Source organism: Pteronotus mesoamericanus, unplaced genomic scaffold (genome assembly GCF_021234165.1).
Source record: "Pteronotus mesoamericanus isolate MK-2021 breed Mesoamerican mustached bat unplaced genomic scaffold, CSHL_Meso_final scaffold_137, whole genome shotgun sequence".
Taxonomy (NCBI): domain Eukaryota; kingdom Metazoa; phylum Chordata; class Mammalia; order Chiroptera; family Mormoopidae; genus Pteronotus; species Pteronotus mesoamericanus.
In genome coordinates, this window is record NW_026555306.1 from 1,348,579 (window position 1) to 1,420,054 (window position 71,476).

The window sequence follows — 71,476 nt, forward strand, 5'->3', positions numbered from 1 at the left end:
TCCCCCGGAGAAAATGACACGCTCGGCCCCGCACGAGCCTCTGCTGTGTCTCAGTGCAGTTTCAGGGAGACCCTCTCTCTCCGTGCCTGTTGGTCAGCCTGTCCTCGTGCTCCCTGAGCCTTGGGAGCCTCTGCCCTTTGCCTGGAGACTCTCCTGCGCTGAACCCTCCTCGCCCGCGGGCGCTGCCCGCGCAGGGAGCAGCACAGGGGCCGCAGAGAGCGGCGGCTCCCAGGCCTGTCACCGTGAGAAACGTCCAACCTGTGGGCATTTTTATGAGTTTAGTTGAGCCACATTGCCAGCCTTCCTTGGAGCAAGGTCTCAAATTCTGCAAAGAACGGCAGTTTGCTGTTCATTTTGTCCATGATAATCAAAGGAGAAGATGGAGAAAGCTGCGTGCAATGCATTACGAGGGCAGAGAAAGCACAGTGGGAAGACCTCGAGAATGAGATAAAAGGCAAAAGGGGGAAATGCCTCCTGTTTTTACAGTGGTGGATGCAGGATAATTAACGTTCACAGCACATGACGAGGGTCTGCAGGGGACCAGCTCACCCGAGGGGCTCTGTGGCCTTGTAGTCTGGGCCAGGAGGCTGTGCCTTCGAACGGTCCAGCAGAGAATATCTCTCTGATGTCTACAAGGTATGTTATTCAGGAATCATAAGAACAGGGGACAAGGCTCAGTTAAGGTACAGTCCAACCTTTGCTAAGACACAAAAACACCAAAGAAACAAACAAACAAACAAAGACATACTCGGGTCCTGGGACGTGACCACCTGCCACCGCCTGCCCAGTTAGGAACTTGTGCTCAGACCACGCTGTGCGGCACTCGGGTCGCGGAGCTGCCAGGTCTCTTGCACGGCCCCGCTTTTGTTGGCAGCTCCTGGAAGGAGCGGATGAAACAGCGCAGCACGAGGAAGGGGCCCAGAAGCCCGTCTGAGCAGGGGATGCAAATCAGGCTCCTTCCCCACCTCCAGAGCCAAAGCCAGGATCACGGGTGAACGTTCCGTGCGTTGTGTGTGTGACTGTCTGAACGTTGCCCTTGCAGGCAAAGAGAAGACCCGCAGCCAGTGTATTGTCAGCACCAGGGAAGCTGCCCAGGCTCCAGAGGGTGGGAACTGACGCTGAGCCCAGGACAGAGGGGGCTCTGACCTCCAGGCTGAGAGTCCGGCCGATCAGGACCCTGTCGCTGAGGGCCCCAGGCCTCCCGACTCCGTTCTAGGGCACAGCGAGCCCAGTGGTGTCAGGAGAACCGTCTTTCCCGGGATACGTGCCGTTTCAGAAGGAGCTCTCTGCCAAAGGGAGGGGCTGGTGAGGGTCTTCCTGAGGGTTCCGGGGGGCGGGGGGTGGTGCCGGCCTGGGGGGCTGACCTCCAGGATGCCCCGCGTGACCCCCATCACAGCATGGGGTGCTTTACTTCCAAGTCGTCTGTGTCCCTGCCTGTCCTCTGCTCTAGGCCTCCCCCAGGGCCCAGGAGCGGGAGCAGCTCCACGCGCAGACTCACCCAGCAGGCCCTGTGGGTTCCTCTGGGAGTGGAGGGGGGGACCCCGTGCGACACTCAGCTCACCTGAGAGGAAAGCAACCAGAGATTCTAGGCTCCCCTGTCCCATCCTGCACAGGATGCTGCCCTTGTTCCCTAGGACATCATTGGCTGCTGAGATGTTCTTAGGGACCTCAGGCAGGTGTCCCACAGATGAGAGACCTTGGGGGCTGGGGAGGCATCCCTGTTTCCTCTGACCTCAGGGGGGCTCCCTGCTGCTCTGGTAGAAACTCCTCCGGGTGCGGAGGGTCCGGAGTGTGTGCCAGGCCCGGTCCCAGTGAGAAGGAGAAGGACACAGGCTGCTGCGCAGGCCCCGGGGAGACGAGACGTCGCTCACAGGGTGGGGGTAGGAGGGCTGTGAATTCCTAGGAATAAAGGGGGTTCTGGGCAGTCACTGTTGGAAGGTGTCTGTCTTCTGTCTTGATTGTACAAGGGGTAAAGGCCCACCTCTGGGACATCTCCAGCACTTGGTGGCCTCCTCCCATGTTGACACCAGTTCCTCTGTGACGATAAAGAATGTGCTCTGCCCACAAGTGCCGCAGAGGGTGGCGGGTTTCCCTGTGTGCTCTCTCTTATGCGCTTGGTGAGTGTTTCCTGAGCGCCTGTGGTGTCTCAGGCTCTCGGCTGGGCCCTGGGACCTCCCCAGAGGACAGGACACACGGGGGCCTTGTGCTCCTTGAGTTTACCTTGTCGCAGAGACAGGCTCTCAGGTACATCCCAGCACTTAGGAGTTTACTACAATCCAGAGACGGGCTGAGGAGAATCAGTTCTGGTGCATCCAGAGCGTGTACTCGAGCCCCAGCTGGTCTGGGCATCACAGAGAGCACCTCTGCGGAAGCGGCCTTTTGTCTGAGATCTGCGGTGTGAGTGGCCCTTCATGCCTGGAAAGGCCACAGGGTGGTGGGAAAGAGCTGCCTGCAGAGGGCGGGCCTTCGGGTGGGCGGACGCCGGGCTGGATGGAGGAGCTGCCGCAGTCCAGTGTGGGCAGCCTCGGGGGCGAGGAGGACCGTGGACTAGACGGTGGTGAGGCTGGACCCTGCTGGGCGGGGGGTGCTGCAGAGGTGGGGGCACCGCAGGCCGCGGTGTGGCTCTGCCGTCCTCTGGTCGGACAAGCGAAAACTGTGCAGAAAAAGGCATGTGGCAGTTAGGAGTTTATTTCAGTTGCACGTTTTCATTCACCTTATGCTTTAAGCAATATTGCATTTGTGTATATATAATTTTCAACATATTGAGTTGTAGTTGACATCAAATAAGCTTAACATATTGAAGGTATACAATTTACTAAGTTTTGTCAGACGCATGCAGGAGACAAGTTGTTACAATGAAGGTAATGAGCACGTCCTTTAGTCTTAACGCCTCTGCAGGCCCTTTTGTAGCCTCTTCGTTGGGCCCCTCTCCCACCCCCTCGCCCAGCATTAGGAATACTCTCACCTACTTTCTGTCTCTATAGGTTAGTTGGCATTTCCTAGAATTTCCAAAATTTGAATCATTCAATATGTAATTCTGGGCAGAAGTTGGCTTCTTGCCTGCAAACAATTATTTGGAAATAGTTCTTCACCCAGAAATCCTTTAGCTCTGTTCCATGGCAGGGATGCGCCAAATTTATCCATTCACCCCTTCGAAGATATTTGTGTTGTTTCCAACTTCGGGCTGTGACAACTAAACCTGCCATGACCATTTGTGCAGAAATGTCTTTTACACAAAGAGTTAGGTGCTTGAGAAACCACTGAATAGCTGGAGAAATGGAAGGTGGGGAGTCACCTCTGAAAGCCTGGTCTCAAGGTGGCACGGCCACAGCCCCACCCAGAGGGAAAGAAACACCTGCTTCTTCACCTGAAGCTGCGTCTGCCCCAGCAGCCGCTCAGCAGCAGAAACAATGGCCCCATCTCCCTTCCAGCTTCCACACAGTTGTCTACACCAATATGCTGTACAGATGTGTAGCCCCTGAGCAGTAGGCTATACCATACAGCCCAGGTGTGTAGTAGGCAGTACCATCTAGGTTTGTGGAAGTGCACGCTGTTGTTCAACCAATGATGAAATTGCTAGATGACCCACTTCTCAGAATGCATCTCGGTTGCGAAGTGATGCATGACTGGAGTTTGAAATGAGAACGTGTAGTACCTCCAGCTTTGTGCTTTCTCGAGATTGATTTGGCTATTTGTGGTCTCCTGTGGTCCACAGAAACTTTAGCCTTTGTTTCTATTTCTGTGAGAAACACCAATAGGATTTTTTTAATGTAGTCTGCTTGTTTATTCTTGCTCTTGGTGTCAAATCAATAGATCATTGCTAAGACTAATATCAAGCAGCTTCCTACCTAGGTTGTTTTAGGATCTTTATGGCTGTAGGTCGTATGCTCCGGTCTTTAATCCTTTTGGAGTTGATTTTTGGGTATGGTGTAAGGTAGCAGTCCAGTTTCATTCTTCTGCATGGGGGTGTACCGTTTTTCCAAAGCCACTTATTAAAGAAACTGTTTTTACCCCATTGTATAATTTTGGTTCCTTTGTCCTCAATTAATCGACCTTACATTCTAGGCTCTCTAGTTTCTTTCATTGAGCAATGTGTCTTTTTTATGATAATGCTGTACTGTTTTGAGTACTATAGCTTTGTACTATATTTTGAAACCAGTGTGATGCATCCAGCTTTGACCTTCTTGCTTAATATTGCTTTGGCTATTCCAGATATTCATGGTTTCTGATCATTTTTTCTATTTCTGTAGAACGTAGCTTTGGCATTTTGATAGGGATTACATGGGTGTATAGATCACATTGAGTAGTACAAATATTTTAACAATATTAATCCTTCCAATCCGTGGACATGAGGTATCTTTTTATTTATTTGTGTGTTCATCAATTTCTTTCATTAATGTTTTATTGTTTTCAGTATACAACTCTAGCCCTTCCTTGGTTAAATTTACATAATATGCAACTCGAAGGGAGAAAGAAAGAATTTACAAAAACACATTTTCTAACAAAAATGCTCAGAGAGAAAGGGGACTCTCGTCTCTTTTTGCACCAGGGAAAGTGAGTATCTTTTCTTTTTCAGTTCGTATTTACCTTACAGCTGTTAGTCCAAAAAGAAGTGGTCCATCATGTTAAATGCTGCCACACTAACCTGAGGAGTACCTGGAAGATTTAGTAATAAAAGGAGGCCAAGGAAGTAGTTTGTTTTTTAATCTTCACCTGAGGATATAATTATTGACTTTAAAGAAAGAGGAAGGGAGAGATAGGGAGAGAGAAACATCTGCTGATTGCCTCCTGTACACACCTTGACTCGAGATTGAACCCATCCCCTCAGTATCCACCCCAGTTGAAATCTAACCTGCAACCTTCTGTTGTGTAGGGTGACGCTCCAACCAGCTGAGGCAGCCGGCCAGGGCCGGGAGTAATTCTTTCCAATAAGGCTGGAGAAGACGTAGAAAACATGGGTGGAGAGAGGCGATGCCAAGGGAGGCTGAAGGTTGGCACGACACAGGCCGTCTCACAGGAGAAACACCAGCTGTGGAGGTGAATGGCCACTTGGTGAAAGGCTGTTTTCTGTTCTCTCAAGTTCAGGTCCGCAGAGGAAATAGCAGAGTCGGGGTTTAGGGTCTTCTAGACCAGGGCTCACCCTGGTCAGAGGCATCAGAGTCAGGGACGAAGATGTTTCTGGTCAAAATGTGGGGTTGGTATGGGGTCCGAGTTAAGAATGTCTGCTCATGGGAACAGATCAGAGGTCAATGTCTGGAGGAAAGCGGCCGATCTTCAGAGACTATAAATCTGGACCTCGCTGTGTCTCTTTCCACTTCCTTGATCTCCTCCATCCTGAGGCTCATTTTCCTTTCTCCTGTTTTTCATTTCTCTCTCTCTCCTTCATCCTCTTTTCTCTTCTCTTTTTCACTCCATTCTTTCCCCCACCTTATTTTTGCAATCCACTCTAGCAGAATTTAAACAGCTTTAAAATGGGTTCCTTGTTGACTGCAATTGACTTTAGACCCACATAAATAAATTAGAAATCAAATTAGCAAAACTTGTTCAGTCTTCTCAAATATAAAAATAAAATCTAAATTCCAATGCTTTTTTGTCCTGGTGTCACCCACAGTCGACTGTTTTTTCTTTTCTTTCTTTTTTTTTTTTTTTTTTGGTGTAGTGGGTCAGTCACTTGCAATAGATTTTTAAAATATTGTAACGTTTCACAAATACCATTGGGCAAAAAGCTCACTTCCTGCAAGAGGAAGTGAGACTTGACTAAGCCCCACACTGGCTCTGAAAAAGTAAAATCATGTGTTGATAAAAGTAGATACATTTTAATATGAAGTAGTAGGGATAGTAAATGATAGGCCATATAGAAATAACTTACAAAAGCAGACACACTGAAACCACAAAAAATTCTACTTGAAATTACCCTGAGTCCCCTCCCACCAATATCTATCTTCCAGGTGGAAATTTAAAATATTCTTCTAAATAACTCCTGCATGATTGTATTTATAAATTAAGGACAGGTAAGTGTACCGATGTTTCAATTCAGCACGCTTTCTGTGGAACATGTTACAAACTCCAACAGGAGACTCCCAGGGCAGAACTCCAGGTGTGGGGGTTTGTGGGGGCGGAAATCCATGCCTCCTTCTGCACGTCGACATTCAGCATTTGAAAAGGGACTTTTGGCTTGTTCCTCGGCCCCAGCGGAGTCTGGGTTCTGGACTACATGTTTGTCCCCCCAGATTTTACCTGTTGAAACTGTAATTCCAGTGCGAAGGGGTTTGGAGCTCGGGCCTTTGGGGAGTCATTAGGTCATGAGGCAGAGTGCTCATGAATGGGATCAGTGTGTGTATTCGTCAGGTTCTGTGGAGAAACTGAACCAACAGGGGGGAGAGAGAGAAAGAAAGAGAGTTACTGGAAGAGATTAATTATGAGCAACTGGTTCATGTGACTGTGGAGGGTCAGAAGTGCCACGATTTGTTTCCTGCCGGCTGGAGCCCGGCAAAGCGGGTGGGGTGGTTCCAGTCCGAGCCTCAGGCCCTAAGCCAGGGGCGCAGTAATGTAAGGTGCAGCCCAAGCTTGAAGCCTGGAGAACAGGAGGGCGAGGGCTGCTGTCGAGGAGCAAGGGAAGATGGCTGTCCCAGCTTAAGCAGAGGGCAAGTGCCTTCTCCCCCCACCTTTTAGTCTAGTCAGGCCGAACAATTGGAAGAAGCCCACTTGCATGGTGAGGGCCATCATTCCACCCATTCAAATGCTATTCTGCTCTGGAAACACCCCCACAGAAACAGCCAGAAATGGTGTTCTGCCAGCTACCTGGGCACCCCTTAGGCCAGTCACATTGAACAGAAGAGTAACCATCACGGTGCCCTCAAATACAGACGCCAGAGCCAGCTAGCTCTCTTTGAGCCACCTGAGGACGCAATGAGAAGTAAGTCTGCAGCCCAGAGTCAGGCCCTCGTCAGAACCCGATCGTGCAAGCACCCAGATCTTGAACTTCCAACCTCAAAAAGTGTGAGAAATAAATTGGTGTTGTCGCTAAGCCATAGTCTTTTGTGAGAGAGGCCCACACTGGCGGACACCGGGCAATGAACACAAAGGGCATTGTGACCTGAAGCGCACATCACATACTGGCTGCTGTCTGAGCCACCAGTACGTGACCGTGGGCATGTAAAGCAGCATCCGTCATCCATGCAAAGGTAGGCATGGGATCCGGCTCAGGAGGGATTGGCGGGCACAGGCGAACACCCCAGCAAGGGGCTCAGACACCCATGGCGCCTGCTCCTCCTGCCCCTCCCTGTGCCCGCACCCAGGCGGTCATGGGGATTTTTGTGATGTGTTCGCAGAGGAGGGAGAGCACAGACCAGGGGTATGAATGGACCGCACAGCGGGCTGGCGCCGGCAGAAGTCGGGAGGCGCTGTGTTGGCACTCACTCCACTCATGCGGTTCTGAAACTCTGAGGTAGAGAAAGTTGTCGAAAGACAAGACTTCAGGGTTTGCCTCATAAGGGGGAGGGACGTGCTTAGTCTCCGTCTTTGTGGATCTATATGAGCACCCTGGTCATGATGCGGAAAGAATAAACGCATGAAAAGAAAACTGGCAGGACTGGGGTCATTCACCCGGGTGGCCACGGAGCACGGAGATGTTCGCGTCCCACCTTAAAGCCCGCCGCAACGCCCCGCCAAGGACAGGCCGCTCTCAGTATTCAGTGGACACTGCCAGGCAGCCTCTCTCCCTCCGCCCACGTGTGCTCACGGGCTCCTGTGCAAAACAGCCACGTGGGCAGTGGAGGCCACCCATGGTGACAACAAAGCGGCAGACTCTCCTCAAGGCTGGCCTGGCTTCCCACTGTGGGCAAAATTCGGCCTTGACTACCCTCCAAGGTTACAGGGTTACCCCATCCCCAGGGGTCCCTTGCAGAGCAAGACAGATGCTGACACTAAGACTTCTTAGGGACGAGTTTTCGTGCACTGTAGGAAAATACCATCCAGCCAAAAGCTGGTCATCGGCACACTTACGTGTGGATGAAAACGGGCCACACGCTAACCCTGCCAGGCTCGGGGAGTCTCGCGTGGTGGGACGTACACACTCAGAGACAGGAAGTAACCCCACAGGATGGTCTGAAAGTAGACCTTTCGGACCCAAAGTGAGTCATGGAAATAGTAATGTCTTAGGCCTGTCTCTTCTCCAAGAAAAGTCAGTCTTTACCGTAAGGCCTATTGTCTTTCTGCATCGAAGATAACATGCCTTTGGAACACCAGGGCGACTTCCTTTTTTTGGATCCTCGCTGCACCAGGGCAGAGACCACGAAACCCCTCATTGTTTTTGCCATTGTGCTCAGTGTTAACTGCTGACCGTCCTGTACCAACCAATGTAAAACACGTCTGTGTCTGTGTTTTTCTTTTTATGCAATCCCAGAAGGTTTTCCGCCCTGCTTTCTCCTGCCTCCTTAAACCATCACCAATGAAATTCATAAATCCCTGATGTCTTCTTCTTTGACTGTGATGTCGATAAGGGTATGTAGTAGGGCTACTGCCATTCCCTGAAGCATTTCCTTACTCCATGGAAATTTTGTTCTTGGCAACTGGAACCCAATTGTGACAATGTCCAGGGAAACCCAGGATCCTCTAAACTGCTTTCTTGACTTTGGAAGAGAAAAACCTAAGGTATCTCAGAATCTTTCAGGATTAGTCCGTCGCTCATCTTTAGACAGGAGACGCTGAAGGTACTTTACTTGAGGTAAGCACAACTGAAGCTTATCCTTGAGACCTTTGTGTTCTTTCATAGCTCGCTGTTGTGATAGGTAACCTGGCGGTGGTGTTGTGGTGGTGGGGAGTCTAATGTGTCCTAAAGGTAAAACATCTACACGTCGGACGAGAGTGAAATCTTCAGGAAATTTAACATTATTTAAATCGGCCTTTACTGCCTTGGAGAAAAAGGATGGAATTCCTCCTGGTGCATTTTAGTCCAACTAAAGCGGCAATCTTCCCAGGTGAGGGCAAAAAGATAGGACTTTTTCCACGGGAATGCTGAAAAAGGCACTCTATAACTCTATTCCTGAAAATATTAGCAGCCCACAGCAGTAGCTCATAGCATTCGTAAAGTATGTGGATTTGGAACTGTTACCAAAGAAAAGGACGCGTGGGGCAGGTGGCCAGATGCTATTACCGAAACACCGACACCCTCCTTCCCCGGGACCCCTCGGTTGTGGGTCCTTTGCCTGCCGCCCTTGGAATTATGGCTCCGAATGGCAGAGTTTGGTGAAAAGGAAAAGGAACTATTTATTCAAAAGTTTTACAGGTTTGATTAATGGTTAAATGTCACCCTTAAACCTCAAAATCCCTTCAAAACAACCACCAGCACACACACCGTCCTGCCTTCCCCTCTTTGCCCAGGTAGGCCAGTCAGGCCAGTCAGGGTACCGTCCTTAAGAAAGAAAGAACAGAAGTCCGGGGCTCGGCTAGGCAGGCCTCTCGCGGGTCTCAGCACCGTCCGCTGCGCCGCCGCCCTCTCCGGCTCTTCATCCATAACCATGTGGCACCTTCTCCCGGCCCCCTAGCGAGAGTCCTCTCTCCCCTCTTTCTTCCCGCGCGGTGGTCACACTGTTCCCCAGAGTTGGGTCCCTGTGTCTCTCCGGCAGGCCCGTCTCTCCTCTTTCTTTCTCTCTCACATTCTCTATTAAGTCTTTTAAACCTTTCTATTAGCTTTGGTGATATGCCAAATAATCCTCTTTGCAAAGGAGGAACGAAGCTATCCTGTTACTGACATGCAAAATGACTCTCAGTGGCCCTGCTCAAGGCTCTCATCCCCCATGGCAGCCCGCCCTGGGGTGGGGAATATATTTTTCTTGAACACTCCAATCTCTGGACCCTGTTATAATACCCTTTGGGGGGCCCTGGCTGTGCCCCGTTACAGAACCACAGGATGTCTGAGAACGGCTGTTTTATTTAAACGCTGAGATCCTGCACAAATCTCCACTTGGTTTCATTTGGTTTCTTTACTGGAAGGATAGGAGAATCACAGGGGCTGTACATTAAATCCAAGTCCCCCTTTTAAGGAATATTGTGTATATAATGGGCTTGATTTTTGCTCCTGCCTCAGGTCTTAAAGGATTTCGGTGAATATTAGGTAGAGACAAACTATTATCAGTAGTTCTTTTCACAAGAGTGGCTGACTTGAGTTTGCCAATATCCATATTGGAAAGGAGCCAAGGTTGCACAGGAATGTCCTGCAACAAACCTTCAGTCTCAAGGTTCTTTTCCTCTTGTGGAAGTTCCTTGAAAATCATTATTTTACCCATTGGGTTAGTATCTGATTCATTTAGTTCCAGTACATCTCCCTCTTCTGGGAAAAGTGTATGTAGGCTTCTTAGGTTTCAAGAAAATCTCTCCCTATCAGGGGAATTGGGGTCAACTTGACCAGTAAAAATATACATTTTCTGTAACCCTCCCTAGTTGCAAGAAGACAGGTTCTGATTTTAAAACAACCATTAGTTTATTAGATGTCCCTAGTATTTGCAAAGAAGCTTTACTTCCAGGGATAAGGCAACTTGGTTGGGTGTGGTTAAAATCAGACAAAGTAGCCCCAGTACCTAGAAAGGCTTCAGTGATTTCCCTCTTTATGTTAATTTCAAGTTCTCCTAAACTATTAGTAAAAAGAAGGGGATATGTCTTCTCACAGACCTTGGAGCACCCATATGCTTTCTCCTGTTTCTTTTCTTTTTCTAAATCCCATTTCAGTTTTCTATAACTGAACAGACTACAGGAGTTTCCCAGTGAACATTATTTTATAATTCTATTGCTTTGCTCCCAGAAACCAGTAGGCATATTCATTGGACTAGGTCAGAATAGTCAGAATTCAATGTTCTATTGGTGAAAGTAAATTCCTTTGTGAACCAATCAGGGTTCCAGAGACATTGAGGAAATCTTTAGGTAGATCACCTAATTCTGTCCTAATCTAGGAAAGAATAAATAAATAAAGATTATATATATCTTTTATATATAAATAAAGATATATATAAATTTATATATAAATATAAATATAAATTTATATATGAATAAAGATTATATATATATATAAAGATATATATATATAATCACTGGTTTCCCTCAGTCTGAAACTGGCTTTTCCCTGGAAGGAGCTGCTGGAATTTTTAGATCGTTCTTGTCTGAATTTCTGTGCTCATTTTCTTTAGGCCAGGAGAGAGTGGTAGTTAAGGAGATATGGAGGAGGTGGAAGAAATATATATTTTTACCAGTGAAATTTTCCCTGGTTGACCTGTTAGGGTGAGACTTTCTTGAAACCAATAATGCCCAGAAAAGCTGTTTTCAGAAGGTTAAAGTGAATTTAGAAAAGTGTACCCAGATGGCAAAAACATCTCAAAAATGGGTGCATGAATTTGTCAGTCCTTTGCCTGCATTTGAGTGGCTACCCAACTGTTGAGATTTTGAAAACAATTGTCCCTGTTCTACAGATGAAGCCTCTACAGGGCCAGAGGTGTGGCTCCGGAACATGAAGTCCACCAAATCCTCTTACCTTCCTAGGACAGCCTGCCCTCATTTTGAAAGGCTCATGGATAATTTACTTTAGGAAACCGAGTTTTTCTAGGAAAAGCTTATTTTTCTTTTCCTATACCTTTGAAATGCAAATACCTGGTCATCTTCTAAAACTCTTGTCTGGGGCACCTTTGAAAATACAATTGTGGGGGAAGTAAATTTACCAAAGAGGAAAAACCTTGGCTGTACCTGAGCAAATCAACTTAATTTAGTTCAGCTATTTCTTTCTAAAAGAATAAATTTTGATAAAAGTTATTGAATGTCTAAGTATTTTGAAATAATATGAAATACTAAAACATTGATTGCTAGACAAGTCATAAGTGTGTCTGCTTTGTGGCTATTAATTGAAGAAAGGCTGTTTAGTGGATCTGAAATTGTTGATAAATGTCTTGTGTTTTGTTGGAGGTATGTTTCTTTTTTTAATATATTTCATTTTGTTTTTTGAAGATTTTATTTACTCATTTTCAGTGAGGGGAAGGGAGGGAGAAAGAGAGGGAGAGACATCAATGTGTGGTTGCCTCTCGCACGCCCTCGTCTGGGGACCGGGCCCACAGCCTAGGCATGTGCCTGACTAGGAATTGAACCACAGAGCTTTCGGTTCTGTAGGGTAAGTGGAGGCAGCCTGGCTCCCTCGCCCAGATGGGTGGGTAACTGAGGGAGCAACTTCTCAGAACCTCGAAGGAGGCTGATAAAGCGGTGTCCTCAGCCTTGAGCCCGGGTGCAATCACTGCCCCGTAGCCTTGAGTAGGCTCGCATGCTCAGCGCATGGTACGTCACTTGTCTTTCTGGCCTGCAGCCTGCTTTTTTGGGGGCTAGTATATAAGGGGTAGGAGCTTTGGACAAGGAGGGGAGTCGGGCACCGACTTGGACAGGGGCTTGTGGCCTGTTTATTTTCTTCGACACGGGCGTGTGGCCTGTGTGATTTCCCCAGATAAAGGCATGGGAAGCACCCCCAGGGCGGCACGCATCTTCTTCCATCTACCTGAGCCCTGAGGGGACCTGCCCAGCCTAGGGAGGCTGCAACACAGGTTCACAGGCCGCCCCTCGGTCCACTGAGCCACACCAGCCTGGGCCGTTGGAGGTGCGTTTCTTGAAAGTGAAAGTGTGTTTGCCAATAGAGAAACCTATGTTCTCCTATTGTCATGAAAAGTGTTCATAAGAGTGTTAATCTATGAAATCTGGTTGTTTCCTTTTTTCTGGTTATCGTTGGTAATTGAAGTTTCTAAAAGTTAAAAATCCAAATTACGTTGGAAAGGAATTGTATGATTTTGATAATAGGAGGTATGAAGAATGGAAGTACATCTTAAAGGAAAAGGATTGCACGTGAATTGTTCTAAGGATGGTTAATTCTGAGAGAGTAGAAGAGTTCGTGAAAGTTATAAAAAGGTCTATGCAAATTGTAAAAAGGCTACAGAAGTTTATGAAAGTTTCATGTATGTAAAGAAAAACACCCCAGTCAGGCTTCAGATTTCCTTTCCCTCTCCAGTGATGATCTTTGATGACTCTGCTGGGACCTGGAATTGTTTTCATTACTCTCCTGTTTCTCCTCATCAGTGCAGAGACTACCTGTCAGCTGCACAATAAATCCTTCATCAAAATGCATCTCATCGCCCTGGCTGGTGGGCTCAGTGGACTGAGCGCTGCCTACAGACCGAAGGGTCGCTGGTTCGATTCCCAGTCTAGGGAACATGCCTGGGTTGCAGGCCAGGTCCCCAGTATGGGGCACATGAGAAGCAACCACACATTGATGTTTCTCTTCCTCTCTTTCTCCCTCCCTTCCCCTCTCTCTAAAAATAAATAAACAAAGTCTTTTTAAAAATGCACCTCATCAACACGAAGATGAAAGGCAAACCTGCCCTCAGGACATGGAATCACCCACTTACACGACCGCCCCCCAGGTACCACGCGGGTGACAGGATCCGGTGAGTCAAGGCCTTATCACCGCTAACATCTGAAGGGACCCCTTTCCTGCCCCTTGTTTGTCTGGCATGGAGCTGAGTCCCCTGTGTGAGTGGGGCAAATCCATCCCCAGGACCTCTACTGCCCTGGTCGTTGGCGATGCCACCATCAGAACGCGAGATAAACATCTTTACAGGCTACTTACACTGTAACTCCCGGTCTCTCACTGGACACCTATTACACCAGGTTTGATGTTCTATGACTGAGTTATTGACTTTTCTGAGAGCCAAAGCAACCCAGTCGAGGCTCCTGCTTGTTCTGTAGGGTTTCTCGGGAGCCAGAACAGCTCTGCCTAGGCTCACAGCTGTCCTGTGAGGTTTCCAGGGAGCTAGAGCAGCCCCTCCCAGGCAGCTGAGATTCCCTTTGTTTCCACAAATCATCCACAGCCTTAAAGGGCTATCCCTGAAAGCCCCAACAGGCCTTTCTACTGGGTATTAGGAATGGAAACGAGAGAGAGATAACTAATGAAAAAATGCCACTCTAAAACTTTAAGCGGCTAAAGTTGCCCTTGCCTGATATCACCTTCTTTTTCGTTTCCTTAAAAGTTGTCAAAAGCAACGGAATAAAATCTTGTGCCTTCTCTACAAAAGTTCGCCATTAGGACCCTGTGTATGGTCTTTACGTGACATGTATCTGTCTGTGTAATGTGTGGTGCACGTCGGCCTCTGGAGGACATAACTGTAATATAGTTTATTTATTTACATTGCCACCAGCAGAAATATCATGATTTTTTTATCATGATTTTTTATATCACGGTCATTTTATTGTTGTTGTTGTTCAAGAATAGTTGTCTCCATTTTCCTTTCACACTCTTTACAATAGCCAAGTGCTGGAAGCAACCTAAGTGCCCATCAGTAAATGAGTGGGTCCAAAACAATGGTACATGTACGCAATGGAATACTACACAGCAGAAAGAAAGGAGGAGCTCCTATCCTTCACAACAGCATGGATGGAACTGGAGAGCATTATGCCAAGTGAAATAAGCCAGGGGGTGAGAGACCATGTGGTCTCACCCAAAAGTGGAACCTAATGAACAAAATAAACAAACAGGCAAAATGTAATCAGAATATAACATTTATTGGCCTCAAGATGTTAAATACTTATATACATTAAGCAGGCTCCTGTGGTGTGGGAACATTATGAAATATTAAAATGGTTTTAGGTTTGTTTGAGTCTTTTAGAGTAGTTACTATAAAATATGTTTGTTTTGCCTGGGTTTACAAAAAGTTGACGTCATGATCTCTTGGTTGTTTGTTTAAAAACCTCCCCAAAGCTTAAATTTTAAGAAACATTTTTGATATATCTCATTGATGATGTTACGAGAGTTGTCCCATTTTTTTCCTCCCCTTTCTCCCCCTCCACCCGGCACCCCCTCCCACCAGCATTCCCCTCCCCACTTAGTTCATGTCCATGGGTCGTACATGTGAGCTCTTCGCCTTCCCCATTTCCTATACTGTTCTTAACATCCCCCTGTCTATTTTGTACTGGCTATTTATGCTTCTTATTCCCTGTACCGTTTTCCCGTTCTCCCCCGCTCCTCCCCGCTGATAACCCTCCATGTAATCTCCATTTCTGTGATTCTGTTCCTGTTTTAGTTGTTTGCTTACTTTCCTTTTGTTTTTCTTTTCTTTTTAGGTTCAGTTGTTGATAGTTGTGAGTTTGTTGTCATTTTGCTGTTCATAATTTTGATCCTCTTCTCTTTCGTACATAAGTCCCTTCAACATTTTATATACTATGGGCTTGGTGATGATGAACTCCTTTAACTTCACCTTATCTGAGAAGCACTTTATCTGCCTTCCATTCTAAATGAAAGCTTTGCTGGTTAGAGTCATCTTGGATGTAGGTCTTTGCCTTTCATGACTTTGAATACTTCTTTCCAGCCCCGGCTTGCCTGCAAAGTTTCTTTACAGAAATCAGCTAGTGGTCTTATGGGAACTCCGTTGTAGGTAACTGTCTCTTTTTCTCTTGCTGCTTCAGGGTTCTCTTCTTATATTTAATCTTGGGTGATGTAATTAGGATGCGTCTTGGTGTGTGCTTCCTTGGGTCCAACTTCTTTGGGGCTCTGAGCTTCCTGGCTCTCCCGGAAGTCTATTTCCTTGGCCAGATTGGAGAAGTTCCCCTTCATCATTTTTTCAAACTAGTTTTCAATTTCTTGCTCTCCTTCTTCTCCTTCTGGCACCCCTATGATTCAGATGTTGGAACATCTGGTTCCCTGGGGTTCCCAAGCCTCTCCTCATTTTTGTGAACTGTAGTTCCTTCATTCTATTCTGCTTGAATGTTTGTGTCTTTCTTCTGCTCCCAAGTGTTGGTGTGAGTCCTGGTTCCCTTCCCTTTTTGTTGGTTTCCTATATATTTTTCTTTATTTCACGTTGCATAGCCTTCACTTTTTCCTCCATTTTTGGCCATACTCAACATTTCTGTGAGCATCCTGATTACCAGTGTTTTGAACTCTGCGTCTGATACGTTGGCTATCTGTTCATTGCTTAGTTCTATTTTTGGAGCTTTGATCTGTCCTTTCATTTGGTCCACATTTCTTTGTCTCGGTGGGCCTGTTATGTTGGGAGGGGCAGAGTCCTAGGCATTTGCCAGGGCGGGGCAAGGCAGACCACTTTGTTGTGTCACAGTATGTGTGAGAGGGGTCCAAGAGGAAACAATGTCCCTTGCTGGGCTCTCGGCAGGCTTTCAGTCACTTCCCCCACTACCCACAAGCAAATTGGGCCCTTCTGGTGCCGATCCCGGGGCGGGGGGTGGGTTTGTGTATGTTGCAGGACCCTGTGGGTCTCTCCAGAGAACTCTCCTGTGAGGCTGGGAGTTTCTCCTGCCCAAGCAACCCCCATGACTTTTTACACCCAAAGGTTTTGAATCTTTCTTTTCCCACACTGGAACCCTGCGTTGGGAGTCTGTCTCGCTACCCTGTTGTTCCTCCTGCTTTATCCACACGCAAATGTGAGACGCCAGGTCTGCCAGCCACTGCGTGGCCACACCTCCTCTCCTACCCTGCTGCTTGCCGCCCTCTCTCCTACCAGCCTGGATGAATGTTTCTTCTTTAACTCCTTGGTTGTCGGGCTTCCATACGGTTCCATTTTCTGGCAGTCTGGGTTTTTTTTGTTTTTCAATTTGTTGTTGTCTTTCTTTTGGTTGTGTGAGGAGGCATAGTGTCTCTACCTGTGCTTCCATCATGGCCGGCAGTTAAGAAACATTTTTTCACTGAAAAATGACTTTGAGTTATTCCAATGGGCTCCTGAAATACCTCAAGGATTAGTTCTCTCTCCAGAAGCTTTTGAACAAATTAGTCCTTTTTAATACACTTGAAGTTACATGGAAAACTCTGCCAAGTAAAACAATACTAATAACTACACTCTATTTGTATACATATATTTTTATTAAAATGGATGGTGTAGAAGTTTCAGCATGCCCTAGGGGTAAACAAGCAAAAATTTAGAACCAGGTTGAAGCAAGAAACATTCAGGGGTAGCAGGGGTCCTGTCAATGACACCGAACAAGCCAAGAGCGATGATCCCCTGTGGGTGCACCTGGTAGCGGTACTCTGCGTGTTTGTGGTCCACACATGGGGAGTTTATTAATTGTTTCTAATCCTCAGTATGCACTTCTGATAAGCCTGCATTTTAAAATCTTGCAGGTTATTTGTTCTTTAAATATTGAAAATGTATCTTAAATCTAAAATGTGGGCTTTATATTGTTCTTTTACATCCTTTCATAGTAACTATTATTTACCAACAAATTATTATCTTCAAATGTTATGTATTACAGATAAGCAAAGTTCTTTAATAAATCCATTATAATTAGATCTGCAACCATGACATTTTCAGTTCTGGGCACTTATAAAGTCATTGTTTTATTCCGATGCATTTGCAAATATGTTACGCCTTTAGAACACTCCATGAATAGATTCTATTTTACTCTAAATTAGAGGCTTGTAAACAGGTCAAATCTTTAACCTAAATAACAACTTCTAAAACTTTAAGATATAACTGGGTTCATGAAAATACTAACAAATAATTAGGACAAACAAAAATTGGTTATATGGGACTGAATGACCTAAAAATAATAATTATGACTTTCTACAAAATATTGCTGATTTTTAAATCTTTTTGTTTTCCAAGTATAAGGAAACTTGGCTTATCCCTAGAGCAACTTGATAAATTCTACCCTCATGAGCAACTGTGAAGGATTTATATATTTATTCTACCTAATCTCTCCAGCATTTATCAACTCTTATTGAGTGAATATTAGTATTCTCATGACCATATGTTTACATAAATCCAGTAAGAACCTGTTTTTTTTTAATAATAAGCACATAAAACAAGTTTCTTATTTTGGTTTTATTAACCAAGACTTTGACTGAAATGTCATATTCAAGACATGCCTGGACTCTCGATGGCACCAGAAAGCTTTAAGGAATGAAGATTGATTTTAAAGCTAATAATAGCCCCTCAGAGAAATAGCCTGAGTCCTCCTTTCTTCACATGGTTCATGAGTCTTTCCAGATAAGGGAAAAAGTATGCTTTCCTGGGAGATGACAAGAAAAAACTCAAGACGTATTGAGAACCTCAGAACCTTGAGGGATTTACCCAAACCTATAGATATTGCAGATGAATCCTGATAGCAACTGTGCAGTTTGGTTTTTTGCCCCGAGGGACAACTTAAAGCTCAGTCTGGACATCTGATAATGTTCCAGTAAAACAAATCTAAGAAAGCCTATATAATTAATGACTATTCTTGTTGTGTTTATCCAAACAATTAGGTGAAATTGAAACTGAACTGAATGCAGTAAGTAGTCTTCATTTGACTATCTTTAATAAAAATAAGTTTGATTTTAGAAAAAAATTCTATTGCAATAAAACCTATAATACACAGTTTTGGATATTAGACTCTTGTTTAAGTTTTATTTTTTACCTACCAACTGAATTGAATGCTGAATTTTTCTAATTTTCTCCCAAACTAATATTTCTTTTTTCTCTCTTCCTTTGACTTGGAATTATGGAAAACTGCTGATGCAGTATAAGCCATACACAATTCACCTAAACCTCTGATGTCATCACCAGAAATATTTAAACTACAGTAAAGAAAATCTAGCAGACTGTCACTGCTTGCTTTCATTACTAAGGGGGAAAAAGAGAGAGAGAGAGAGAGAAAGAAAAAGAAAAGAGAAGAAAAAAACACTTTAAGCCTTAGACCTAAACATCTTCTCAGCTGACATCCTTACAAACTCAGAAACCAGTTTATAATTTGCTTTTGTCATTAATCTTTGGTGTGTGTGTGTGTGTGTGTGTGTGTGTGTGTGTGTGTGTGTGTTTTCTTACACATGTCCCTTATTTACCTAGTTGCTTGTCTACACCACATAAGTCTCCCTTTGGAAGCCGGTCTACATCACTACCTTCTAAAGTAAGACTGCACAACTTAACTGAACTGGCTGATTTTCAGGACTACATAACTGAGTCAATGAAATACTGAGCAATCTACCAACTTCATTTCTGAAATACAAACTGTTATTATTTAAAAGGACAGGAGATCAAAGTTCTGCCACCTTGAAACTGCTTCCTCTTTCATGCCAGAAAAATTCAGGACAAAAAAAAAATCTTCTCTAAAAAATCTTAGAATATACCCCTTATCCAAATTTAAATTCAATATAATTAACGATAGGACTTCACGCAGGTGAAACACCTCCGTCCCGGGAAGCCCCTCCACCTACTTATCTGGGACACTGTAACATCACCCCCTCTTTCCATTGCCCGTTTCTTAAATTCCCTCCGACCTTTAGTTACTACAATTCTCCTTCTCATTTCATTCCATGCCTTTATAACCTTCTTGTAAATGTGTCATCTCTAGACGGCAACAATTGCATATCAAGACAATGATTCTTCAGAGATTTCGACATGTTCCTACTTTGGAAACAGCCTCTCTGTTCCAGTCTCAGGTCTCTTTTCCTTTTCTCCCTTAAATGAGAGAGACTTCCATACCCTACACAGGCAGGGACCATGACCATAGCCAGCAGGAAGCAGTTACTGAAGACAAACCCTCCTCCCTCATCACTCCTTAAAGATTTCAGGGATGGACGTCCCTGAGGGGGGATGAGACAGGCCAGTGAGCTGGGACCAGTGGAATGAAAACGGAGACAGAGAGCAGAACAAAGGGGTCAAACAACTTACAGCCAGATGTAAAAGTTCACTTCCCTAGAGATAACATCTAAGCCTCAGGTGTATTTCTCCCCCAGGCCCAGAAAAACCCCAAAACCAGATGGGTGAGGCCAGGACCACCTGCAATAACTAATGACCTTCTGCCCTAGCAAAGACCGATCAGTGAAGACCACGACCCTGAAAGAGCACACCTGGAAAACTGACGCGTAGTCTGCTGAAACCCTCCCTTGAGACCTCCTCTAAGATTCCTGCCTGCAAAAGAGAGACCAAACCCTCACGACAAAGGGCCCACTGCATGCTCTCACTCTGGGGACACGCTCACGCCATTCCCTTCCCCAGCTTATTCCCCCTCGTCTTCCCCCACAGGCAACCACCTGCTAACTCTGCGGGGCCTCGTGAGACTTGCAGCCGGGAGAGCAATGAGCAGCGGCTCATGCCAGGCTCATCGCTTGAACGTCTCTTTCAAGCCCCCTTTTCTCTGACTTCCCAGAGAGCTGAGGCAGCCCATCCTCGGATGCCTGGTTGCTCCTTCTAGGCTAAGCCCTTCATTGTCTTACTGTCCCAAGCTTTAACGAACGTGCCCTCAAATTCCCCTGGACTCATGTTGTCAACCCTTTCCTACACAAAGTCAAGGACCCACACACGATCAGCTGGCCCTAGTCAGGCCTGCTTAGAGGCAGGTCCCCTGTCCAAAACTCCTGGGACTAATGAAGGGATAGATCTGTAGATCTACACATGTGGTTGTCCACCCTGAATTGGGGTCCGTTCACCCGATGCCTAGACAGCCAAAAGATTGGCAGCAGGCGGCAGTGACAGGAAAGAAGCCATATATTTCAAAGACACCAGTGAAGAAGAATGGACAGCTAGTGCTTAAAGACCTGAACTCCCCAGTGCTTACATTTAGGGTCTTTTCAGAAGACAAAGAGAAGAAAATCCTAATTAGGCATTTTGATGTTGTGGACCTTGAGAATTTATCAGCTATGACATAAGCTTTAATGATCATCTTAATCTGATTTATTTATTTCCCAGAAGCATCTTATCCATGGCCTTTGGGTGTGGGGGCGCAGAGGCCTTCCTCCTTACAGACAACCCACAATTCTGCAGCCCTTTTTGGGACCGTGTCGGTGATCTAACCTTAAGAGCAGGAAACAAGCCTACCCATCTTGTGCTTAGCGGGCCATGCACAGCAATATATCCTGTGCAACATGTTTTGCTGACAAGTTTTCAGACTCTGGGCCACGTGTGCATTCTTCTCTACCATACCTGTGAGGTCTTTTTCCCATTAGCTCTTTACCTAGAAGTCACGACAGCCAGCTATAAAAGCAAATGGCATTTCTTTTTCTTCTCATTTTCTAAATTCCTCTACTGGGCCTAATAATCTATTTAACAGGGACAGCGCAACAGGACACAACATACAAAGCCTTTTATACAAAGAAATATTCTGGGATGATAAGAATAAAGACCCAAAGAAGCGTTGGGTAGCCGAGGCTTTAATGCTCAAGCACATCCCACTGTGTTCCTTAGCAACCCAGTACCAAAGGGAGGGAGGAGCATTAATCCCCTTGGGGAGCAATGCTGAATCCTCGGGGGTGCAAAGCTGTAGCTTCTTGGATAAGCAAGCAGCCAATGCCCCCCAGTTTGTTAAGCTCAATGTCTAGGTTCACCTTCTTGTCAATAATTAGCTAAATGCTGACGGTAACAATTAGGCTTCCTGCCCTAAACCCAGCAACCACACGGATCCTGACTAATGTGAAAGCTAAAAAAATATGAATTTTGTTTTTCCTACATACTGAACTCTTCTTGCTGGGCTACTTATCAAATTAACAGAGACAGCTTGGCAGGAGAAAATCAAGTTTTTAATACATGAGCATGGGGAATTCACATAAGCATGAAAATTCCAGAGAGCGAGGAAACATTGGACACATAAGACACTTTGAGCAAAGAAAAAGAAAAGGAGAGTGGGGTCTTAGATTTTAGGAGTGAGAATGGGCGACTCATAGGGAGTAGAGCAGAGAGCAGAGCATGCGGGACAGGAGAATTCTTTCTAGGCAACTCAGAGACAGTGGGACTCAGGGTGTCTAGCCTGGCCCACAGGCACCATACTTAATTAAATGAGGCCCAGATGAACATCCTGATTCTCTCTTTAAAGCATGGTTTTCTCTGAATCTCTTGGCAGGACAGTGGGGAGGGTCAATAGTTCTTGCTGAGTTTTTTCTTAATAAACACCTTAAAATCAATATCCTGTGAAAGCAACTGCTGGTTGGTGAGACTTCGGTTCCCTTCACTAAACACAGACAAATCGCACCCACTCCTGTTCAGAACCCGGCGGTGGCTCCCGGTCCACTCAGAGGAAAGCCCGCGTTCCAGCTGATGGCCCCCCCTTTTCAGCTTTATGTCCTCCCATCTTTCACACTGTCTTCTCCACCCAGTTCACCTCCTCCTTCACGTTCCAACACGTTTATGCTGAGAAAAAATCACCCCGCACGTGCCTTATTTCATTCTAACATGCCATCACACATTACTGTTGTTGCCTGGTTCATTTTGCAACTCCTCACCAGGATGTGGAATGGGATTCTGTCTGTTCTGTTTCACAGTCACTATTCCTAGTGCTCAGAACAGCGTCAGGAAGATGGTGAGGACTCGGTTCACGTTTCTGCTAAATGAGTATTAAAATCACACAGGTGATAATGGTTAAAAAGGTGAAATACGGAGTGTTATGACCCCCCGTGACTGGCATTCTGATCTGGACGAAGGACCAGGAAAAACTTTCCTGAAGAAGGACGTCTAACAGCGAATGAGTCCGGGCTAACCTAGAGCTCGCCAGGGGGCAGGCATAACGGATCCCAGGAGAGGACACAGCCTGTGCATAGTCCAGGAGGCGGGAAAGTTGTGTGACGTGAGGAAGTTCCGCTGCCCCATTTGGGCGATGAAATGACCCAAAACCCCCGAAGTGCCCAGGACACGGTGAATGCTAAAAATATCAGGCGAGCTGTTGCCTTTATCACACTCCTGTGGGCACACACGCAGGCTCTGCCCACTTGGAAAGGGCAGTAACAAAAGAACAGTACGGTCCCCTCCTTGCCACACAAGCAACTCCTGACACCAGGCCTTGGTTGCAGCTCGACTGGGGCGTAGGTGACAGACAATGAGCCACACAGATGTACGCTGTCCAGCCTGACGAGTGCTGAGATGGAAACACACGCCACGTGTGTCCTTTCCGCCCCACAGTTCCCACGTGCCGTTGTGACCCCTCCCCCTGCACTGCAGCCTCCTCACAGTCCTCAGGCCCTCATTCAACGTTTGTCCTCGTCAACAGGTTAGTTTGCATTTTTTAAATTTTATATAAGTGGAATTACACAGTATGCTTTCCTCTCTTATCTGGCTTCTTTCGTTCATCCTAATTATTTTATGAGGTGGAATTCACATAACAAAAAATTCATCATTTTACATCGTGAACAATTCAGTGGCATTTAGCGTCGTCACAGTGCTGTGCGGCCACCACATCTACCTAGTACTAAACCATTCTCAACGCCCCAGGTAAAACCCCGTGCTCCCCAGTCCCCCATCCCCTAACTCCTGGCAATACCAGTGTGAATTCTGTCTCCTTATGCCCCTTGTCCAGCGCCCATGTCCCCTGCCAGCTTGTACATCTGGTGCTCCCTCCCGTCCCAATGCCAGGGCACCCATCTGGGTCTTCAAGAACCGCGTCCGTTGTCCCCGTGCTGTGTCTCACCCTCAAGCCCAACCGAGTCTGGGAGGATGGCACCCCCACTTCACCACACCTCCCAGGGGCTCCTCCCTAAACAGATAGGTCAGCCCCTCACTCACATTCCTCACCTCAATCCTGAGATTCAAAAAAGCCCTCCTGCATGGCACCTCTAGGTCCCCTGGAACCCCTATAATGCCTAAACCCCCCAAACTTTCCAGGCTTCACAGTTTCTTATCCTGACTCTGAGCAGACCCCATCTCTCCATGGACCCACTCCACACCTTGAAAGGAGTAAAGATGTTTGGTGGGTATGTATCTCTGCCATGCTGTATGAACTTGAGTCAGTTACTTAACTTTTCTGGAATGTAGTTTTCTGGAATGTAGGAAAGTGGTGGGGCCGCTTTGAGTAGTCACATGGAGTCTAGTCCCGTGCAAGCTGGGGCCTGGGGCAGGACTCGTAAGACTTGGCTGGAACACTGCTAATGCGGTTGATAGTCAGGACTCAATAATAACCCCAAGGGACCCCTGGGGAAATCAGGCCCAGAAGCAAATTACACTCAGTGAAGCAGGCTTTGTTTCTCCCTCGAGCTCTGTTAATCTTATACCAGATAACCAGCTCGAGGCTGCGAAAGAAATTTACAAAATTCCTGGACCCTAACCCAAATCCCAGCTGGCGCCAAAATGCTTGCTCATCTTGGACCAAAGCAGTTCGGTGTGTTCCTGCCATTGTCTTTCTTAAACAACACCTATTCACTGTAAGCTTAAGTTACTGATAGAATTAGATTACCTATACATTCCTGCTACCTATCCCCCTCCTGTAACCCTCTCAATAAACACCACTGAGCACAGGGGCTCGGGGCATTCTCCTTTAGAGAGAATTGCCTTCCCCTTTCTTGGACAGCCCAGTGGTGTTTGGAACGATTCATTCCTTCATCTGCGGCAAACTGTGGGTCTTCGCCGGCCAGAGGCAGCTGTAACTGGGCAATTAGTAAGATCCCCCTTGTAGTTGTGGGCATGAATCAGTGAGTTGAAATATACAAAGTGCTTGGACTACAGCTTGGACAGAGTAAGGGTTTATAATACTAGCTATTTTTATTTTGTGTTGAGAATCCACTTTGGGTTTTCTGTAGATAATCCTCCAGTCATGACATGCAGATAATCCTACACCCAACATACAGAGGAGAAGGATGAAGTTAGAGAGCAGAGGTGAAAGTCCTGAGACTCCACAGCTAGGGGGCAGCAGAATCAGGCCAGGAAGCCAACAGAACTTTACACCAGGGACTGTCAGGCCGTTTGCAAAACAGCGCCACACCCAGCCTTTGCATCTGCCCTGGGAACGACGCAGGGCTCCCAGGAGGGCTGCCTTAATCTCCTGACTCAGCCCGCCTGGCCGGGCCCCTGCCAGCCTTTCCACTCCTGTCTTCTGCACTCCCCCTTCCGCCGCGGCAGCCCAGGCCTGCTTTCTTTCTAACCCTCACAAAAGCCAAGCTTGATCCCACCTCAGGGCCTTTGCAAACGCTCTCCCCTCTGCCTGGAACACTCTTCCCACCTGTCTTTCCATGGCAGGCTCTTTCTTTTAACTGTGCCCTCAACTCAGTGGTCACCTCCTCAGGTTGGCCCTCTCTGCTCCCAGTTCATTCACTTACTTTCACATCAGTGTCCCGCACCCAGCGCCACCTAACATTTTGTGTGTGTGTGTTCATGTGTTTGTTTAGTGTCTGTCTGTCTCACTAGGCTGTGAGCTCAACCAAAGCAGGGCCCTTACTCTTGTTGATATTCTTGTATCCCCAGCGGTGAGACCATGCCTGGCACAAAGTTCAGCTGCAGTAAATATTTGTTTACTAAAACAAGACATTTAATGGATGACCTATGACCCTATGTGCACCTTTGCTCACCTTCCTTCCCCTCTTCCTACAGGGACCCTGCTTCAGGCCACGCACAACTTCAGAGGGCGCCACTCATACAACAACAATGTGAATCCTTGGGAAGGCAGAGTGCCTCAAAGTGTACAGCTTTCACAAGTGAGGGCTATCTTTCCCTCTTCCTCTTTCACTCATTCATTCAGTCAGTAAATTTCCATTGAGCACCCACGATATGCCAAGGTAGTGGTTCAGACTCTGTGGGAGAAAAGAGAAACACCTGTGTCTGTGTGGCACATCTGAAAGTTGCAAACAAAATGAAGAGTGTATAAAAATGTCAAAAATACACACAGCATTGTGAGTCACACATTCACTTGTCTTTCTCCTCTACTCTTGTTCTTATCCATTCTTCTCTTCCTTTGCAGCCTCTGCATTCCCTGACCTAAGCTCCATACCCTTTCCCGTCTCCCTCCTACCCAGGGGGTTAGAAGTGATTTGTGCACACCTGCAAAGCCTGTTGTTAGGTATTCAGGATTTGGCAAATTGGTCGTTAAACTGTTGGTGACATCAGAGTCAGATGTGGCAGGAGTATTGGCACCTCAGTATTAAGCCATCATTATGAGACAAGATTTGTTGAGCTGTTTTTCTGAGAAGCTGCTTTTTTCGCACAGCGCTGTTCCCATCACTCCAGCAGAGAAACTGCTTTGTCAAGGAATATCCTAGTTCTTTCCTAGCTGTTTACTGTCCCTCTGCCGTACCTCAGCCCCATCCTTGGCAGCAGGAACTGGGGACTCTACACCAGTGTTGTGCTGGGAGGGGAGAGAACAGAAGGAGGATCAGAATCTGAATCCGAAGGAGAAGGAGAAGAAGCATGAGGAAGGTCATGAAAAAAAGAAATAAAAGGGAAAGCCCTACTGGAAGGAAAGAGAAAGAAAAGAGAGGTATAAATCTGTGGCAGGCAGGTTTAGGGAAGAAAAGCCATAGGGACCAGCCAAGACCCATGGCTCCATGTCCTCACGGGCAGTTGGGCCATTTCCCCACCTGGGCCAGAAGGCGGCCAGGTTGCCAGGAAAAATGAGGAAACTGCCTTCAGAAACTACCCTGGAACAAGGAGGGGGTGGGGGACTGCACAGCTGGGCTCAGGAGGAAAGAGGGCTGGGGGTCTGGATCAACAGAAGCTGGGGGTCAGGGTGCTTCCGTTTTTAACTGTTGTGAGGTCTGGAGTCTGGACTCCTGGGTCTGCGGGAGGATGGGGCTAGCAGGGTGAACTTCTGAGTCATAAAAAGAGGAAGAGCTTGGGTTTCTTGGCTTTTATGCTGGTGAGATTACAAAAAGGGTCTGAGGGAGGAGAAAGGACTCAGGTTTCTCAACCTTTAAGCTGGTGAGAATCAGAGGCTAGGCCCAGGCCTCCTTCAGCAAGGCCCTCCGCTCCCCACCCTTCCCCGGCTGCCTGGGTGAGGAGAGGTATAAAGGGGCTCAGTCTCCTGGGAGAAAGAGCAGGAGCGAGCAGTTGCTGCTGCCTTGACCATGAGCCCGGCCCTGCTGCCAGCCCTCCTGGGCCTCGCCCTGGTGCTGCCCGGTGAGTGCAGACCCCGCCTTGGAGGGGATTTCCTGGGAGGGTGGGCTAAGGTGGATTTCCTGTTCTTGTCTCAGGAGCACAGGCCCTGACCTGTCACTCAGGATCAGCGATGGCTGTGAGGAATGCAACGGAACTGCCCTTGACGTGGACCGTTGGCGAGGAGGACTGCAGGGAGGGCTGGGGCTGCCAGGACACGGTGATGCTCCTAGAGAATGGTGAGGGGGGCCCCACAGACCCCAAGCGTGACCGCCACCCTCACCTGTGCAGGCATCGCCCTCCTCCTGACGCGTCCTGCCTGCCTTCTGTGTGGAGACTCAGGAGACCCCCTCCCTCCTACCAGGAGCTGTCCCCGCCTCCACAGGAGGATCCCCGGGAGCCCAGGCACCTCCTCCCCAGCTCCCACCCCATCCACAGACCCTCCCTCTAGGCCCCGGAGTCCTGATCCTCACCCGGCCCCTCCTCTGTCATCCAGGACCCCTGGTGCTCCTAGTGATCACCAAGGGCTGTACCCAGGAGGAGGACCAAGAGGCCCGTGTCACCCAGCACCGGGAAGGCCCTGGCCTGTCCATTGTCTCCTACACCCGTGTGTGTCGCCGTGAGGACCTCTGCAATGACCTCTCCAGCACCCGCCCTCTCTGGAACCCACCTCCTCCTACATGTGAGACAAATGGGGAGAGAAGGAGGGGGAGAGAAGAGGGGCTGCGGGGAGGAGGGGAGCAGAGAGGGACTGTTCCCTTAGACCCCGCCCTGCCACCCGGCCTGTGCCCACTCCCCAGGACTCCCCCCCCCGCCCCCCGCAGCGCAGCTTCCTCTCACAGGCCTGGGCAGCCCCCAGGACTGCACCTCCGACCCTGGCGATGGCCCGGACCTGGGCCACGCTCCCTTGTCTGTGTTGTTGGGTTTGGTTCACTCGTGTTCATTTAAGGTTTTGGGATTTCCTCTTCCAAAGTGAACTTGGCCTGGAACTTTTCACTATCCTTGTCTGTATCTTAAAGTGGATTTGGGGTGATGCTCTGCCGTCTCTTCCCTTTGGGGCATCCTCTTTGTCTGGACTATATAGTGGAAGTTGTGAGTGAACTCTGTCCTGTGTCTTGTCAAGGCACCCGTTCTGTGCCTCTCCCCAGTGCCCCTCCCCAGTCTCATGTCCTCCCTTGCTCTTTCTCCATCCACATGACCTCAGTTTCCTGCACCCCAGGCCTACATGAGAGAAACCTGAGCAGGGCAAGTCCAGAGAGACTGAGGAGGTTTATTGCAGAGGTCAGAAAGGGAGGGTGGGTAGAAGGCACCAGATCCAAATGCAGTGGCAGCTCAGTCTTCCCTTCCTCCCTTCACCTCCCAGTCCCAGGGACCGTGCGGTGCCCAGTCTGCTTGTCTACGGAAGGTTGTGAAACTGCGCCAGAGGTGACCTGCCCCGTCGGGCACACACATTGTTACAACGGGATCCTGCAGCTCAGGGGAGGTGAGCTGGGACATCGGGTCCCTGCCGGCGCTGAAGGCAGGGAGGGTAGCTGAGACCGGGGGCTTGGAGGACGGTGGGTCTGGCTCCTCAGGGTTGGATGCTCCCAGCAGTGGCATCTCACCCTGTCTCTCTGCTGGGCCCCTCCCCACAGGGGGCATCGATGCCAAACTGAGAGTCCAAGGATGCATGTCCCAAGCAGCCTGCAACCTGCTCAATGAGACTCGGGGTATCGGGCCTTTGTCTGTGAGTGAAAAATGTACTACTAACGGTGAGTCTATATCCTTAAGACAAGGCTGTGCCCGGCCCTGCAGCCTTGGGATACAATGACCCTTGTGAAAGTCTAGCATCCAACACATCCCACAAACACTAGCTCTACGAGCAATTTAGAAGTTTATTACTCATTGAGGCATGTATAATGTGAGAGATTGTCCTGGTAGGTGCTTTGGGGTGAGGATGCCAGTACACAGGGTCCAGCTGAAGCGGGGAGAGAGGACGCGTCATCCAGGGGACAAATACAGGACAGGAACTCACTGATGGATATTTTAAATGACGTTGGGATTGGCCGACTAAGTGAGGGTAGACTGTATATGTGGGAGGGAGTGGGGAGCAGGGGGAGATGTCAAGTGTCATACGCAGCTGGCTGCTTCGCATTCCGCTTTATTCATTGCTTGGGGAAGTAGGTGCAGAGTGCCTGGCTCTCCTGCTGGGAGAGACTCATTGCCTTCAGCTCTATTCTCCCACCCTTGTGACCTGGGGTAGCCATGAGTCTCTTATCTTTTCTCAACCACTCTACTTACCCACCCTCACCCATCCCCCACCCATGGTACTAGAGCACCCCAGCAGCCTAGGAAGAAAAGTCAGAGAGAAAACCGAGGGTGCTACAGGTGTGACTGGGACAGCAGGAGCCAAGCAGGGACATTGTGGGGGTGTCCCCACTCACCCACACAAATGCAGCCTGACCGTGCACTGGGCAGACTCACTATGGGCTGGAGTGTCTCAGTGAGAAGCACAGGAGGCTGGGAGGGGACTGGGGACTTAGCAGAGCGGGAAGAGGGCCTTCCTGTCCGAACCTCAGTTTCCTCATCCGCCCACAGCACCCAGCCCTTAAGCCTTCCAGGGGAATGTTGAGTGGATTCAGCAGAGTCCTCCGTGCTGGGACCCCTCCGGCGAGGCTGGGAGCCTTAGGCACAGGGCCTGGGTGTCACCGACACCGAGGATTCCTGCCTGAGGCAACAGGAGGGCCAGCTCAGGACGAGAAGTGCAGGATTCCGAGGTCTCCCTCGGAGGCTGCAGAGGACTCCGGCCCTGGCCCTGCCCTCAAGGGCCTCCAGGACGGGGAGCCGAGACATCGCAGAGGCAGATGGTCACAGGGCTGTGGGGAGGGGGGTCGGGGCGCTCCGAGGGGGAGAAGAGTAATGTCCCAAGGGTGGGGCACCGAGGAGGGCTTCACAGGGGAGGTGACCTATGCGCCGAGTCTTAAAGATTAGCTGCAGTTTATTAGCAGAAGAGGAAGAGGACGTGAACAAGCAGAGGAGACAGCATGTGCAAAGGCCCGGCCCTGGGAATAAGCGTCCTGTTTTCAGACAGGGCTCCCCGGCTCCGCCTGAGAAGGTCTCGTCAAGAGGACGGGTGCTGCTGGGCCTGGGGAGTGACTGCCAGTTTTCAGGTGGACAAGGTGGGCGTGGGTGACCTCAGCAGAGCTATTCCAGCAGCAGGATCAGGGGTGCAAGGCCAGGGAGGCCGGGCATGGCCTGGCGTGTGTTGGGATGGGTGTTGGTGCGGGAGTGGGCAGGGAGGCTGGGGGCCGGGAGCTGGGGGCATGGAGCAGCCACAAAGCCAGACGGAAGGTTTGGCCTTTCTCCTGGGGCAACGGAGGCTTGGGAAGGTACTGACCATGGAGGGACAGTGTGAGTCCCTCCTTTTGGTTGATTCTGTTTTATTGCCTGGCCCTCATCCCTGGGACTACGTCACATTCATAATCCAGAAGGCGTTCCTGAAACAAATCCAGTGTAATCCACGCAACATTCCATACCACACAGACACACAGCACACAATACACATAACAGACAGAACCAGACTCACCACACTGCATGCATTCCACACAACCACATATATGCCTCCTTATACCTAACACACTACAAACCTCATACACCACACTTCATACAACACAAAAACCACACAATACATCACATGCCACTACACCACACATAAACCAAATACAGACACACAAAACTGATACCATGCTACACTTCTGTAATACACACACCCCTTATATCATACACACATACCAAACACCACGCAAACAAAGCATATACATGTCACATACTTCATACACCCCACACATACACTTCCCCACATACCATACACAGACACTACACAAATCACACATGTGCCACATAAAACAGCTACTGTGCCACAAATGAAAACTCCCAATACATAAACTTATGCTGTTAGCTTTCAACATTGGAGTCAGATCTTCGGAGATACATTTTCCTTCCCTGGTTCAGTAGAGGTCAGTTCAGCAGTTAAACATTTATGGAGCAACGGTAAGAACAGATAACAGAAACTGAGGTTCAACAAGATGTCACGGAGACAGAAGGCCATTCCTGGGTGACAGACAGGCAGCTCCTGTGAAGGCCTGGGGCTGGGAGTGAGCTGGGTGCCAGAGCACAGGTGCCCAAAACAGGCCACAGCAGGAGCCCCTTGAAGGAGAACCAAAGGGCTGGAACGAGAGCGGCCTTGCCTGGCCCCCTGAGGAACTGGGCTGTGGTGCCAGTGAGGGCGGTGGGTCGGCACAGGCAGGGGAGCGCCGCGGCTAAGAGCCAAGGTCTCAGTCAGGGAGATGTGGTCCCTCTCTGGGCTGTGCCCCTGAACCATTTTGGAGGATCCCCTCATGTAGGAGCCTCTTTCAGCAAACCCAAGGAGGGGTGGATGATTCCAGACAGTCGGGAGCAGAGGAGCACATGGGACGGCCGTGGGGCGGGCGGGGGCCTGCTGGGTGTTCCAGGCAGAGCCTAGAGGCCAGTGCAGCTCCAGAAGTGTGCTCAATAGAGAGCAGAGAAGGACATGTGGATGGAGAGGCAGGGAATTGGAGCTGCCAAAAGCTTAAGGACATAAGCTTTTATTCTGAGTGGGGCAGGGACTCATCGGAGTCTTGTGCGCAGAGGAGTCACACAGGAATGAACTTATATTTCATGGGGATTCTTCTGGCTGCTGAGTAAGTAATAGAGTAAGTGGGAAGTGGGTGTAAGGAGGGGACCCCCAGGGGACTCAGGACAAAGCAGGGCAGAGCCAGCAGGTCTTGGACACTGGTGGAGTCAGCAGAAGTGGTAGGAATGGCCAGGTTCTGGAGGTGTTCTGCATCTTAAGCCAACGGGATATCTCAATGGCTGTAACCTGGGGTGTAAGAGATGGAGATTGTTAAGAATGGCAGCAATGTTCTCCACGTGAGCGACTGCAAGACAGGAGCTGCTGTTGACCAACACGTGGGAGGTGGGGGCAGGGAGAGCGGCACCCAGGCTGGGAGGAGGGCAGCAGGAGGCACGAGCTGTGGTGTGTGAAGGGGGGAATGAGCCGTCCTCCTTCATGAGGCCGCTGTGCAGGTTACACATGTTGGTGGATACTGTGTCATCAGCCAGAAGACCTGCGTCAGGGGACATAATCTCGCTGGGTGACGGAATGGCCATTAGTGAAGGCCTAGGCTCCCGGGTTTCAGACTGGACTCCCGAGGACCTCAGAGGCCAAGGTAGATGAGCATGGTCGCCAATCACTGCCGTCCCCATGTCTCCAAGGAGCCCAGCTGAGCTAGTTATTAGTGGTGGGACACTGGGAAATCACTTCACCACTCCTCTGCCCCTGTCTTCCATCTCAAAAATGGGGAGGAGGAGGAAAATCAGACCACCTACTTTGGTGCTCACTGTGAGGCAATGAGGGAACCCAGAGGAGAGAGCTCCTCGGGAAGATTAAATGGGCAAATCCAAGGAAAGCAACCACCCCAGCTGGGCACAGAGTGAATGCTCAGCACACACACTAGGTGCTGGAGGAACTTTGTCTGGCACATAGGGTTTCTCAGTTAAAGGAATGTAGGGTGTCCGTCTATACCCCTCATTATGCAGATGAGGACCTTGAGCCTCAGGAGGGAAGGAGAGAGGGCTCAGGTTAAGAACGTTCCATCCTTCCTTCCCACACTCTGGGGGGCTTGGGAGGAGCAGCCTTCAAGGGTGTTGAGCAAGGTCCCTGCAGATGCTGGAGCAGAAGTGGTGGCAAGGAAAGGGGGCAGGGCTCAACTTTCAAAAGTCCCTTGGCAACCTGAGATCAAGTGACTGTCCTGGTTAGCTGAGTGTGACTCAAGAACGTGATCATCTTCTTAAACATGGGATCTGGAGGGAGAGACATGGCTTGTTCCTGGGCTGACACAAACCCTGTGGTTTCTTCTTTCCAGCTTTCAGGACCTGCCAAAAGGGAATCATGCTTCGGTTCAAAGAAAACCTGGCTAAGGAACCCGTGGAATGGGATGCATTTACAACTGTGAAATGTGATTTGGACGAGGTGTGTCAGGAGACACTTCTGCTCATAGATGTAGGTGCGTGGGCTGTGCACCAGGGCGGGACCACTGCACAGCGTCCTGGATCCCCCGTCCTGGATTCTGTCCCCTGTACTTCCTGCCTGATTCCAATGCCTGGAATGCTCCACCTCACTCTTCCTCTTCCTGCACCTTGCTCTCTGTTACGATCCCCACAAGTATGAGCTCAGAAATTAGAGTTTGATCACACACTCTTTATTATTTGGCCAAGTTTTACCTGCGCAGGGGCCACCTTTCCCTCGAAAGGAAAAAGGCGCGCCGCTGTAAGGGTACACGGGTTTTTATAAGCAGAGCAAGCAAGCAAGATACAAGGGCGAGAAGTGGCAGTTAGCGATAGGCAGCTTCTTTCTTCTTTTTTTTTGCTGATTGGGTTCAAGGCTGTTACTGGGCCCCCTACTCTGTCTTTCTCTGGTCAGGATGTTTATCTGAGTCAAGGCTCAGCCGTTGTCCTATCTTATTACTAAGGGGGGCTCTAATTCTTCCCTTCATCTTGGGGTATTGTTTGTTCTAGTTTCTTGTTTCGGCCCAGGCTTGACCTAGTGTTAAAGTTTGGCCCCTTCATTCCCCCCTTTTTCTTGTTCATCCTTTGTCAAACCCTTGACTCAGTGTCTTCTGTGGTTAGTAGGGTATAGGGCTGGGACAGTACCATCAGTTTCACAACCTCTATACGGTCCCGCACAAATGCTATGAGCTTATTCAATATTATTGGGCCAAACAGCAGGATTAGCAGGAAGATTAGGACCGGCCCAGCTAAGGCCGACACTAGGGTAGTCAGCCAGGGTGAAGCTTTAAACATGGAGGCATACCAGGAGGAATCACCTTCCTCACTATCCCTTATCACTCCCGAGTGGTTGGCATAAAAGCAGCATTCTTCTCCTAAAGCAGCACAAAGCCCTCCCTGCTTCAAAAACAGAAGATCTAATCCTCGCCTATTTTGGAGGGCTGCTTCTGCTAGCGAGTCTACTTGCTTCTCTAGATATATTACCTGCTCTTGTAGTAGGGACACATCCTTAGAGAAAGTTTGTGACAGCTGTCGTAGACTCATTTCTCCCTGCACAAGGGCACCTGCCCCTAGGGCAGCAGAGCCTACTATTCCGATTGTAGCTACGATGGGGACAAGCAGGGGGACCCTCTTAACTCGAGGGGAGGGTTGTGGCAGGAAGTTGGAATCTCCCCCATATAGATAAACTTGGGGAATGATATAGGCACTAACACAAATATCAGGGTTTATGGGGGCTATGCATTTCATGACTCCTCTTGTACAAGCAAACCATAGCCCTTCCTGAGCCTTTAGAATCTCAGGTTCCTCATCTCCATGTCCTTCCACTCTTCCTTCCACCATACTCTTATTCCTAACTCTACCTGGTACTAGTCCAGTGTTTCATTCACCCTCTCACTTTCAAAAATTTACACCTATTGCCTACCTCGAACCTATACCTTTCTCAGAACCTCACAGTTCCCACCCCACCGCCGGTCCTAGTTCTTCAGCTCATCTCGCTCTGCACTAGTTCACACCCTTGTCACGTCTAGCTCTTAATCACTCTCTCCCCTCTGCTCCTAACTATTACCCCAGCTCTGCCCCTCCTAGCCGCCTACTTCAACTCTTACCTCAGTACCCCTCACCCTACCACCATCCCCTGCAAAGCTTCCCCCTTCAAACCCTTGCTCTTATACCTAACCCCAGGATCCCTCTTTCAAGCCTTGGTCTTCCTAACCTCATTCCTTGCCCAGCTTCCTTAACACCTACCCTGGTTTTTGCCTCCTTCCTACCTCCTCGGCTGGTTTCTTCTCCTGCCTTCTAACCCTTTCTCCCCTTAATCCTCATCTCGTTCTTCGCCCGTTCCCCGCAACAGCCCCCCAAGCCCTCCTTCTCCTCTTCTCCTCAAAGAATTCTGATAAATTTGTTCTGAGTGAAACTATCCTCTCGCCCCATGTTTGGTTCTTGGCAAGTACAGTTCCATCCTTCGTCCTTATTAACACCCATTCCCGGAGCTCATACCCACTCGTTTCCCAATTTAGTCCAATCAATATTAAGAGCAGGTAAAAGAGAGCCGGAGAGGCTTTCCTGGGTCCTGTCGAACTCTCCATGGTTTTTCTTCACTGGGGTCCTGAGCTGGCTTAACGTGGGAGAGGTGTATCCAGTAGGGTTTCTCAGCCACTCGAACGGCAGTCGGGGTGCTTAGCAGTACCTGGAATGGCCCGATCCACCTGGGTTCAAGGCTTCCTCGCCGGTGGTTCAGGATCCATACCCATTGACCGGGGTTCAGTGTCCTTAGTTCGCCAGCGCCGCCTCTTTCATTTGCCTCCTTTTCCTCCCTTCGTAGGCTCCGGACTTCTTCTCTGAGGGCCTGCAGTGCCTGTAAGGACTTTAGAAAGTTATGATTAGAGGCCTCCATCTCCTCTCTAGTCAGCTTGGGCACTAGTGGCACAGGCTGCCCGTACACGATTTCATAAGGCGTCCACCCTCCTGTGTACGGGGTACATCGAGCCCTAAATAAGGCGAAGGGGAGCAATTCTACCCAGTTCTTTCCGAGCTCCTCCTTTAATTTAATTAATGTTTCCTTCAAGGTCCGATTCATTCTCTCTACCTGCCCTGAGCTTTGGGGTCTATACACACAGTGCAATTTCCAGGTTATGCCCAATCTCCCGGCTAGGTTTTGGGATATTTGGGATACAAAGGCAGGCCCGTTATCTGATCCAATAGCCACGGGAATGCCATATCTGGGAATTATTTCTCGGACTAAGATTTTCCCTACCGTGGCTGCCGTTTCACCCTTTGTGGGGAAGGCCTCCACCCAGCCCGAGAAGGTGTCTACTAGAACTAAGAGGTATTTGTATCCCGATTTCCCTTTTGACATTTCAGTGAAGTCAACCTCCCAGATCTCTCCAGGGGCATTTCCCTTATGCCTGATAAATTGAGGGCATTTTTGATTCTGTGCGTTTACCCTGGCGCATGTCTGGCATCCGGACACTACAGACTCTATAACCTCCCTTAGATTAGGAGCCCTGTAATATTTTAATATTAACTTTTCTAGTTTTCCCCGCCCTAGGTGTGAGCTCGCATGCATTTCTCGGACTACATGGGTTAGCACTCCCTGGGGCAGGTAAAGCCTGTCATCCGGGAGCACCATCCAACCTCCTTTGTCTACCTTTCCCCCTAGCCTCCTCCCTTCTACTTCCTCTCCCTTACTATAGGTAGGCGGGGAAGGTAGCACTGGGGTAGGCACCATGGGGAGTACTCCTGCAGCCTCCTCTCCCGCCGCCTCTTTGGCCGCCAGGTCAGCCAGGGCGTTACCCCTCGCCACGGGGTCACTTCCTCTCTGGTGCCCTCGGCAGTGAATGATGGCTACCTTCTTGGGCATCCACAGCGCATCCAGCAGTTCTAGGATTTCCTGGCGATTCTTGATTCCCTTACCTCCAGCCGTCAGTAGCCCGCGCTCCCGATAGATGGCCCCATGCACATGGGCTGTTGCAAAAGCATACCTGCTGTCCGTGTAAATGTTGACCGTCCTTCCCTCGGCCATCCGGAGGGCTTGAGCGCGACCAACTCTGCTCTCTGGGCCGATGTCCCCTTGGGCAGAGCTTGTTTCCACACTACTTCATCCGCCGTCGTCACTGCCGCTCCAGCATACCTGTGTCCATTACTTACAAAACTGCTCCCATCCGTGAACCAAGTCAGATCAGCACCTTCATAGGCCTGGTCCTGCAGGTCAGGCCGTGTTCCGGCTACCGTTTCCAGGACATGGGAGCAGCAATGAGTCACTCCCGATTCGGGGACTGGTAGCAAGGTGGCCGGGTTCAGGGCAGTCGTCTTAAGGAATCTGACAGCCGGGGGGTTCAGGAGCTGTGCCTGATATTGGGTCAGTCGTGCGTTGGTCAACCAACGACCAGGCGGTACATGGAGTACTTGCTCGACATAGTGTTCCCCGACTACTTGGATGTCTTGCCCCAAGGTTAGCTTACTCGCCTCCTTCACCAGGACTGAGGTAGCTGCTATGGCCCTCAGGCAGGCTGGCCATCCTGATGCCACCGGGTCTAGTTTCTTTGACAGGTAGGCCACCGGTCTTTTCCAAGGGCCCAGGGTTTGGCTCAACACTCCTAAGGCCATTCCTTGTTTTTCTGCCACATAGAGGAGGAACGGTTTGGCTGGATCGGGCAAGGCCAATGCCGGGGCCGAGACAAGAGCTTCCTTCAGGGCCCGAAACGCCTTCCGCCCCTCCTCAGTCCAGGCAAACTCAGTCTCTTTCCCCTTTGTCATGTCGTAGAGGGGCTGTGCAAGCCTGGCGTACCCCAGGATCCAGAGCCTACAGTATCCCACGGCTCCTAGAAATTCTCTTCACCTGCCGTTTGGTGATTGGCTCTGGTATCCCTAGGATAGTCTGGACCCTTAGCTCAGATAAGGTTCTTAATCCTCCGCTCAGGTCATACCCCAGGTAGCTTACCTTGGTAGACACGATTTGTGCCTTCTTGGCTGAGACCCTGTATCCCAGCCTCTCGAGCTCCCTCAACAAGTCCTCTGTTGCCTGTTCGCAATCACTGGCGTGGGACGCAGCCACGAGAAGGTCGTCTACGTACTGTAGGAGTACTACCTCGGGGTGTTTTCTCCTGTACTCTTGTAGATCCTGGCTGAGAGCCTCGTTAAAAATGGTAGGGGAATTTTTAAAGCCCTGGGGCAGCCTTGTCCAGGTGTACTGACCTCCCAGGCCATGCTCAGGGTCATTCCATTCAAAGGCAAAAATTTCCTGGCTCTGGGGTGCCAGTGGGATGGAAAAGAATGCATCCTTTAAGTCTAAGACCGAGTAATATTTGTGGGTAGGAGACAAAGCACTCAAAAGCGTATAAGGATTTGGCACTGTGGGATGTATTGTCTCTACCCGGGCATTCACTTCCCTTAAGTCTTGTACAGGGCGGAAATCAGATGTCCCAGGTTTCTGCACAGGCAGCAGGGGAGTATTCCAGGGGGACTGGCACTTCTTCAGAATTCCAGAGGCCAGTGACCGCAACAAGTGCTTAGCTATCCCCTCCTTGGCTCTGGCGGGAATCGGATACTGCCTGATTCGCACTGGGGTGGCTGTACTCAATAACTGGACTACCACTGGCGCCTGATGTACTGCCAGTCCTGGGGGGTTGGTCTCTGCCCATACCCCAGGTATCTTTTCCCAGAGTGCCTGGGGAACTCCAGTGCAATGAGGCTCGGCCTCACTCACAGCTAGCAGGTACTCTTCCGACAGGGGAACAGTAACTTCTAAGCTGGGGTTCCCCTTCTCTTCCTCGGGTGTCTTGAACACTATGGAGACTTGCAACTTTTGAAGTCCCTTCCTAGCAGAGGGTAGGGGCAATCCGGTATAATCAGAAAAGAGTGAGTGATTGTCCCTTTTCCAAGGTCCGTAATTCTCGCACTTGTCCAAGGATAAGTCTCTGATTTCCCGGTGGCCCCTATAATTTTGGCTGTCTCCTTTTCTAGTTTTCCTTGGGGCTGCTTCAGGACAGAAAAGGTGGCTCCCGTGTCGACTAGGAAATCAACTGGTCTTCCTTCGACTGTCAAGGTGACCATGGGCTCCCGGGAGCCAATGCTTATGGAGCCCTGGCCCCGTCAGTCTAGGGTCTGCAGGAGCACCCCAGGGGTCCCCCTTAGCTTCTCTATCCCCTTCCTCTTGGGGCATTCCCTCTTCCAGTGCCCCTTCTCCTTGCAGATGGCGCACTGATCCCTCTCTAGCCGGGCTCCCCTCCTCTCTCTGTTCCCCCTACCGGGGTTCCCTCTGGGTGCACCTCCTTTTCCTCTGCGCCGCTATCAAAATTTTTGCTACTTCCCTAGCCTTCCCAACCTCTGGGTCATCCCTGTTGACATATACCTTTTGGGCTATTTCTAGCAGTTTACTGATATTCTCTCCCTCAAATCCCTCTATCTTCTGCAATTTCCTCCTTATGTCCGTGGCTGATTGCGTGACAAAGGCTATGTTTACGAGTCTCCTATTCTCCCTTGCCTCTGGGTCTAATGGGGTATATACCCTATACGCCTCCATTAATCTTCCCAGGAATGCGCCAGGGGTCTCATCTCGTCCCTGCACTACCTCACTCACCTTCCCAAAATTTGTGGGCTTGCGGGCTGCTGCCTGCAATCCCCTCAGAAGAGCTCGGCAGTACTGCAGAAGTGCCTCCCTTCCCCCTCCAGTGTTCGGATCCCAATGCGGCGGGGGTGGGGGGGGTGATGGAGGGGAGTATTTCCTCCAACTCCCTTCTTCCTCCCACTGTCCCTTCCTCCTCCCCCATAACCGCCTTCCCTGCTTCCCTCAGGATCCTTTCCCTTTCCTCAGACGTAAACAGGGTCTGCAATATCTGCTGGCAATCATCCCATGTGGGTTGGTGGGTCCGGAATATAGTTTCCAGTAGGGAAATCGAGCCCTGGGGTTTCTCAGAGAATGGGGGGGTTCTGGTGTTTCCAATTGTATAGATCACTCGTGGAAAAGGGGACATAGATTAGCCTAGGAGGCGCCCTAGGGGCGTCCGGGGCCGTGGGCGCCTCTCGGAGCAGTAGCAGGGCCGGCTCTCTAGAGTCCGGAGCGCGCCGGCCTTTCTGTCCCTCACCACTGTAAGAGGTCCCTCCCCGGGTGTGGGGCGGACTAACAATTTCCCCGGATTGCTCGGAGGAATCGGGTACCGCCAGGGCGGGATACGGTGGTGGGGCGTTAACAGGATCTAAGGGGTCCCCGGGCCGGCCTGGCAGGACTGGATACGGCCGGTTCCCTTCAGGTCCCGATGACGGCTGGGGCTCAGCACTCCCCCTTCTGCTATTTCCTTGGGGGGCCTCTCCTCTCGCCCAATCCAACGGCTAAGCACACCGCTCTACCCCTCCTGTTTGTCCCTGCCTGCCCTTGGCTGCACTTCCGGACGTAGCCCGGCCTATCCGTGGCAATATCCGTCCAGACATTGATGTAGATTTGCTGGTCCGGATGAGGCACCACACAGGTGACTCGTTGGACCGAGAAACAAATTGGCAAGTGGAAAGTTCCCTCAGTCGGCCACCCAACATTAAAGGTGGGCCACTCAAGCTGGCAGAATGCTCGGAGGGCCTCCTGGTCGGGCGGATTCCCTCCATAGCGCTCCGCCCGCTTTCTGAAATCAGAGAAGTTTTTTTCAAGATGCAATCCAAAGGTGAACCCTCGACCGCTCCCGTGGATCCCCCTTGTCCCATGTCTTTACGTATTTGGGTCCAAAGATCGTGACTTATGAGACCGAGGAGGGTCAAGATTAAACACGCGGCCAGGCTCCACACCACTCTCTCACTTACGCCGTTCACTCTTCGGCCGGCCTCACACACGCACATTTAGGAGACGACTCAGACAGACGGGAACGATTAAAGCACTTTCACTTTCGCCGGCCTGGCCTCTCCTCTCGCGAGGGACTTGGGTCTGTCTTAGCTAAGGCTGCCCGAGTAGAATCCGGGTTACCTCCCAGCCGTTATGCCATATGACAGACCGAGGACTCGCAGGTTGGGGCCCACTCAGACTCCGTAGGCTCGCTGTCCCGTGGAGTCACACAGACTGGCACTCGCTCACTCACACGGCACTTTCGCATGCGCTCCCGTACCCGTTTCTTCCCGCGCTGCGCACCAAAACCGACCTCAGGCGACCCTGTCGCGACTCCCGAGGGCGTCCCCTCCTTGGGAGCCCCCTGGGTGGACTGCCGGTGACGTCTCACCTACCACCTCAGGGCTACAAAGGCTAGCCTTTCCTTCCCCTTAAGAGAATTCTCAGTTTAACTCACCCAACTCGAGCTGGTCCCTTTGATTCCCGTCCTTTTACCCCACAAAAGGGGGAATCTCGCTGGGGCCTCCAAATGTTACGATCCCCACAAGTATGAGCTCAGAAATTAGAGTTTGATCACACACTCTTTATTATTTGGCCAAGTTTTACCTGCGCAGGGGCCACCTTTCCCTCGAAAGGAAAAAGGCACGCCGCTGTAAGGGTACACGGGTTTTTATAAGCAGAGCAAGCAAGCAAGATACAAGGGCGAGAAGTGGCAGTTAGCGATAGGCAGCTTCTTTCTTCTTTTTTTTTTGCTGATTGGGTTCAAGGTTGTTACTGGGCCCCCTACTCTGTCTTTCTCTGGTCAGGATGTTTATCTGAGGCAAGGCTCAACCGTTGCCCTATGCCTCCTCCTCATTCTTGTCGACTCTGGCCCAGCTGCATGGGGGCTGCACCCTGATATGTTTTTCTTGGTATTAGTTCCTCCCTTATCCTCAGCTTTGACCCTGCTTTTACGGGCTGTTTATCTGAGTCAAGGCTCAACCGTTGTCCTATCTTGTTACTAAGGGGGGCTCTAATTCTTCCCTTCATCTTGGGGTATTGTTTGTTCTAGTTTCTTGTTTCGGCCCAGGCTTGACCTAGTGTTAAAGTTTGGCCCCTTCACTCTCCTCTTCTGAAAACTGGGTGCTAGGTGTTGGCAGTCATGCTACTGTCTTGGGTCATCATGAAATATTTGATAATCCACGCAAAGGTGTGAGAACAGGGCTGATGCAAGTAACAGTGACATTGAGCCTTACTGAGCACCTGTTGAGGGCCAGGCTCTGTAAAGCATCCCATCTGTAAATCACGGGGTTTGCCTCCCTGCACATTTATGTGGCGGGGAGGAAAAACAAAATCCAGTAGTGAAAGGAGATGCACAGAGGGAGGTGAAGGTTGCAGTTTGAAAAATGGGAGCTCCGGAAGGCTTTACTGAGAAGGTGACATCTGAGCAAGAACTGAGAGGGGACAGAGCTGGGGGAGGGCCCAGGCTCGGGCTCCTCTCGGCCCGGCCTGCAACGGCCTATGCTCCTGTACCCAGGGAACCCGCTCTCACCCTCTGCCTGCTAAGCCTCCGGGAATCGCTGACTCCTGTCTCCCTCTGAGCCTCCTGTTCCTCAGCCCAGCTCTCACTGTCTCCCACCCCCGCCCACAGGACCCAGATCACTCATTGTGGGGAGCAAAGGCTGCGGCAAGGCTGAGACACCGGATTCCCAGACTGTGTCCATCCACTCGGGGCCCCCCGGAGTGCTCGCTGCCTCTTATACCCATTTCTGCTCCTCCAATGGGTGCAACAATGCCAGCAGTACCAGTGTCCTGCTGAACTCCCTCCCTCATCCAGGTAGGACCCAAGGGGCTGGGGGAGAAAAGGGACATGGAGAGATGGGGCCCCAGGGACAAAGAGTCTCTGGGCTCAAGGAGGGTGGCTCCAGCTTGGAGCAGCTGAGGTTCAGCTGTGCACCAAACCTCTTTCTGCCCCATAGCTGCCCCTGCCCAAGGAGACCTGCAGTGTCCCGCCTGCGTGCAGTTAGGTGGACTCTGTACAGGCTACAAAAATGTCATGTGCCCCAAGGGCACCACTCACTGTTATAAAGGTGACATCAGTCTCAACGGAGGTGAGTGCTGAAGGCCAGGCCCCAAGCATGAAGGGGTGGGGGCCTGGATTCACTGCAGCTGTTGTGGGAGGGCTCTTGAGACCCCAGTTCCTGGGCTCGAGGGTGAAGGAGGCCAGGGACCCTGATTTCCAGGGTGGGGAGGCTTAAGAGCCAGATCTCCTGGTCTGAGGTGGGGAGTGTTAGGGTCTGGGATTCCCGGGCCTTAGGAATTTAAGTGTGTACTACTTTGAGACCCCGCTGACTCAGTCTTCACTCTCTAGGTGGGCTGTCCTCCCCACTTAGCATTCAGGGCTGCATGGCCCAACCTTCCAACTCCTTGTTCAGGCGCACCAATAGGATTGGGCCGTTCATTGTAGCCGAGTTGCCTAAGGATGGAAATAAGGTTCTCCAAAGTGGGGCTGCTCCTGCCCCCTACCTGGCTCAGGTGGTGGGGCTGGGGCTGTCGCTGGCCCTTTGGTGTGCGGTGACCTCCCTGCTCATACTATTTCCCTGTGATTCTTAGTCCCTGTTGACCCCTAAACCCAGCCCTCCCTCTGACGTCATAACCAAACACTAAGTTGTTTCCCCGTCTTCTCCATGGATTCTCATCTACACGCACACCCACACACTTTGTGACCTGGTGGCAACATATGGAAGGGCCTGGGAGCAGCTGAACTGGCCCCGTGGGAGCTGGACACTCAAAGAGTGGCCACATGTGTCTGAAAAATAAAGGCATTGTCGTTTCTCCCAGTGCTGGGGTTTCTCTATGGGAGGGGAGGGCAGGGCTTGCTGAGATCGGGGGTGGGGAGGAGAGCAGCCTGGGGAGAGACGCTCCATCTCAGGCCCGTCCTTCGCGGGTCTGGTGCACATCTCTGTTCCAGCCGGGGTGGCAGCAGAGGCTTCGGGGCGCTGCAGCTGCAGGTCCTTGGGCATCGCCCTGACCGGGGAGGGGAAGGTGCACTTTGACCAGTGGGGCTCCCACTTAGGAGCCAGGCTCCCTGCACAAACAGGGGCCTCATCCCACCTGAATCCCTCCACATGTGGGTTTGTGTGAAGTGAAAAAGCAAGAGGGTGTGCAGTTTCCTGAGGCTGACGTCACAGGGCCTGCTGCTGCCCTAGGCCCGAAGGCCGAGGAGGAGTCACTCCTGTTCCTAGGTCCCGAGGCAGGGAAGAGGGTTAGAGAGGCTGCCTGGTGGGAGCTCTGACCTCAGGCCGGGCGATCCGACTGGCCCACAGCAACACACGGGGCAGGGGGCTGGGGAATGGGTGGCCCGGGGCCGCGCAGTGTCCACCCTCTGGTCTCCTACTGGAGCTCCCTATTCACTGCACCCACTTGGAAGGCAGGAGGTCCCATTGACACAGTCCCCAGAGACCTGCCCCCAACAGCACAGAACAGCGGGGAGGGGGGAGAGCAGGAGTCTGGAAAAGGCAACGGAGTGTCCACCGCAGTCTACCCTTCCGCCTTCCACACTGACTCCTTCCTTTGTCCGGCTGGAAATCAGCGTCTTCAACATAGGAGACAAGCAATTCTTATCTGCTACTTAATCATGGCAACATGGCGTCCTGATGACAATTTGAGGACCAGTGTGTACCCACCCCCGTGAGAGGAGGATGGGGGCGGGCAGCTGGAAGTGTCCTGGGGGTGGAATCAGAGCTACCTTCTTCCACCACCCACTCCGCATTCTCTCCCCACCAGCCAGCTTCTGCTCTGGACATTTCCGTGGGACAGTTCTTATGGGAAGGGAGTGTCTGATGGTCTTGCCTCCACTGAGTTTCTGTCTCTTTCCACTGCACAGGGCCTCTGGCCAATGAAATATGAAGACTTCCCCCAACAACTCTCCTGACTCCCAAATGCAGTTTTCCTTGGCCCAGCAACCCACCCTCCCTCTGGTAGCAGGTGCCGTGGGGCAATCAGCAGAGTGACCCTCTTCTTTCACCATTTCAGCCGCAGAAGGAGCACAGAGCGGCCAGGGGGCAGCTGTGGCTCCCCGGCGACTAGAACTGCGGTGGGATTCCTCGCCCACACTAACATAAACCTGCTCTGTGCTCGCTCCCCTCTGCTAGTGGGTCACTGGAGATGCCCAGGAGCCCACGGGTACGGGTGGAGAAAGGGGCAGAAGGAACAGGGGCCATGGGAGTCGGAGGCCCCTGCTGGGGTGTTCACAAGTGCCTTCCGTTCCTGTCTGAGCAGGATCCCACACACACATGCTTCATGGACATGGGCACTGCTGGACATGTCTAATGTCGTGCTTTGGTGGCTCCGACAGCACCCAGCATTGGCAGTTCAGATCACAACGCCCTTGACGCCGCGTGGTCTGGAATCCAGTCTCTGCTGGGATCCAGTAATGAGTTCAGAGCTGCTCCAAAACCCTAAAGTTCTACACTGTGACTATCCTTATTATTTCTTGGTCACAGAAACTTTTAATGGTGTTGTGTCTGTTGCATTCTATGGCCCGAGATTCCAGACACTTAGGTTTCCAGCCTGAACTTTAATCAGAGCCCTTTTCTGCTTGGGTTTATAAAAAAGACCATCTTATATGTTCCTTGGCAAATGAGCAGGAGCAAAACGTGCTACATCCCACACACACCGCCAATATTCTAAGAGACATGTCTCTTTTCTAAAAGCAGCTGAGTAAGAGGAGCACATTGTCTGTCAGTTTGGAAGGAAGAGCTGGATGTGCCCAGACTTACAGCATTTACACCAGTGAACTGGGTGCGGGACGAAGCACAGCTTCTCTTCCACCCACTGCACAGTCTTATTTCTGATTCATCAAGGGTGCTTGCTGCATCGTGTTCACTGTGTCTGATTAAAACACATAAATTCATCGATGAAGTGGACCAGTATGACGTTCTGGAGAAAATCAGATGATCAGGGTTTCTCTGGAGCACATGATAGGAGAGAGCAAGCGAGAGGACAAAGAAAAGTCACCAGAAAGTTGGGGTGTACTCTTGTCCCTGAAATGTGAACGTAAATCATTATCTCTGCCCAACAAACAGAAAAATGAACGGTCTGATCAGTGGCCCCTGAGAAACCGCGCCCCGAACTGCCGCTGCAATTGTCATCACCACGTCACATTTGCCGTAACTTGTCATGGCCCAGACCCTCTGCTGTGACCAAACAGGCGCATCTAATGGAGGTGGTGTAACAACCTGCACCCTCCACCTCTCAAGCGTTGGTGTGGGCGCTAATCTCAGAAATTCCACCAGGGATCCATTACTGCTTCCCATTTTCTGTCTTGGTAGGATGGCGATAGCATCAGAAGCATCCTTGGGCTTTTCCTACCGCAACAGCCCTCGCTCCATAGGTCAGATGACTTGTGTGGGGTTTCTCCAGTTGCCGATAGTTATTGCATGTTCTGGGATGACATAAACAAGAAGATGAGCCTGAACCCCACGGAGCCCACAGGGAAAAGGACTTCACCAAAAGCCCATCTGTGCCCTGACCTGGTTCACACTGGGGATCAGCACCCATCCACAGCCACCATGAAGGAAAACAAAAAGACCGAGCATTCATTCCTTTTGACCAGTGCCCAACGTCCTCCGATCTATGGCCCCTCATCTCTCTGCTGTGGGGGAAGATCCACTGTGTACATCCATGGTTACAGGGTCCTTATCAAATGGGCCAGCCGCCCTTTTCATTCATGGGGTTCCAGGTCTGAGAGCTGGCTTAGTCTGGGACAGGAAGTCACAAAACCCTACATGGCAACCCAGGTCCTATTTCTTCCCATCAGAACCAGAAAGTTAGCACCTGTATCAAGCAGCACTTTCGTAGGTTCCCCACTGATCTCACTTATAGTGCCTGCCTGGTCATTTAACTTTGCCCCAGATCCCAGCCTGTCAGGACTCCCCGATGACCTTTCTGCTCCATGGCTTGGTTCAGTGACTCTGCCACTTTGTTCTGCCTGACCAGAGTCACTGCTGTGCCCCTCCAGGACCCTTTCTTTCCAAAAGTCCCATCAGCATCTTCTGCCTCAAAGGTGAGCCGCCACACAGCTCTTGGTTTTCCTTCCTCTTTCTTTCTTCCTTTCTCTCTCTCTTCTTTCTTTCTTTCTTTCTTTCTTTCTTTCTTTCTTTCTTTCTTTCTTTCTTCTCTCCTTCTTTCCTTCCTTCCTTCCTTCCTACTTTCATTCCTTCCTTCCTTCCTACCTTTGTTCCTTCCTTCCTTCCTACCTTTCTTTCTTTCTTTTTTGGACATGTCAAATATTTAAAATGAAAAAAGTCATTTTAGGTTGGAATGATGATTGTGTTGTAGGGATCTTTGGAAAGGTCAGCGATTTCAGGGAAATAGAGTTTAAGAAATTGTAGACTACACTATTTTAACTATATCAGCAAACATACCACATTGATTTCCAGAAAGTCCCCAGGGCTTGCATTGAACAAGGGACATCCTTATACCTAAGACAGACTGACTGGATGTAATTTTAAGACTGCAGTGATGCTGACTTCATCAACACCCAGTCTTTTACAACCTCTAGTCTGTGAACATGCTCCAAGGAGACAGCAATGGGACACATATTTTGAAGGTACCCTCCTACCTTTCCCCTGCCTTTTATAACTTTGGGTATCACAAAAGCAGCTATCATCCAAGGTTAAATCTCTAGAGTTTACCTGGCCCCTTTTGCTGTTACTGGATGCCCAAGTCTGGTCAGCCCTTGAACTCTTGCTTGAAAAAAGCCTCTCTCCATTCTGTCATACTGTGTAAACATACTTCCAAGACACTCAGAAACCTCTCAGAACAACTTTATGGGGCAATGGCTATGTAATATTTGATTGCATTAGGAACAACGTTCTAAAAACCATGATTTTACAGTTAGTACAAGCTCCACAGTCTCAGGAAAGGCATCACTTTAGAAAAAATGTTATGTGTAACCATTAAGAAACTAAATTAGAGGTTTATTTATTACATAGAGAGGTTTTTTTTTCCTTTTACTGAATTTGTTGGGATGACACAAGTTAACAAAATTATAAAGATTTCAGGTACCCAATTCAATAACACATGATCAATACATAGTGTTGTGTGTTCACCACCCCCAAGTCAAATCTCCTTCCTTCACTATTTATACACCATATCTCTCTCCAAGTACCCCCCGCTCCCACCCCCGCCCCCGCCCAGTGAGCACACTTTGAGTACCCAGCTTGAGTAATAGAGGAGGCTGTGCCACTGGGTTCTACAGGACACATACTACATTAGGCCACTCTACTAAGTCTGTGAGCTATTGCAGTTCTACCTAAAACACACACAAGGAAGCTGTCTAAATGAGGAGACAATTAAATGTGGCTCAAATGAAAGAACAGAAAAAACTCCAGAAAAAATAACTAAAAAAATGGAGACGAGCAATCTGCGAGAAGCAGAGTTCAAAACGCTGGTTTTAAGGATGCTTGAGGAGCTTAGTGAGGACCGCAAGAGCATGCAAAAATCCAGTCAGAAATGAAGGATGCGCTAATTGAAATAGAGAACAATTTACAGGGAATTAACAATAGGGTGGATGAAACCAAGAATCAAATAAGTGATTTGGACTATAAGGAAGCAAAAAAACAATGAGTCAGAGCATCAAGAAGAAAAAGGAGTCCAAAAAAATGAGGAGAATGTAATGAGCCTCTGGGAACTTCAAGCACTCCTATATTTACATCATTGGCATGCTGGAAGCAAGAAATTGGAAACCCATTTGAAAATATAATGAAAAGAAACTTCCTTAACATGGTTAATGAAATAGACATATGAGTCCAGGCAGTGCAGAAAGTTCCAAATAAAATGAACCCAAAGAGCCCAACTCCAAGACACATCATAATTAAAATGCCAGAAGTTAAAGACAAAGAGAATCTTAAGAGCAGCAAGAGAAAAGTACTTAGTTACCTACAGGGGAGCTCCCATAAGACTGTCAGCTGATTTCTCAAAAGAAACTTTGCAAGCCCAAGGGGGTTGGTAAGAAATATTCAAAGTGATGAAAAGCAGGGACCTACAGCCAAGATTACCCTACCCAGCAAATCTATCATTTGTAATCAAAAGACAGATAAAAAGCTCTGCAGACAAGGGAAAACTAAAGGAGTGTATCACCACCAAATCAGTGTTATATTAAATGTTAAAGGAACTTCTTTAAGAAGAAGATCAAAAATATGCACAATAAAATGGCAATAAATACACATTTATCAAAAATTGAATCTAAAAAACAAAATTAAAAAAAAAAACAAGCAGAACAGAAACAGAATCACAGATACAGAGATATTTCCCTTATTGCTAGATGAGAGTGGGGTCAGAAGGATAGACAGAAAAGGTGAAGGGATTAAGAAGTACAACTTGGTAGTTACAGAATAGTCATGGGGATGTAAAAAACATCATAGGGAATAGAGTAGCCAAAGAACATATTGCATGACCCATGGACATGGAAACAGTGTGGAAATTGCCTGAGAGAATAGAGAGAGGCTGGGCAGAGAAGGACTAAAGGGGAAAAACTGGGACATCTGTATTGCATAAACAATAAAATGTAATTTTTATAAAAAAGACTCAGCTACAACACGAGGGCTTACAGAACCCAAACGTGGAAATATCTGGAGCACCTTTCTCAGGTAATGAGGGAGAATGTGTTACTGAGTCCCACAGGACACCTGCTACATAAGGCCATCATACCAAGACTGAGAGACACAGAAGATCTTCCTACCACAGAAACAAATACAGAAACAAAAAACATGCCTAGATAAAAGAACAGGAAAAATACCCATAAGTACAGCTAAATGAAATGGAGGTAAGCAAGCTACCAGATACAGAGTTCAAAACAATGTATATAGCATGCTCAAGAAACTTGAGACTTCTGGTCAAGATGGTGGTGCTGGAAGACATGACTCGTCTTCACACAACCACATCAAAATTACAACTAAAATATAGAACCATCACTCAAACCCATTGGAAATCAAATTGAATGGAAGTTAGAAAACTACAGAATTAAAGAAATTGCATCCATCCATACTGGTAGGAGGGGCACAGACACAGAGCAGACTGGTCCACATCCTTGTGTGGTAGATAAAAATTTGGGAGGGATATCATGGGAGCAAGGAGTCCCAGCCCCGCACCAGGTCCACAGCCCAGGGTTCTAGTACCCAGAAGATAAGTCCCCACGACTCCTGACTGCAAAAACCAGTAATGATTGAGTTGATATTAGAACCTACTGTAGCTCCAATCAGTTCCTCTTAAGGAACCCACACACAGACTCATCTCTTCAGACTCACTCCCTCTGAGCTCCAGCAACAGGATAGCAGTTTGAAAGGCACCAGTAGCATATAGGGAGAATCTGAAGTGTCTGTCTGGCATCGAATGTCTGGCATCAAGCTGAGCGGAGCCCATTGTCCCTTTCCTAAACCTTCCTCCAATAGAACCACTGAGCTGGCAAATGGTACCATATCTGAGACTATATCACCCTGGCTAACATTGTTTGCCCCGCCTTAGAGATCCCCACAGACTACACCCCACCAAACTTAGGGACCCTCCCAAGCTGCTTTTCCATATGAATGGCTGGTCTTGGCTCTTACTGCACAACTTCCTAAATACTCTCAAACAAAAAACAGCTGGCCTCAATAAGCCCCAGTCCCTACACTAGCAGCAATGAGCCCGGATTCACAGCTTGGCTTCAACTGGAAATCTCTAAGCCCAGCACAAGTAGCAGCCATCTCAGATTGCTTTATAGCACAGGCAGGGTGGCTTCAGGCAAAATATGGGTGGGGCTGACCTTGGCCTGCACCACCTGGGAAACCCTAGGGACAGTGCACCCACTGGATAGCACAAGACCACATCAGAGCCCCACCACCCTCCCCTTGCACAGCGGATCCTCCACAGAGGGCAGATGTTGGTGGTTAGTGGTCACAACCAATCCATGCAGATGACTAGCCTGGGTAAATCCCTCTCATTGATCTGCCAATAGCAACCAAAGCTCAACTACAAGAAGAAGGTATACTCAACCCATACAAAGGGTGCACCTCGAGGACCCAGTGTAGGTAATAATAGAGGCAGTGCCACAGGGCCCTGCAGGACACTTACTACATTAGGCCACACTACCAAGACATGGAGTCAAAGCAGCTGTACCTAATACATAGAAATAAGCATGGGGGGGGGGCCTTCCAAAACAAACAGACGAAGAAACATGACCCAAATGAAAGAACAGATCAAAACTCCAGAAAAAGAGCTAAATGAAATAGAGAAGTAATCTGTCAGATGCAGAGTTCAAAAAACTTTATAAGGGTGCTCAAGGAATTTAGTGAGGACCTCTACAGCACAAAAAGATCCAGTCAGAAATGAAGGATACAGAAGACAAATCAAGATGGTGGAGAAGTGAGTGGAAGTGACACTGACTTCCTCCCAGGACCAATCTGGAATTTAACTAAATTGTGGAGAAATCACCTGGAATAAATAACTGAACAATAGTGAGAGAGGAGTCTTATAACCTTGGGCAGACAGAAGAATCAGCATTAGCACAACCTAACTGGTAAGAAGTGCAGTAGACTTGAGGAAGAAGGCAGGGCGCCCAAGGGTGGCAGCACGAGAAGGATATTGAGACAGCCAGTTAGATCCCCTTGAGGTGAGGGGGGCCTAAACTATAAGTGGGGATCTCTAGCCTACCACACAAGAGCCCAAAAAGTACACAGGTAACAGCCAGCTGCAAAAACTTGCAGGGTTGCTCTATGCCAGGGACAGGAAGCTGGAGACACAAAGAGCTGTTTAAAGGACCAACACATAAATTTCTATTTGCAGCCCCTTACCCTGGTCTCCAGCAAAGACGAGGACAGAGTGGGCTAGAGACACTTGAGGAGAGACTGGGGAGGGAGGCTTTGGGGAGAGAACTGAGAGAGTAGCCAGCAGGATCCGGGTGCTGACTCATTCCCCATACGACAGCAGCCATCTTGCTCAGGGAGACCACATCCTGAGCGGCAACAGCATGAGAGGACACAGTAGCCCCGCCCCCAGGAGGGACTCTTGCCCTGACCCAGTAGTGCTAAAGCCTGACTGCTGAGAACAGAGTGGCAGCCAGAGATAGATCCCTGGCTAAATGGGGCACAGAGTGGTCTAGAGACATGTGAGACACTAGAGACAGAGGCTTTGGGGAGAGAACGGAGAGTAGCTGGCAGCATCCCAATGCTGACTCATCTCCCATACAGCAGCAGCCATCTGGCTCAGGCAGACCACTCCCCTGAGCAGCAGCAACATGAGAGGACACAATAGCCCCACCCCAAGGAGGGACTCTGCCCCGCCCTGTAGTGTCTAAGCTGGCCTGCTGAGTGCAGATGACTAGATTAACAGCTGAAGGAGACAGCCACAGGGAGTAGATTCCTGGAAGTCTCGAACAGACTGCCTAAGGTCAGACAGAGGCATCATCTGACATCATCAGAGGCAGATCCGGAAAGAAAAAACATTAGTCTTCTACCAAAGAAGTTCATATCACAAAGTCAGGAAATCAAGACAGTTCAATTTAAGAAGCAGAAGCAAAAAAGAAGAGTATCACAAATAATGGGAAGACAAAGAAACACCTACCCCACCCCCACACTCGAAAGGAAAGGATGAATCCCCAGAAAGCAAAATAAATGAAATAGAGGCAAGTACGCAATCAGATATTGAGTTAAAAACAATGGTCCTAAGGAAGCTCAATGAGCTCAGTGAGCTCAGAGAGAATTACAAAAAACTGTACAGAAACTACAAGGAACTTACTGCAAACTATGTCAGCATGAAAAAGGACATGGAGACTGTCAATAAGAGACAAGAGGAAATCAAGAATACCATTTCTGAATTGAAGAACACAGTAGAAAGAATCAAAAGCAGGCCAAATGAAGCAGAGGATTGAATCAGCGAGCTGGAGGATAAGGTAGAAAAAAGCTCCCAGAAATAGCAAGAAAACGAAAAAAAGACTCAAAAAGAATGAAGACACATTTAGGGAAATGCAGGACAACCTGAGTAATGATGGAAAACTTCCCTAATTTGAGGAGAAGAAAAGTCACACAAGTCCAGGAAGCACAGAGGGTCCCATTCAAGAGGAACCCAATGAGGCCCACTCCAAGACACATCATCATTAAAATGACAAATAGCAAAGACAAACAGAGAATCCTAAAGGCATCAAGAGAGAAAGAGGTAGTAACATATAAGGGAGCCCCGGTATGACTAGCAACTGACTTCTCAACAGAAACACTACAAACCAGAGGGAATGGCAAGAAACAGTCCAAGTAATGAAAAACAAAAGCCTGCAACCAAGACTGCTCTGCCTAGCAAGGCTCTCAATTAAAATGGAAGACAAAATAAGGAGTTTCCCAGACAATGGAAGGCTAAAAGAATACACCTCCACCAAACCAACACTGCAAGATATGCTAAAAGAACAGCTTTAAGAAGATGAAGGAAAAGAGTCTATGAATACCAGTTCCTTTCACAGTCACCAATACTTGATATTACCAATATTTTTAATACTTATTAATCTGATTATGACAATGATGTGTTATTCAAATTGTTACTTTTCTATTTGTTGAAACTAAACCTGTTTTTGTGTATTTCTTGCCTCTTTCTATTATTTTTAAAAAGCTTGAATGACTTTTTGGTATTCTTTATCCAATTTTTTATTAAATGTTTGTAGAAATTTTTCCCTAAAAAAAAACTATTAACCCCTTTTTAAATGTGTTGCAAATACTTTCCTATTCTATTATTTCTCCTTTAACATTTTTATATGTATATTACTGAATAGTCTTAAATATTTAATATAGTCATATTGTCAATATTTTACTCTATAGCTTCTGGGTTTGAATATTTTACTTCAGAGTAAGAAAAATATTATTTTGTATTTTCTCCTAAAACTCCTTAGATTTTACATATTGATTTTTAACTCACCTGAATATTTTGTATGTAATGTGTGAAATAGGTCTCTATATTTGTTTTATTTCAAGTAATAGTGGTCCATGCACCTTATTTGTTGAATAATCCTTATTTTCCCCATTGATTTGAAATATCAATTGAGTCATATATTACATTGTTAGACAGATACATACATTTCTTTCTAGAATGTTCATTATATTTCATTGATCTACTTGATTATTTCTGTGTGATGTCATGCTGTTTTAATTGCTGAGACACTATCATGGATTTAAATTTTTAATATTTTGTCATGGACTTTGACATTTAAGAAATAAATAAAATTAATCTGCATTTTTAAAAAAAGAAAGAAAGAAAGAACTCCTACCTTTTGCAACAACATGGATGGAACTGAAGAATATTATACTAAGTGAAATAAGCCAGTCAGTGAAAGACAAATACCATATGATCTCACCTATAAGTGGAATCTATTCAACAAAATAAACTAAGGAACAAAATAAACCACAGGCATGGAAACAAGGAGCAGACCGAAAGTGACCAGGGGGACTGCAGAAGGAGGACAATAGTGGAAAGAAGGAGAAGGAACTAAACAAAGAACAAGTATGAATGACCCATGGACATGGATAACTGGGTGGGAATTGACTGTGGGAGAGGGGAACATAGTGGGATGGGTGGAGAAGGGCAAAGGGGAGAAAATTTAGACGACTGTAACAGAATAAACATGATTTTAAAATTTGAAAATAAAATAAAACAAAAGTTGGAAGAAAAAAAAGAAACGAAAGATATTGCACGCTAAGTTGGCAATGGATGAACTCAGTGAGAAACTTAACCAGAAGATAGTAAGCATAAGAGAGGACAGAAAAACTGAAAAAATGACCAGTCAGAAATAAAGAGTATAGTATCTGAAATGAAGAATGCACTAGAAGGAATCATCAGCAGACTAACTAAATAAGACTATCAGGTCATTGATTTTGAAGACAAGGTAGATGAAAATGTCCAATCAGAGCAGCAGAGAGGAAAAAAAGAATTATAAAAGGAGAATAGCGTAAGAGCCTCTTGGGTCACATAAAGCATAATGACATCATCATCATAGGGATATGAGAAAGAGAAGAGACGCCAAAAGAAATTGATGACCTATTTGAAAAAAAAAAAAAAGGTGAATAAAATCTTCCCTAAAATAGTGAAGAAAAATGACACACAAGTCCAGGGTGTACAGAGAATCCCAAATATGATGACCAAAAGAGGCCCATACCAACACACACCATAATTGAATGCCAAAGGATAAAGGCAAAGGGAGAACCTCAAAAGCAGCAAGAGAGACTCAACATAAACACTACAAGCCAGAAGGGAATGCCAAGAAACACTCCAAGAAATGAAAAGCAATGGCCTGCAACAAAGACTACTCTACCCAGCAAGGATCTTAATTAAAATGGAAGGCGAAATAAGGAGCTTCCCAGACAAAAGAGGGCCAAAAGTATACCCCTCCACCAAACCAGCACTGCAAGGTATGCTAAAGGGGCTGCTTTAAGAAGATGAAGAAAAACTGTGAGAAAGAGAGGAACACAGGTATGAAGGGAAAAAAATGAATAAGTACCTATCAATAATAATATTAAATGTAAATGGATTAAATGCTCCAATCAAAAGATATTAGATGGCCGAATGGATAAGAAAACATGACTCGCACATATGCTGCCTACAAGAGACCAAATCAGAACAAAGGACCTACACAGACTGAAAGTAAAGGGATGGAAAAAAATATTCCAAGAAAATGGAAAAAAAGCAGAAGTAACAATGTTTATATCAGACAAAAGAGATCTCAAAACAAAGGCCATAAAAAGAGACACAGGAGGACACTTCATAATACTCAAAGGAAGAATCCATCAAAAAGACATAAACATTGTAAATCTATATGCACCCAACATAGCAACACTCAAGTATATTAGAAAAATCTTGGAGGACTTCAAGAAAGATCTAGACAGCAACACACTGATAGTAGGGGATTTTAACACCACACTCTCAACAATGGGTAGATCTTCCAAACAAAATACCAAAAGGATATTGTAGAACTTAATGACATATTAAATCAAATGGGCTTAACTGATATATATAGAACCTTTCATCCCAAAGAAGGAAAATACACATGGAACATTATCAAAGATAGACCACATGATAAGACACAAAACAAGCCTCAACAAATTCAATAAAATTGAAATCGTAACAAGTGTTTTCTCAGACCACAAGGGCCTGAAACTAGAAACCATCCTCAAGGAAAAACTCAAAAACATTCAACTCATGGAGACTGAATAGCATGCTAAACAATGAATGGGTCAATAATGAGATCAGAGAAGACATCAAAGTTTCTGGAAACAAATGAAAATGAACACACAGTAGTCCAAAACCTATGGGACACAGCGAAGGCAGTCTTGAGAGGGAAGTTCATAGCAATACAGGCTTACCTAAAAAAGATTGAAACATTTCAAATAAACAACCTAACCCTACATCTACAAGAACTGGAGCAACAATGACAAACAAAGCCCAGAGCAAGTAGAAGGAAGGAAATAATCAAGATCAGAGCAGAACTGAATGACAGGGAGACTAAAAGAACAATTCAAAGGATCAACCAATCCAGGAGCTGGTTCCTTGAAAAGATAAACACAATCAACAAGCCTTTAAGCAGACTCATCAAGAAAAAAGAGAGAGGACCCAAATAAATAAAATCAGAAATGAAAGAGGAGAAATTACAACTGATAACCACAGAAATACAAAGGATTGTAAGAAATTACTGCGAACAAAGAAATTTGAAAACCTGGGTGAAATAGACAAATTTCTAGAAAAATATAATTTCCCAAAGTGAATGAAAAGGAAGCAAAAAGCTTGAACAAACCAATAACAACTGGTGAAATTGAGGCAGTAATCTGGTACACAAAAGCCTTGGACCGGACTGCTTCACAGGAAAATTTTACAAAATATTTAAGGATGAGCTAACCCCTGTCCTTCCTAGACTATTCCATAAAATCCAGGAAGAAGAAGAACTCCCAAACTCTTTTTATGAGGCCAACATCATCTTAACTTAAAAAAAAAAAAAAAAACAGATAAAGATACAAAAAAAGAAAACTACAGGCCAATATCACTGATGAACATACACTAAAATCCTCAACAAAATATTGGCAAACCGCATCCAGGAATACATTAAAAAGATCATCCACCATGACCAAGTGGGATTCATCCCAGGTACGCAAGGATGGTACAATATTTGCAAATCAATAAATATAATGCATCACATAAAAAAAAAGGGAAAGACAAAAACCACATGATTATATCAATAGATGCGGAAAAAGCATTTGATAAGGTACAACACCCATTTATGATAAAAAACACTCAGCAAAGTGGGAGTAATGGGGGAGCATATTTAACATAATAAAGGCCATATATGAAAAATCTACAGCCAACATTATACTCAACAGGCAAAAACTAAAAGCTTTCCCACTAATATTGGGAACAAGACAAGGATGTCTGCTTTCATCATTTATATTCAACACAGTATTGGAAGTCTTAGACACAACGATCAGACAAGGAAAAGAAATAAAAGACATTCAAATTGGAAAGAAGGAAGTAAAACTGTCATTGTTTGCAGATGACATAATAGAGTATAGAGAAAACCCTATAGACTCCACCAAAAGACTACTCAACCTAATAAGTGAATTGGCAAAACAGCAGGATGCAAAGTCAATATTCAGAAATCGAAAGCATTTTTGTACACCAACAATGAAATATCAGAATCAGAAATCAGGAAATAAATCTCATTTGCTAAAGCAACAAGAAAAATAAATTACTTAGGAATAAAGTTAACCAAGGAGGTAAAAGACCTGTACTCAGAAAACTACACAACACTGAAGAAAGAAATTAAGGAAGACACAAATAAATGGAAGCATATACCATGTTCAGGGATTGGAAGAATTAACATCATCAAAATGTTCATACTACCCAAAGCAATTTATAGATTCAACACAGTCTCTATTAAAATACCAATGTCATATTTCACAGACATAGAGCAAACATTTCAAAAATTTATATGGAACCATAAGTGACCCCGAATAGCTGCAGCACTTTAAAGAAGAGCAGAGTAGGAGAGATCACAATACCTGACATCAAACTACATTACAAGGCCACTGTAATCAAAATAGTCTGGTACCGGCATAAGAACAGATACATAGATCAACGGAACAGAATGGAGAGCCCAGAAGTAAACCCATGTTTCTGTGGTCAATTAATATTTGACAAAAGGGACAGAAACATAAAATGGAGTAAAGATAACCTCTTCAACAAATGGTGTTGGGAGAGCTGGACAGCTACATGCAAAAAAATGAAATTCAACCACCAACTTACACCACACATGAAAATAAACTCAAGATGGATAAAAGACTTAAATATAAGTCGCGACACCATAAAAGTCCTAGAGAAGAACGTAGGCAGGAAACTCTCAAATATTCCACACAACAATATTTTCACCAATATATCTTCTAGAACAAGGGACATAAAAGAAAGAATAAACAATGGGACTTCATCAACATAAGAAGCTTCTGCATGGCTAAAAAAAAAATCAACAAAATGAAAAGTGAACCAACTGTACGAGAAAATATATTTGCCAATGCTGCCTTGGACAAGGGTTTGATCTCCAAAATATATAAATAACTCACACAACTCTACTCCAGGAAGACAAACAATCCAACTAAAAAATGGGCAAAGGACCTGAATAGACACTTCTCCAAGGAAGGCATACACAGGGCCCAAACACATATGAAAGGATGCTCAGCATTACTAACCATCAGAGAGATGCAAATTAAAACCACAATGAGATACCTCTTCACACCAGTCAGAATGGCCATCACAAACAAATCATCAAACAACAAGTGCTGGTGAGGTTGTGGGGAAAAGAGAACCCTAGTGCACTGTTGGTGGGAATGCAGACTGGTGCAGCCACTGTGGAAAACAGTTTGGAATTTCCTCAGAAAAACTAAAAATGGAACTGCCTTTTGACCCAGCAATTCCACTGCTGGGATTATACCCCAAGAATACCAAAACAGTAATTCAAAAACAGCTATGTACCCCACTGTTCATAGCAGTGTATTTACAATAGCCAAGTGTTGGGAGCGACGTAAGTGCCCAGCAGTAAATGAATGGATCAAAAAACTACGGTACATTTGCACAATGAAATACTACGCAGCAGAAAGAAAGAAAGAGCTACTACCCTTTGCGACAGCATGGATTGAACTGGAGAGCATTATGCTAAGTGAAATAAGCCAGGAGGTAAAAGTCAAATACCATATGATCTCACCTGTAAGTGGAACCTAATCAACAAAACAAACAAGCAAGAAAAATATAACTAGCAACACTGAAATAAAAAATAAACTGACAGTAATCAGAGGGGAGCAGGAAAGGGGATAATGGGGGAAAAAGGGGGAAGGGTCATCAAGGAACATGTATAAAGGACCCGTGGACAAAGCCAAAGTGGGGAAGGATTGGGGGTGGGAGGTGGAGGTGGGTAGGGCAGGGGAAAGTGATGGCAGGAAAATGGAGACAACTGTACTTGAACAACAATTTTTAAAAAAGGAAAGAAAAAGAACTTAAAACATTGACAATATTTCCTTAAAGTTATCAAATATCAAAAAAATAGGGTCTAAAAAAACAATACCAAAGATAGATAAATCCAAGAGCTGATTCTGTGAGGAGATAAACAAGATTGGTAAGTGTTTAACTGGACACATCAAAGAAAAAAAAGAGGCAGGACCCAAATAATAAAATCAGAAAGAAAACAGAAGTCACAAATGACATTGCAGAAATGCAAAGGAGTATAAGCAGATATTACACACAAATATACACCAAGAAATTCAACAATCTGGAAGAAATGAATAAATTTTTATGAACGTACAATCTTCCTGAATCAAGAAAAAAACCCAGAAAATCTGAACAAATTACAACTAATGAAATCAAACCAGTAATCAAAAAGAACTTCAAACAAAAGTTATGGACTGGATGGATTCACAGGTAAATTTCAACAAACATGCAAACAGGAACTAACACCTATCCTTCTCAGAAAATTCTTATTCCAAAACATTCAAGAAGAGGAAAGTCTCAAAGTTTATTTTATGAGGACAGCTTTCTCCCAATTACAAAACCAGATAAAGACACTGCAAAGAAAGAAAACCTTATGCTAAATGAAATAAGCTAGTCAGAGAAAGACAGATAGTATATGATTTCATTCACACGTTTAATCTAATGACCAAACTGAACTAACGAGCTAACGAGAGACAGACTCATAGATGGAGAGCAGCGTGACAGCTAAGGGTGCGGGGAGCTTAGCGGGTGGAGGGATGGAGCAAGAAGGACATTGACAACTGTGGGGGGAGTGTGGGGGGTAAGGCATAAGGGCACTAAATGGTAATGGAAAAAATAAAATTAAAAATATTTTTCAAAAGAAAAGTATAGGCCAATAATCCTGATGGAAGCAGTTGAAAAATCTTCCACAAAATATCAGCAAATCAAATTTAGCAGTACATTAAAAAATTTGTACACTGTGATCAAGTGGACTTTTTCCTGGGATGCAGGGTTGTTACAATATCTGCAAATTAATTAACATGATTCACCACATAAACAGAATGAAGGATAAAAAAATCATACGATCATATCAATAGATACAGAAAAAAGCACTTAACAAAATTCAACACCCATTTATAAAAACTCTCAGCGAAGTGGGAACACAAGAACCATATCAAACATCATAAGGCCATATATGACAAACCCACAGCCGACATGACACTCAATGGAAGAAAAACAAAACCATTTCCTGAATGATCAAGGTCAAGAGAAATAGCCACATTCACCACTCTAATTTAACACAGTACTGGATGTCTTGGCCACAGCAATTAGACAAGAAGAAGAAATGAAAGATATTCAGACTGGAAAGGAAGAAGTAAAACTGTCATGATTGTGATGAGGACTTAAAATTGTATATAAGAGAATGTGAAAAATCTCATCAAAAAATTCCTAGAACTGATAAAGAAGTTCACTAAGTAGCAGGATACAAAATAAATATCCAGAAATTGGTTGCATTTTTATACACCAATAATGAACTATCAGAAAGGAAAACTAAGAAAACAATCCCATTTACAATTGCATCAAAAAAATAGAATACCTTTAAATAAATTCAACCATGGAGCTCAAAGACATGTACTTGTAAAATTATAGGATATTGTGAAAACAAATTGAATAAGATACAAATAAGTGGAAACATATACCATTCTCAAGATAGAAAGAATTAACATTGTTAAAATGTCCAAATTACCCTAAGCAAATTTGTAGATGCAAAACAATTCCTATCAAAATAGCCAGAGTGCCTTTCACAGAACTAGAACAAAGATTCCAAAAAGTTACATGGAACCACGGAACACCCCAAAGACCCACAGCAGTCTTGAGAAAGAAGAACAAAGTTGGAGGTATCATGCAGATATCAAACTATGCCACAAGACTATAGTAATCAAAACAAAGTAGTACTGACATAAAAACAGGCATATAAAACAACTGATGAGAATAAAGAGCCCAGAAAAAAACCCATGCCTATGTAGACAACTAATATTTGACAAAGGAGGCAAGAACATATAATCGGGTAAAGACATCTTTTCAATAAATGGTGTTGGGAAAATTGGATAGATACATGCAAAAAAATGAAACTAAACCACTTTTTTACACCACATACAAGAATAAACTCAAAATGAATTAGAGACTTAAATATAAGACTCAAACCCTAAAAATCCTAGAATAAAATCTTGGAAATTTCCCACAATGATATTTTTTCTGATATATCTCCTTAGGCAAAGGAAGCAAAATAAATAAATAAATAAATAAATGGCAAACTAAAGCAAACTAAAACGTTTTTGACAACAAAGAAAACCATCAACAAAATGAAAAGATAACCCACTGAATGGGAGGAAACAGTTGCCAATGATAAAGCTGATGAGAAAGTAACATCCGAAATTTATAAAGAACTCATACAACTAAACACCAGCATAATAAACAAACCCATTAAAAAATAGGCAAAGGACCTGAATAGACACTTCTCCAAGTAGGATACAGATTGCCAATATACATATGAAAGATGCTCAATACCATTAATCATTAGAGACATAAAAATTGAAACCACAATGAGATGTCACCTCACACCTCAGAATGGCTGTCATCAATAAATCAACAACCAGCCCTGGCTGGGGTGTCTCAGTGGATTGAGTGCCAGCCTGCAAACCTAAAGGTCACTGGTTCAGTTCCCGGTCAGGGCACACGTGGGAATTGTGGGCCAGGTCCCCAGTAGGGGGCACATGGGAGGCAACCACACATTGATGTTTCTCTCCCTTTCTTTCTCCCTCCCTTCCCCTCTCTAAAAATAAATAAATAAAATGATTTTTAAAACAACAAACAAGGAGTGTTGGTGAGAGTGTGGAAAAAAGGGAACCCTCGTGCACTGTTGGTAGGAATGTATATGGGTGTAGCCACTAGGGAAAACAGTACAGAGGTTCCTCAGAAATTAAAAATGGAATCGCCTTATGGCCCAGCATTTCCACTTCTGAGTATATATCTGAAGAAACTAAAAACATTTATTCAAAAGAATACATGTGTTTTGACCCTGCAATACTACATCTGTTAATATATCCAAAGAATCCCAAAATAGTAATTCAAAAGAATCTATGCACCTCTATGCTCATAGCTGCCTTATTTACAATAGTCAAGTAGAGACAGCCTAAGTGTCCATCAGTAGTCAAATAGATTAAAAAAAAACAAACCGGTGGTATAGTTACACAATGGAATACTATGCAGCAGTAACAAGGAAGGAACTCTTACCTTTTGCAACACCATGGATGGACCTGGAGACTAAAACGCTAGGTTAACTAAACCAGTCAGTGAAAGACAAATACCATATGATCTCACTTCATAGGTGGAATCTGATGGAGAAAATAAACTAGAGAGCAAAATTTGGCAGGCGGGAGAATATATGTGCTACTAATTTCATTGTAGGCTTATTTACAATAGCCAAGATAAGGAAGTACCAAGTGCCCATCAATAGATGAGTGGATAAAAAGTTGCAGTACATATATGCAATGGAATATTACTCAACCATAAAAAGAATGAAATCTTACCATTTACACAGATTGGATGGATATAGTGGGTATGATGCTAAGTGAAATAATTCGATCAAAGAAAGACAAATGACATATGATTTCACTGATGTGTGGAATCTGAAGAACAACATAGCCCAGCCCAGCTGCGGAGGCGGAGGCACACAGCTTACACTCTCTGGACGCTCCGCTGGGGCGACCTGGCCCATAGCAAATGCTCTGCTGCTGAGGTGGACACCACAGAGGCAAAGGCAGAGGCACAGGCCCAGGAGGGTGTGCCCTGAGCCCAAGGCCCACCCAGTTACCACTGCAGAGGACGGCCTGGAGCCCTTGATGCACAGCCACAGAGCAGCTGTCCCCGTGGCCCAGACCTTCCATATGGAGATCCTGAACTTGGGCAGCAGCACTGAGGAGCACCTGAACCGGCAGCAGCTGCTGGGCCTGCACTGTGATGTGTCTGTCTGTCCGTGGTGGTTGGTGGTCGAGGGCCACATTCCAAGGCCACCGGCCATACCGGCTGCCAGCAGCTCCTCCTGCCCAGACCTGTTCCACAGCTGCCCCAGCACCTGGTACAGCTGCTGGCAGCCCTGCAGCCCAGTCCTGGCAGATGCTCGGCTTCTGCTCCACGGGCCCAGCTGAGCTTGGACATAGGGGACCAGTTCCTGCTCATGCACAGGCTGGCTTGCTGCAGATCCAGCAGATCGTGGAGAAGGGCACCGAGTTCTTCCTCCAGGTGAGCTCCCCAGCTGCGACTCTCAGGCCTGCGACTGCACGGCCTGCACACTGAGGAGGCGCCCTCTTCCGAGCCCCAGAGCCCTGGGGCTCAGACATGGAGCTGGATGGCCTGCAGCACCCATTGTCCCTCTTGTTGCTTATCAGGACAGAGCAGCAGGAGTTGGCCTGTGTGCAGTGCACACCCATGGCCAGCGGGCTGTGAGACAGCAGCCGGGAGGCGAGGGTTGGCGGCAGCAATGCTGGTGATGGCAGCCACGGAATGGCCACGTTCTCCATGTTGGACCCGGCCGCCTCACCGGCCATCCAGCAGGCCCTGGCGGCAGCCTCAGCAGCAGCAGAGGGCGGCGGAGACCAGCCCAGGCACCTCAACCCCCTGCACCAGCCACAGCCCCTGCCTCTACCGCAACAGAGAAGACCAGGAGGAGATGCCGGCAAGGAGCACACAGACATGCTCGGTACCAGCAGATCTGCAACATGGGCACCGTGCACAGTGGGAATGTCAGCCAGAGGGCCGAGAAGCTGAGTCCCGGAATCACATCTGGTGCTGCAAGACTTGGCATCTCTACAGGCCGAGCTCATCCACCTGAAAGGTAACCCCTTCCACCGCGAGCTCTGCGATGACGGCGACCCCTCTGAGAAGCTGGCACTGTGACAGCACCGTCACAGGGCACAGTCGTGAACTGCCATGTTGGCGCAGGCACGCAGCACAAGGTCCTGCTGCCACACCTGCCAGCCTCCTTCTTTGACCGGATCACACTGGCCAACAGCTGTGGCACCGGCATCCGCTCCTCCGCCAATGACCCCAATGCCAGCACCGGACAGTCGCGTCCTCCACGCTGCCAAGTGCTACTGGCAGAACTCCGCCCGGAACTTCAAGGAGAGCGAGATGAATGCATCGCGGCTGACGTGCACCGAAGCCGCGGCATCATGCACAAGAGCAGGGTTCCTGAGGGGAAACCGCCTGAGGTGACACGACACCACGGACCTTAGAGACACGGGCCACTGGGGCAGGACGGGGTGGGTGTGGAGCACGGCTTGGAAACCGCCAGCCTCGGTGGTGAGGCTGGCCCCTGAGAGGAGGCCCTGGAGTTACCTACACCAGGCCCTCCACAAGGCCATTGTACCCCGTCCCCGCGGGCACGCCCCCCCCCCCGCCCCACCCCGCCCCGCCCCATCCCCCCTCACCTGCCATCTTGGTCGCTAGCTACTACCTGTTTCTCTCCAGGACCCGCGGGGTTTGCTGCATGTTCCCAGCCCCTTGACCTCCCATCCCACCCTGACCTGGGTGGGCTGGAAGAGGGCGGCGAATGGTGTGAGCTTTGCAGGGCCTCTCTCTCTCTCTCTCTCTCTCTCTCTCTCTCTCTCACACACACACACACACACACACACACGAACAGCTGGGCAACACTCACTCCCACCTCCCAACCCCTAACAACTGTTTCCCATTCCATTCAACCCAGCCAGGCAGGGAGGGGCTGGTCTGGGGACTGTCCTCTGCTCTTCCTCTCACTGCAGCCCCTTGGGACTGGAAGGCCCCCGGGATGCTCAGGACCCCTGCCGCCACCACCTCCCAGTGCATCCGGTTTTCCCAGAGGCCTTCCTGTTTCTCTCACCTGTCCCTGCACTTCGGGCTGGTGTAGGCAGGGCTGCGGGGACTGCTCCTGTGAGGGCTGAGAGCAAGGGAGGCTCAGAGAAATCCCGCGACTGACCTGAGGGGGCCAGGCGGCGGTGGGCTCGGTGCCCTTCTCTCCCCAGCCCTGTGCTCAGCCTCTCTTGCCCCCCTCAGTGTCCTGGGGCCGGAGGGGGGCAGATCCTGAGTGAGGGGTGCACACAGAGGGACTCTGAGGATAGGGCGAGAGGCTTCCGGGTCCACAGGCGCGTGTGCACGTGCGTATGGAGACGTTCTGATTTTAAACAAATGAAGATGTGGAGGCAGTAGGACCAGGGTTGGAAGCAAAGGAGCAGGCTGGCAGGCTGCTGCCCTCGCCGCACCTCGCCCCGCGCCAGGCTAAGAACGGGCTCCCAGCCCGCGGCCCCGGTACATCTCTATGAAATAGTAAAGTATAAGGATTCTTTTCTTTTTCAAAACAGTGGAACTGTGTCTGATGTTCCCTTTGGTCCCAGAGACCATGGAAGGCAGGATGGGGCAGAAGGGCAAGGTCAGGCTGAACGTGTGCCTGCATGGGGAGCGTGGGTCTGCGTTTCCGAGGTGGGACCCCAGGCCCAGCCAGCGCTGGGGCTCCGTTGAGTCCTGCCAGCGACCCCACAGGGCTACGTTGGGAGGATACCCCTGGTCCCGGCCTGTTGGAGGAGCTACCTCATGCTGGGGCAGGGCAGGACCCACTCCACTGTGAGCAGTTGTTTGCTGAATTTTCTCTCTAACCATTCCTCTCTTTCTAGCCTCACCCAATGCAAGTGGTTTGGATTTTTTTTTTTTTTTAATAGTTTTATATGTGAACTTGAGGGTTCTCTTTCCTTTTTCTTTTCTTTTTTTTTTTACCTGCCATCCCCCCATGCTGGGTGTCATTGGACCTTTTTGTCTCTAGCCCTTTCCTCATCCCCTTGCCTCTCATCTCCTCCCCATGTCTGACAGCCCGTTGCTTCCAGAGGCAGGGGGTAGCCAGGGGACGGCGAGGACGACCCCCGCGGACCCTTGCAATCTGACACGGAGGCCTGCCCCCGACTAGCAGCCCCCACCAGCCTGCAGGAAAGGGGCCCCTCCAGCATTGCTTGTTGTGGCCATGGAGGACTGTCCAGTCCCGCTGGGATCCTGGCACTTGTTTTGCTGGCACAAGTGTGTGTAAGGGCGCGGGGAGGGCAAGTGAGTAGGGATGCGTCGACACCCCCAACTAAAGCTCAGTCACCGTAGTCTCACCTCTCCTGCCCCCCATCCGGGCCTTGACACGCTACCCCAGCATCATCCCAAAGTACAATGTCCTGGTTACTTGGTGGGTCCTCAGGGCCCCAGAAGGGTGGGCTGGGGCTCCAGCCAGCCCCCAAAGGAGGGCAGGAGTCCCCAGATTCCCCCCCTTCCAGGCCTTAGCCCAGGCCAGCTCCTGGGACTGGGGTCCTCTCCCTCCACACCCCTTTCGGGGCAGTCCCTGCCCAGCCCCGCCCTGTCTTGTCCTCAGGCAGGGCTCACCCCCGTCCTTCCTCCACACTCCTGCTGCACTGTGCTGGGTGGGGGTCAGGTCCCCCTTGTTTCAGGGGCCCCAGAGGTGCCCCTGGGTCCAGGGACTGTGTATTGGTCGGGAGGGGTAGGGAGAGGAGGACGGGAGCAGAAACGTCCTCACCAGGAGAGCCGAAGCCAGGTCGCACCTTCCCCGGGAGCCAGGCCTGTGCCGGCCCGCCGCACTCGGCCAGGGCGGCCTGCTGCCCTTCAGTCTCCCCCGGCCCTGCCTGCTCTGGCCTGCACGCCCATCCCCAGCCCGGGAGGCCCGGGGAAGCAGGGATGGAGAGCACAGACCGGTGCAGAGACCGGGGCCCACTCCGCCTCCCCTGACTGCCCCACACTCCCCCGTCTCCCACGGGATAGGCCACCTGCCTTGTCCTCCTCCGGGACCGCCAACACCTGCCCTCTCCTAAGGGACGTCGCACAGGGCCCCCTGTGAACGTGAGAACGTCCGCGACACAGCTGAGAATAAACTGGACGCCTTTGTACGACAATAACAATAGAACAAACAAAGGCTAAAAAACAATATAAACAAACCCCCAAACAGACTCAGACACATCGATACAGAGACCAGGTGGATGGCTGTCAGAAGGGAGGGCGTCTGGGAGACGGTGGAAAAGTGCAGGGGCTGCGAAGCGCACATTCACGGTGACGAAACAGCCCCGGGGAAGGAAGGTACAGCGCGGGGAACGCAGTCAGAAACACTGGAGCAACTGTGCGGGCTGCTTCGTGTGTACTGGGGAACGCTCTGTGACGTACGTGTTTGTCCAACCACCGTGCTGTCCACCTGAAACTAACACAAAATAGTGTTGGATGTAAGCTCTACTGAAAGAGAAAGACCTGTTGGCTCAGCGCTACAGGGCACACAGCTGTGCTTCGGGCAGGCCTTCTAGAATCCGCCGCCTCTGAGGTCACAAGGACTGCGGCGGGCTCCAGAACTCCGCGGCTGGGTCCAGCTCTCACTCTGCGTATTGGCAGCGATGAAGAAGCCATTCTGCTTTCCTACTGTCCCCACACCACCCTCCCCCCCTCCCAATTCCCCTGTCTCCCCCTCCTCACCTGGTTTCCCTTACTGCCTTTGGCAGGCGCCCACCCCTCCGGCGCCCCCACCTCGCCAAACCGAGTTCCCATCTCTCACCAGGAGGCCCCCTACTCACTCGGGAGCCTGCAAGGCCTGCGGCCTCCGCAGGATCCCTGAGGTCCCCAGCTACCTCTGCTCTGCCGGTCCCTCTTCCCCTCCTGCCCTCCTCCCTGTCCTCCAGCAAGCTCCCCCCTCATGTGCAACCTTCCTGTGCCCCTCTACCCCCTTCTAACCCATCTCTGGCCTCAGGCCACTGCCACAGAAGGTTCCCTGGGCCCTGCATCCCACCTGCTCAGTCACCTCCTCCCACCATCCCGCCTCTCCAGGGCGGACCTGCAAGCTTTCCCCGGGGTAAGGAGTCTCTGTCCGTGAGGACACAGCCCTCTCAGACCTCTCGAAGCTTCATGAATCGCGCACCTGCCGCGAGCAGGGAGCACAACAGTGGCAGCAGCAGCAACAGGTAATCCTGCCGGGCCCTCCCGCGCTCCAGGAAGCACCCCGTCTCCACAGTGAGTTCTCAGCCACCTCGCTGCCTGCCTCCTGTCACCAGGTGGACGGCCCTCCCCGGGACTGGCCCACCGGCCAGACATACATAACAAGCTCCTGCCTGTCCACAGCTGGGCCCCTCCGGGATCTCCGAGCGGACATTAGAAGGGGGCGGCTAAGCTTGGGGGGCTCGGGGCAGTGTTCCCTGCAGGCCCTTCCCCTCCACGGAACCAAGCCCGGTCCCCTGGATCAGAAAGAGCGACGGTGCCCTGTGCCTGGCACATTCCCCAGTCCCTAAACCAGCCTCCCCAGCTGACAGTGGCTTGGAGCCCTTTAGCAAAGCAAAGGCACAGGGGTGGGGGAGGGGGCCGGGGGAGGGGGTGGGTGGCCCGGAGAGCTGGGGGAGGAGGAGGCGGAGGGGCAGTGGCAGCGAAAGGAAAGGCGAAGCCCTGCCTGAGGCCCTGGGGCCTGGAGGCTGGGGGGCGGTGCCGAGCCCCCTCTGGGGCACAGCGCCCTGTTGCCTGTGCTCAGGGGCAGCGCTGGCCTCTGCAGTGGAGCTGGCCGTCAGCGTCCCGCGGTCACGGCCGCGTTCCCGCAGGCTTCCTGGGGGCAGCGTGAGCTGGGAGAAGGCTGCTGCGGAGGTGAAGGCTGGAGGGCCTCTCTGAGGACCCCTAGCCCCACACCCTCCTTCCCTCGCTCCCCTGCAGGCCCCAAGGCCCCCAGAGCTACTCCCGTTTCCCTCACTTGACTGAAGCAAAGAAAGGCCGGACTGGCCAGAAATCCAGGAACCCACGTTCAAACTCTTCCGCCCTCTCCTCTGGGCCAGGCAGCTCAAGACTGGAAGGACGAAAATCGGCAGCACGTCCTTTTTGAAGGGTGAGTCCTGGGATGAGGACTGAGTGAGGGGTGGGGGGACCCCTGAAAACTCATAAATTGTAAGGCTGTCTGCCCCTTCCAAGGGCTACATCCTGGGCTGGGTTTTCTGACCACAGCCTGGAGTGCTCAGGCTCCAAAATTATACTTTCTTTTGGCCCCTACAGAATTCTCAGTCTTAAGAGCCGCTTCCCGTGGATGAAGTTCTGCCCTGGAGACACACCCTGCAGCGGGCGCCTCCTTCTCCGGGATCTGCAGTTTGCAGAGCTGCGGGGCCTGATCCCTCCGGCTGATGACCTCAAGTGTGCGAATGTTCATGAAGTGAATGCAGTGTCCAGAAACGCCAGCCTTGAGCTCCGAGCTCTAATGCCAAGTGCAGGTGGAGAGCCAGGCAGAGGAAGAGTTGGGGACCCCGCTCCGCAAGACCCTCCCTCAGCAGTGACCCCTTTGTCCGTCCCTCCATCCGCTCCGGGCGCTAGCTTCTACCCCAAGAGAAGCCCCTTCCCTTTATAGCCTGTGGTCCCCAGGCACCAGCATCTCTGACAGGACTGACCAAGGACAGAGCTGTGCAGTGTCCACCCAAGGAAGGAAGCTGACGGCCCAGCTCTTTGAGGACCGCCGTCCCGTCCCCGAGAGCTCCCTGGCCCCCCGCCTGGGGTGAAGGTAAAACTAGGTCCTCAGAGCCTCAGCTCAGACCCTCAGACCAAACCCCAGGGCTGCAGGGCAATGGAGAGACCTGCAGAAGAAGCTCGTGGAGACGGCTCATGGCGGGCTAGTCCCATCGCTCTGCACCTTGCAAACTGGCCGCCTTTAGACATGCATTTGACCCACGGGTGGGGAGGTGGGAGCCATGTCGTAGCCACCTTTCCTTCCCAAGTGCTGCTTGGGAGCACCGTTTCAGGGCCTTTTCAGAAAGGCCAGGCCCTCCGACTGACAGTGGAAATGGTTGGCCGAGACCCGGCCAACGGCAGCTGGAGTCCAGCTTCCCTTAAACACGTGATCGGGCTGGGAGGCTTTATTTCTTCCCACTCAGAGAGACGTCCTTCAGTTTCCAAGCGAAATGAAAATGAACCAAGGTCATAAGAGGTCATGGAGCACTTCTGGCTGAGGGACAGCTGCTGAGAGGCCCTGGAGCCGCCTCGGAGCCCTGCCCTGGCCTGCTGCTTTGCGTCCCAAAGAATTTCAGTTTCCAGAGCTGGTGGCATTAAGCCAACGTAGTACCAGCAACCCTCACAGACTCTCCCCCTTCCTTCCACTGTGTCAGCACCAGTCAGCCTTCCCGCGACGTTCCTTTACTGAGACACCAGCAGGGAATCGCCAATATTTTTTTGCAGTGACAGAAAATATTTGTTAAAACCATATCACAGAAACACAGGGCAAAAGACTTGTGTGTGGAGGACTGACTCAACCCACTTCTGGGTCATCTGGTGACACAAATATATCTTTGATTGTCCTTATATATATTATAATAAATAAGTGACATTAAACAGCCTTTTAAAATATTTATTTTATTGATAATGCTATTACAGTTGTCCCATTTTTCCCTCCCCTTTCTTCCCCTCCGCCCTGCACCCCTGTCCTACCAGCATTCCCTCCCCCCGCTAGTTCATGTCCATGGGTCATACATATAAGTTCTTTGGCTTCTCTATTTCCTATTCTATTCCTCACCGCCCCCTGTCTATTTTGTACCTACTCATGCTGCTTATTCCCTGTACTTTTTCCCCCTTTCTCTCCCCTCTCTCTCCCTCTGATCTCCATTTCTGTGATTCTGTTTCTGTTCTAGTAGTTTGCTCAGTTTGTTTTTTATTTTTTTTAAGGTTCAGTTGGTGGTTGTGAGTGTATTGTCATTTTACTGTTCATAGTTTTGATCTTCATCTTTTTCATAGATAAGTCTCTTCAACATTTCATACAATAAGGGCTTGGTGACGATGAACTTTAACTTCACCTTGTCTGGGAAGCACTTTATCTGCCCTTCCATTCTAAATGAGAGCTTTGCTGGAGAGAGTAATCTAGGTTGTAGGTCCTTGCCTTTCATGACTTTAAAAAGTCCTTTCCAGCCCCTACTTGCCTGCAAGGTGACTTTTGCGAAATCAGCTGATAGTCTTATGGGAACTTCTTTGTGGGGAACTGTCTCCTTTTCTCTTGCTGCTTTTATGATTCTCCTTATCTTTAATCTTGGGTAATGTAATTATGATGTGCCTTGGTGTGTGCTCCCTTGGGTCCAGCTTCTTTGGGACTCTCTGAGCTTCCTGGATCTCCTGGGAGTCTATTTCCTTCACCAGATTGGGGAAATCTCCCTTCATTATTTTTTTTTTAATTTATTTACTTTTTAAATACATTTGTCTCTGCCTCCCCCCCACCTCTTTCCCTTGCCCCCTCCCACCTTCCCTCCCTCAGCTCTTCCCCTTTGGTTTTGTCCATGAGTCCTTGCTATATGTTCCTTGACTTTCCCCTTCCCTTCCCTTTCCCTGCCCCCGCCCCTTCCCTCTTGTCTCTGTTGATTTCTTTTCCTTTCAGTGTTGCTGGTCATATTTTCCTTGCATCTTTGCATTGTTGGTTAGGTTCCGCTTATAGGTGAGATCATATGGTATTTGTCTTTCGCCCCCTGGCTTATTTCGCTTAGCATGATGATCTCCAGTTCCATCCATGCTGTCGCAAAGTTTAGTACTTCTTTTTTCTTTCTGCTGCGTAGTATTCCATTGTGTATATGTACCATTACTTTTTGATCCAATCATCTACTGATGGGCATTTAGGTTGCTTCCAAGACTTGGCTATTGTAAATTGTGCTGCTATGAACATTGGGGTGCATAGATCTTTTGTATTGGCGTTTTGGTGTTCTCAGAGTATAGTCCCAGCAGGGGAATCGCTGGATCAAAAGGCAGTTCCATTTTCAGCTTTCTGAGGAAATTCCAC

At 48.5% G+C, this 71,476-nt stretch overlaps 1 protein-coding gene and 1 pseudogene across 1 annotated transcript; both read left to right on the forward strand.

Annotated features, from left to right (window-relative positions):
* Positions 1 to 26,752: 26,752 nt before the first annotated feature.
* On the forward strand, positions 26,753 to 42,744 carry LOC129082827 (CD177 antigen-like). Its single transcript, XM_054588565.1, has 9 exons — positions 26,753 to 26,804; positions 26,879 to 27,019; positions 27,277 to 27,462; positions 28,144 to 28,263; positions 28,415 to 28,531; positions 32,705 to 32,845; positions 41,783 to 41,968; positions 42,111 to 42,242; positions 42,503 to 42,744. The coding sequence occupies exons 1-9, from the start codon at positions 26,753 to 26,755 to the stop codon at positions 42,742 to 42,744; spliced, it is 1,317 nt and encodes a 438-aa protein (XP_054444540.1).
* Positions 42,745 to 62,549: 19,805 nt separating this feature from the next.
* LOC129082658 (nucleus accumbens-associated protein 1-like) lies at positions 62,550 to 64,591 on the forward strand (annotated as a pseudogene).
* Positions 64,592 to 71,476: the final 6,885 nt, after the last annotated feature.

What these genes read in the sequence shown, in the direction of transcription:
- LOC129082827 (XM_054588565.1), top strand. Translation starts at nt 26,753, where the DNA reads ATGAGCCCGGCCCTGCTGCCAGCCCTCCTGGGCCTCGCCCTGGTGCTG. An exon ending in GGTGATGCTCCTAGAGAATG is followed by an intron (nt 27,020 to 27,276) that starts GTGAGGGGGGCC and finishes TCTGTCATCCAG; the next exon opens with GACCCCTGGTGCTCCTAGTG. An exon ending in TGAAAAATGTACTACTAACG is followed by an intron (nt 28,532 to 32,704) that starts GTGAGTCTATAT and finishes TCTTCTTTCCAG; the next exon opens with CTTTCAGGACCTGCCAAAAG.